Below are 60,948 nucleotides of genomic sequence, written 5' to 3' on the forward strand. Positions count from 1 at the left end.
TGACGTAGGCGTAGCCGCAGCATAAGCTTATGTGAGAGTAGACGCCTCTCGCGGTTCAAACAAATAGGGCTTGACAACAAACTCAAGCTCCTCTGACACTTCTCTTTAAAAATTCTCATTTTAGACTTCTAATTCATGACCGGTGTTTTGTTTTGCTATATCCTTTGCTCTTCCGCGTTAATCAATACGTCATGCGTCAGGTCAGAGGTCACTCTTCTGCCAGACTTGCGTACAGTCGTAACTGGAAGCCAGTTATTATACCGTAGTTTATAAAGTTATAAATATGGATATTTTGCTTACAAAAATCCATTGCTTCACTTCAGAAGGCCTTTATTAACCCCCTGGAGCCATATGGATTACTTTTATGATGGATAGATGCGCTTTTTTGGGCTTCAAAATCTACCATTCGCTCCCATTATAAAGCTTGGAAGAGCCAGGCTATTTTTTAATATAACTCCGATTGTGTTTGGCTGAAAGAAGAACGTCATATATGATAGCTTGAGAGGGTGAGTAAATGATGGGTCCATTTTCATTTTTGGGTGAACTAACCTTTTAATTCAGTCAGGCCTTGTGTGTTTTTAATGCCACAACCTGCATTAAAACAATGATATATTTTTTATGTAATTTAATGCACTGGTCAGCTTGATAGATCAGTTTGGACAAGCTTAAAATTGACCAACATAGCTAGAATCAAGCCAGGTAACCATCACAAGTGTAACCCATAATAAGCAATAGGCCTATTTATTGTTAGGTTTCATGAATTAATTTGATTTCACATTTGTCGGTGGATTTTCTATGTTTGCTGAGATCAGTTAAATATTGAAGCATGACCTGATGATTTCAGACAATTATTACAGACTGCTAGATTTGTTTTGTTTTTTTTCTCTTCATATTCAAGAGTCAATAAATCACAAAAATCATTTGTCTCAATGGTAAACTAATTTGTCTCGCCTATTGATAATTTTCTGTATTCTTCTGAAGGGCATTTTTCAGGATCACCTTTCAAGAGCACATTAAAGACGGTAGCCTACATCAACTAACATAATTTAAAACCATTTTCAGAACATTTATTTCCTTAACAGTGATTATTTCTTCTTCGATTTCATTACAATTAGTTTTTTTTTTTTTAGTAATAAGACGTTTCTGAAGGAATTTCCTCAATGGCTGAAGCCTGGAGATGAGGGGGATTCACGCCTTGCGGGTTGCTACGCAACAGCCGTCTTCTGTCACGCATGTGCGCGGTGCATAGTGGGAGTATCCGTGCGATGCTGAATCAGTGCAGGAGCGGAGGAGCAGAGGAGGCTGAAAATGGTGCAGCATCAACTAGGGGAAGAGGCGCAGCGGTCGCGCCAACGGAATTATGCGGCTCTCCTTAAACTCTCACTTTGAGATTTTACTCCGACGACAGAAGAACAGGTTAGTAGATCGTTTTTTGTTTGCCAAAAGATTTTTTTTAAACAAAGCGCTGCTCAGTAGCAATCAGCTTGTCCCGTGTATGTTGGCACCTTGTCAATAGTGATGGTGCGCTGGCCCAGGTGCCCAACCGGGCACGCGAAAACAAAATCTGTCACGGTCTTGACAAACTATTAAGGCACGCGGGCCCGAGTCAAAAATAGAAACTAACCCATATTATTTATATATTATTTATGCTTAAGAAAAATCATGAATAATTTACATTACATGCCACATAATGCAGCTGTACGTCAACAGCTCACGTGGCCTGTCATTGGGAGTTGTAGTTTTTCAGAGGTGACAATGACCAGTTCCGTTTATGTCTATTGTCTCATTGATGAACGACATATCCCAAAGTGCTTTTCGCTTCAGGCTCGAGCTGGGGAATGTGCTGTGATTGTTAGGCATTGCCCCAATGGACGGTGATCAAACGACGGTTTGGGGCGGGGCTTAGCCTTCAGGGCTGCTCATTGGATGAGACCGTGTTTGGGTGGGGTCCGTGCAGACGGATCCTTTTGGCACTGCGGAGAAAGAAGCTGAAGATGTCAAGAGACTGAGCCCACGCAGTCCTGTGCTCCTGACATTTAGTTAGCTCAGAATAAGGAAGTGCTCTCAGCAAATGCTTTATGCAATCAGAATGTAATTATCATTTTGTTAAAGTGTAGGCTACGAGTTTTCCAGGCAAACAGGTGGAGAGCCTGCTGAATGATGAGACTGACGTTTATCCTTTGATCTAATAATAAAGTCAGGTTTTTTAATCAGGTGTCTTTGTCTGTGTATAAGATATTCAGCATAAAACACATTTAAAGAAATTTCAAACCATTTGACTGAACATTATCAAATAATCTGCTAAGCATTATATAAAGTAATGGATTTAATGTAAGTTAGGCCTATTAGATAGACTATTGTAAAAAAAGTGTTATAGAATATGAGTAATTTTGTTGTACAATACTGAAAAATGTTTTAAAATAAAAAGTATGAATTACTTTATAATATATAGTGTTATTATATATAACTGTTATACTTATATTCTTGCAATAAATTGTTAAAATTATGTTTTTAGTAAAAAAGTATGAATTAACTTATAATTTAGGATTAAATAGGCATTCCCACAATTCTTTGCATGATTGTCTAAGTTGTTTAGATTTTATTTAGAGAGTTTGTTTTCTTATTTTTTAATCATCATGCTTTTTGTTGCAAGCTTATTTGTTACGTAATGTTGTTTACTATGCTTACTATAAAAGTTATTTTATGTAATGACATATAATTAGGGAGAGTAAAATACAGCGAACAATATGACATCCCTTAGTGCTTGTAACATCACTTTTTATGTTTGTAAATGTTCTGGTAACCACAGCTGCCAGTTTTTACTGTACATTGCCATAACATTACTATGCATTATTTGTATAAATTATACATTTATCTGACATTTAAAGCATTTACCTTATATGTATTTTTACCTTATATGTGTTTTTGAGCAATCCATTGCATTGTAAAACAAGTCGATTTATTTTTTTCTGATGGTATAATTATGAATAATTATGTATACTGAAATATCATCCTGATTTGCTGTTCTGGATGTTAAGGGTGGAGAATAAGACGAGGTATTCCCTTAAATACCTACATGGCTATGCATTAACTTTCTCAGATGAAGGTGTCAGAAGTGTTAAGGTGAGAGTCTTTTCAGTTTTATTAATTAGATCTATTTATAACCCATTGCATTCTTTAGAGAGAAAATTCAATTTAGAAGTTGAGAGTGATTGTGTTTTATAACGGTAAACAGAAATAAATGTCTGAAATATGTTAAGGATTTAAGCATACACAGTATGCGAATATAAACTGGAATCATGTGAAAAATGATCGCTGTTTCCATTTTTATATGGTTAATAAGTGCCTGTAACATTATGAGAGCGTGCTTAAGGGTGTAGTCCAGTTCTGACAGACAGGGCCTCTGTGTCTGACCGGCTCTAGTGGATACCTGATACTCTGCTGCAGACATTACAGAAATCTCGAAGAGGCGGTAGAGGTTTTTTTTCTTGTTCAGGGTCTTTGAACATAGGCGTCGATTTCGGTGGGGACGGTGGGTACGCGTCCCCACCAGATTTCGTCATGAGTCATTTTGTACCCACCACTCTTGGAAACATTGAGGCACGGTCGGATGTACCTAATACAAATAAAACATCTCCAGTTTACTAGCAGAGCATTCATTTAGTTCGCTCTTAAATAAGAGATCTAGCTAAAATGTTTTGTTTTTTAACTCAAGCTGAGCGCTCGTGTCCGCTGCTATCAGTGTCGTGGATACAGTGTTCTCTGTGGCTCGCGCACAGTCTTCACTCGGACGCGCACTTCAATCTATCGCCGTTGCGGACAGACTCTGTATATATTCATTCCGGTGAAATTACAAAATAAAATGCACACAAACGTGTCCCTGGCTGCTTGATATAGACTGTAACCACTGATGAACATTATTCAGTTTTGAGAGAAAAAAAAACTATACCGAGGGCGGATTAGAACCCGTCACCTCTGACACGCTTGGTAAAAGATCTACCACCAGACCATTTAAAAACTCAAACAAAAATTTGCGGATCGATGCATTTATTTACGGGTTAAACAGGCTGCAGAATTTGTACCCAGCACTTTTGAAAATGCACTTCCGAATGCGTCTCTGTCCCCACCACATTTCAAACCAAACTGACGCCCGTGTCTTTGAATATGTGTGATTGTTTTCATAATTCTCTGTTTTTGTAAACAGCATGTTCAACAATGGTTTAAGAATGTTGGAATGAATGAAATGTATGTTATTTTGGCCAAATTTTTGCACTGGATGCCTTTGTATGACCTTAAAGGGGGTTCATTGATTATGGAAAAAAGCCCAGGCCTAGATTATGACCTCCAGAGAAACATATGTCTGTTCCTTCTGGTGTCTGTATTGTATTCTTCATTCTGATAGACACAGTGCTATTTTTGTTGTCACTTGTCTTGTGTTGGGTTGGTTTTGTAGATACCTCTTTTGCGTTTAGAGCTTAAAGATGATGATTTTCCTTAAGCTATGTGTCAATTCATTATTATTTTAGGGGAATACTTTCATGTCAAGATTTAAACCTGGAAATACTCAGAAAGTTTAAGTAAAAAAAAAATAGAAAGGTTATATTATGAATGAATGAGGAATATGTACGATTTTGTACGATTTCATGGTCATATCAAATGTAAGCAAAATGAGAATATACCAAATACTAAAACATTCTCAAATCCTTGTTATTTTTTCAGGTTTTTTTTTTTCACTCATAATATTTACTCAAATTATAATTCATAATAAAAAATAGTTGTATTTGGACTCCACAGTGCAATATTTTCAAATGCAATATTGTGGCATGCTAGTTTAGCAGTTGTGTGCACACTGTGTTTCAGGTAAATGGCAGGGTTTGGTAAAGTTCTGGCCAGCCGATGCAGTGCGTAGGGCCCGTTGTCCACGGCGACGAAAACATGAACGGGGCGGGGGAGCAAGTCGACATCTTGCCCCCCAACTGCTTGGTGAAAGAGCGCTGGAAAGTGGTAAGTGTGTGTTTGTCTCTATTTAGGTGGGAGTGTGTTCATGGAATAAAGATGCCTAAAGTGTCTGTTGCCTTTGTAGCCTAATCGCACAGGACAAAATGCTCCACATATGACAGCAGATGCTTTTAAATCAACTCAGTCTGGCTTCTCTCCAAAATTCTCCCAAACCATTTGGTTGTGGGCCAGTTCATAGCACTTCTCCTTCAAGCAGATCTCCTCAGAAATGATTTATGTTTTACTGTTTTACTGTAATAATATCTTTGATGGGGATAGTGGTGGTCTGTAAAACAGAGTCTGACTCATTTGTTACTGGCTTAAACTTAATCCTGTCATAACTCATGTGATAAAGCATGTTTAAGCCAAGATTAATCGATATGTTTAGCGCATGCTACTAGAATTGAAATGCACGGAATTGAATTAAATCTTTCTTGGGTTTAGTAATATGCTCAGAGATCGGATCAGCTCAAATAACTTAGGCAATCAAATTTTGTGAATCTTCTGTGAATTTAGCTGTTTTATCTGAATTTGTCCTGTTTAGCTAAGGGACTTTCTCAGGGCATGTTTATTTACGATGTACATTAAAAATAAAGGCTCTTTATTGGCATCTTTGAATCCAAGAGGGAGCTTTAACATTCATTTTCATTGCACAAAAGGGTCTTTATTAGTGGAAAAAAGGTTCTTTAGATTATTAATACGTTCTTCAATCTTCACACAAATTTCTTTGGGGAACCCAAAATGGTTCTTCTATGGCATTACTTTGAAAACCATATTCGGAACCTTTTTTTTTAAAAGTGTATATTGTGCGAGACCAGCTCTGACTCAAAGCATGTGGAATTGATGACACACAGGTTAAATCAATGCTCTGCTATGACTGACCTTGCTATTGTTTGTGTATTCAGCTGAAGAAGATTGGGGGTGGAGGGTTCGGGGAGATATATGAGGCCTGCGACCTGTTGTCACGGGAGAATGTGGCTCTTAAAGTGGAATCCGCCCAACAGCCCAAACAAGTGCTAAAGATGGAGGTTGCTGTGCTAAAGAAACTACAAGGTGAGGAGACTGAGAGGATGTGTATGCATTTAGTGTCATATTCAAGTTAGCTAATCAGTTAGCTTTTGACAAACAGCACAGGTCATTGTGTCACTTGCAGCATCATACTGTATGTGAGTGTTAAGCCAGCATCCATCTCATCCATCTCCAAGACACTTAGGGCCAGATTTACTTACAGCTTGCGCCAGTGCAAACCCTCTTTTGGCGTTAAAAAACTACTGTCAGGATTTACTAAAGACACGCAGGGAAAAATCAGTGCGTAAAAGGCGGGGACAGGGTTATTTTTGCGGCTGACCTTATTGCATATGCATTTGTAAGAGTTTCCCTTTTAGATACATTTAGTTTCCCTTTTAGATGTATACATTTATGGGAGGAGAGTATTTAAATGAATTACGCAAGGTGATTTACTAAGGTTTGCGCTAGTCAATTTACTGGTGTTTGCGCCATTATTTAACCCCCCCCAAAAAAGCTTGCTAGATTGTGTTGGTCATTATGGAAATGATCCGGCTGCATCTGTGTTCTTTCATTTGCGCATCATCAGTAGATCATGTGCAGAACTTTCCACTCCCATCGCGCTTTTATGGGATTGCGCTCTCACACTAATTAAGCAAATCCGTCCCTTAGTGATTTTGTTCCTCATATTTTTGTTTTAGTGGCTTAATGCAAGGAATATGTGTAATGCAACAAATGTGTAATAAAACAACATTTAGGTATCCTCGATAAACCTCTGATAGTAAACTTTTTCACTGAATCAGTGTTTTCTTTAGTAGGCTTTTTTTTCCATGTTATATCAGCAATGGTCACACTATCATTCTTACAAATCAATTTAAACTGTATTTTATAGTAATGTTGTTCTTTCTCAAGTTACCGGCCAGTTGGCGAGATTGTTCTATGTACTTGCCAAAGCTCATTTTATACTTGCATGTGTCACTTATATGTATCTATTTATATCTATTCTGATAAACTACCCTTTAAAAGGATGGGGTCAGTAAAAATTTTTTAAAAGAAATTAATATATTTTATTCAGCAAGGAAGGATGCATTAAATTGATCAACAGTGACAGTAAACATTTATAATGTTACAAAAGATTTCTATTAAATGCTGTTCCTTTAAACTTTCTATTTATAAAGAATCCTGAAACTTTTTTATCACGGTTTCACAAAAATATTAACCAACACAACTGTTTTTAACATTGAAGAAATTGAATGTTTCTTGAGCAGCAAATCAGCATATTAGAATGATTTCTGAAGGATCATGTGACACTGAAGACTGGAGTAATGATGCTGAAAATTCAGCTTTGCCATCACAGGAATAAATTACATTTTAAATTATATTAAAATGGAAAAAGTGATTTTAATTTGTGATAATATTTCACAATATAACAATTTTTACTGTGGTTTTAATCAAATAAATGCCGCCTTGGTGAGCATAAGAGACTTCTTTCAAAAACGTTAAATAAATCTTACTGACTCCAACTTTTCTCCTACAGTACATCTTTGTATTTAGATAATAAGGCAGCAAGCAGGATCTGTACAAATATGTGACAGTTCATCTGTTGTTAATATGCCCATCATAATGTTTTCAGATGTGCACAGATGAAACACACACAGAACACACTGTGACTTTCATGCCTGTCAAGGCAGTTAGCGTCAGCTGTAGTTCAGGCATACCACTGGGAGTCTGTATGACTAATGAGCGTGAATAACAGAAGGAAAGTGGGATTACCACACTTTTTCTCCCTCCCTCTCTTTTTCTCCGCTCCCATATGTCTTTATAACCTTCATGGAGGACATGCTGGAATTCCAAATGTCACCGCCTCTGTCTGTACCTGCTTGATGAACGTGTTTCGTATGTGCGAATTAGTGAAAAAGCTGTAATATGCGTGATTTCAGTGTAATATCTGTGACATTACTGCTTTCATTTCTTGTGCAGGAAAGAATCATGTTTGCAAATTTATTGGATGTGGAAGAAATGACAAGTTCAATTACGTTGTCATGCAGTTGCAGGTACAGTATTTTTTTAAACTTCTTTTTCTTATATGTGTGTGTGAAAGAAATTGCAGCTGATTCTCTCTTTCTGTAGGGAAGGAATCTGGCTGATCTCAGGAGGAGTCAGCCTAGAGGGACGTTCAGTATGAGCACGACTCTACGGTTGGGGAAACAGATCCTGGAGTCCATTGAAGCCATTCACTCTGTGGGCTTCCTGCACAGAGACATTAAACCTGTACATCTCATTGTTTCCATCTCTTCTCTTTCCCAATCCATTTACCTGGCTTCTGTCAACTGATCCTGGTCTCTCTCTTATCCTTAGTCTAATTTTGCCATGGGCCGATTGCCGTCTACCTGTAGGAAGTGTTACATGCTGGACTTTGGTTTGGCACGACAGTACACTAATACAAATGGGGAGGTGCGGCCAGTAAGTATTGGTTTTGCTTTATTTTGTGGTACATTCTTCTTCTTCCTTTTTATATTCTCTCAAATACTATTTGTGTTAGTTCTCTTACGAGAGGTTCTCTCGTATTGCGTAAGTTAGCTTACGCTATGGGAAAGATCCATCTTCTCGAGATATTGAAGCCAAAAATTATCCTTAATTTTGTATTCATTGTCAACGCAGTGCAGCAGCTAGCAGACCTAGAGCAGGCTGTCTAGCGTGCTCATTGGCTGCCCTGCGGCAACTGCAGCAGCCTACCACTGAGCCCGGCGTGAAGTCACGTCCAATGAATCATCGCGTCTTAGCCCGCCAGAATGGGCGTGGCTTAGCGTATATAAGCGGGGCTCGGAGGCTGTCTCCCTGATTTTCATCTCTTCAGCTAAGCTCTTCGCATCACTGGATTCTGAGAGAAGCCGCCGCCGCCGTTGAGGAAGCGACAAAGCCAGCTTAGGACAGTGCCTGAAGAAGCCGGTCGTCTTCGCTGCCTTCAGCCATCCGTGCGAGCTATGCTATCCGGCGACGTATCCTTTTTTTCTGAGCTCTATTCTGTGCGTGTTCGCCGCTGCGACACCACCCTTTTCTAAAAGAGCAGCGAGACGTCTTTTTAAAGATGCCTCGCACTTCCTGTGGCTCGTGCAGAGCCCCGCTCAGCGTCGTAGACCGCCATGTGATCTGCGCTCTCTGCCTGGGCCAGGAACACGCAGCTCTCGCTCTCTCGTCGGGAGGCTGTGAGCATTGTGAAGAACTTCCGATGTCGACCCTGCGGGTCACTGTGGTCACTGCAAATCGCTCGCCGGAGTTCCTCCCTCGAGCTTCGCTCTCGCCTTCTCGGCCCCCCCTCACGGACACGCAGCTGCCGGCTACGGCCCGCACTGCCGTCGCTTCAGATGACGAGGCGGAAGGACACGCCACAGGAGACTGCTGTTCCATTCTGGCGTCGGACAGTGAGGAGTGGTCGGATTCTCATCACTCCGCCTCCTCCTTGATCCAGGAATCCGGCCGGACCCTTGCTGGAGTGGACGCTAAGCTAATGCGCCTCCTTTCCCAGGCTGTTGACCAACTTGGCCTTGAGTGGTCACCGCCGAAGGAGCCCGCGCCTAACAGACTCGACGGCTTCTTTCTTCATCGCCGCCGTCAAGCGCCCGCATCCAGGTCTGCGCCTTTCCTGCCAGAACTCCACACGGCTCCACTCTCACGTCTCTGCGTCGCTCTCCCAAGTGGACGGCGCCGCCGAGAAGGGATACACCTCTATCCCCCCTGTGGAGGAAGCGGATGCAGTGCACCTTTGTCCGCCCTCCGCGAGATGGCGCTCAAAGTCTGCTCTCCCGTGAAAAGCCTGCAGGACCACGTCTGCCTTTGTCGGCCACGCGTATGTCGCCGCCAGACAGGCCACGTCCGCCCTGCACTCGATGGCTGTACTACAGATCCTCCAAGACGATCTCCTCCGTGAGTGTGAAAAGACCTCCCCTTTGTGAAAAGACCGTTCAAAATGCTTACGACCAGAAAAATCCTCGCGCACGTTCGCCCGAGGGACTGGTTTATCTCTCTCGATCTGAAAGATGCCTATTTTCAGATTCAGATAATACCCTGTCACAGGCCATTCTTGAGATTCGCCTTCGATGGTCATATCAATACACCGTCCTGCCGTTCGACCAGTTTTTAGCACCCCGTACATTCATGAAGTGCATGGACACGGCTCTCGCCCCCTTGAGAAATCAGGGCTGGCGAATTATGAACTATCTGGACGATTGGCTGATTCTGGCACAGTCAGAGATAGAACTTTTATCTCTCAGAGCAGTGCTCCTCAGTCTACTGGACCAAGAGCTCATTACTGCCCAGCCAGTCAATTTCCTTTCTAGGAATAGAACTGGACTCTGTGGCTATGACGGCTCGTTTATCGACACAGCGCGCACGCCTTGTTCGACGCCTGGCCGCGTCTTTCCAGAAGGGCAGCATCGCTCCTCTGAAGACATTTCAGAGGATGCTGGGCTGTATGGCCTCAGCTGCTGCAGTGCTCCAGCTTGGCTTACTGCGCATGCGCCCACTACAACGCTGGCTGAACGCTCGAGCGTCTCTCCGAGCTTGGGCCTCTGGCTGCGAACGAATCAGAGTGACTCAGAGCTGCATTACGGCTCTGCAGCCCTGGTTAGCGGCCGACTGGTATCAGCGGGGAGTGATGACGGGAGCTGTCTCGTATCGAAAGGTCATCTCGACAGATGCGTCCAACTCAGGTTGGGGCGCTCTCTTAGAGGGCAGACCGGTCTTTGGCCTGTGGTCAGACCAAGAGAAGCTCCTTCACATAAACTGTCTGGAAATGATAGCGGTCGAGAACGCGCTGAAGCGCTTCCTCCCGTTCATACAGGACCACCATGTTCTAGTCCGTTCGGACAACATGTCTGTGGTGTCCAACGTGAACCGTCAAGGCGGTGTCAGATCCAGGAACCTCTGCCATCTAATAGAACGCCTCCTTGTTTGGTCTCCGCACCATCTGCGCTCGCTGAGAGCTGCGCATGTGCCAGGCCACCTGAACGACGGCCCAGACAAACTGTCCAGGGACAATGTTCCCCTGGGGGAATGGTCCCTGCACCCCCAAACAGTCTAGTCGCTATGGCGCCTTTTCGGCAAAGCTGAAGTCGACCTCTTTGCGTCAAAAGACAACGCTCACTGCCCAATGTTCTTTTCAAAGAACGAGGACGCGCTGGCCCAAATCTGGCTCAGCCGCCCACTGTATGCTTTCCTTCCGGTCTCACTGTTGCCACAGGTAATCAAGAGAATCAGGGAAACGCGCCACTCGGTGCTCCTTATAGCCCCGCGATGGGAGAACCAAACTTGGTTCACGGAGCTGACGCGGCTGTCACAAACAGCCCCGTGGCCAATTCCGGTGAGGACAGATCTGCTCTCTCAAGCTCGCGGCTCGATCTGGCATCCCCATCCAGAGCACTGGTCTCTTCACTCATGGTTGATCAACGGATACCCATTGTCCTGCCAGAAGGAGTGATGAACACGATTACGCAGTCTAGAGCTCCCTCTACTAGAAAGCTTTACGCGTTTAAATGGTCTGTGTTCTCCAAATGGTGCACCGACAAAAATCTGGACCCACGAACGTGTGGGGTCTCGCGGTTGCTTAGTTTCCTTCAAGAGCTGTTGGATAACGGAAGGTCCCCCTCCACGCTTAAAGTCTATGTGGCGGCCATTGCAGCGTTCACAGAGTCGACGCGCGGCCGATCACTAGGAAGGAACGACCTTGTCATCCGCTTCCTTAGAGGAGCCAGGAGAATGAATCCCCCGCGCCCCGTCGGTTCCTATGTGGGATCTTTCTTTGGTCCTCGAGGCCCTGAAAGCATATCCCTTTGAACCGTTAGATTTCGTGGATCTAAAGTACCTATCACTCAAAACCGTTTTTCTGACTGCTCTGTCATCAGTCAAACATGTGGGGGACTGTCAGCGCTGCGTGTCTTGAGTTCGGACCGAATGACTCTAAAGTCATCCTCAAACCTAGACATGGCTATGTCCCTAAAGTGATTGGCACTCCATTCAGAGCGCAGGTTCTGCCAGCATCCGATAGCGAGAGCGATGTTAATCTCCTCTGCCCGGTCAGGGCACTGAAGGTTTACATTACGCGCTACGCCCCTTTCAGACGCTCGGAGCAGCTTTTCGTTTCGTTTGGTGGGCGCACCAAAGGTCTCGCCGCCTCGAAACAAAGCCTGTCCAGATGGATAGTGGATGCTATCGCAGCTGCTTATTCGTCAAAAGGTCTGCAATGCCCTCTGGGCATCAGGGCTCATTCCACTAGAGGCATGGCCTCGTCATGGGCATGGTCCAGCGGAATTTCAATTCATGACATATGTGTGGCCGCGGGCTGGGCCTCCCCATCCACCTTTGTTAGGTTCTATATCCTTCCCGCCCTGCAGGCTAAACCTCTGTCAGTATAAGTGAGATGTACGTTCTGTCCAGATCTGATCGTGCGCAGGCTACTCTCACGTGACTTAGCTCTCCTGGTTGAGCTGCACTATATTGGGTTAATATGCTATATGCTTATACGGACCGGCGCCGCCGCTCTGTATTCCCTATGAGTGCTTATGTACATGTGCCGGCCCGCGTTGCTGGCCGCCTTATTCCCTGCTTATCTGGGATCCCCGGGATTCCCTGGGACTCATGAAGTGGATGCTTGGCGCGCACGGCGTTGACAAAGGGTTCCCGTAGCGTAAGCTAACTTACGAAATACGAGAGAACCTCTCGTTAGAGAATGTATTGGTTACCTAACGTAACCTCAGTTCTCTCTAGACGAGGGAACGAGTATTGCGTAACCTGCCGTGCTCGCGCCACGAGCGACTTTCGCTTCAGTCGATAAAAACCAAGGAGACAGCCTCCGAGCCCCACTTATATACGCTAAGCCACACCCATTCTGGCGGGCTAAGACGCGATACCCTTCATTGGACGTGACGTCACGCCGGGCTCAGTGGTAGGCTGCTGCAGTTGCTGCAGGGCAGCCAATGAGCACGCTAGACAGCCTGCTCTAGGTCTGCTAGCTGCTGCACTGCGTTGACAATTAAGGATAAATTTTGGCTTCAATATCTCGAAAAGATAAATCTTTCCCGTAGCGTAAGCTAATTTACGCAATACTCGTTCCCTCGTCTAGAGAGAACCGAGGTTACGTTAGGTAACCGATACGTTTTTAAATGTTTTTTTTTTTTTTCAATGGAAACAGCTAAAAAATTACCTATTAAGCAACATTTTTCACATTTGTTTATTGCATGTGCAGTTTTTATATTTAGTTGTGATGCTTTATGTTTCAGGAGTTATTTCTAGGGATGCACCGATATCACATTTCTGGCCAATTCCATTAAAGGGTTAGTTCACCCAAAAATGAAAATTATCACACAATTTACTCACCCTCAAGCCATCCTAGGTGTATATGACTTTCTTCTTTTAGCCAAACACAATCGGAGTTATATTAAAAAATATCCATGCTTTATAATGGGAGTGAATAGTTACTGAGATTTTGAAGCCCAAAAAATTGCATCCATCCATCATAAAAGTAATTCGTATGGCTCCAGTGGGTTAATGTATCATGCATCCCTATTTATTTATTTATTTATTTTATTTGCCTTTCACTAATAAATGTTATTATTTGTATGTTTGAATTCATTTTTATGTTTCACTTTTCTCAGTTTTGTTTTGCAGTTCTGTTTTGGCTCTCATGTTGAATCGCATGTTCCCCCGCCAAAGATGTTTGTCCCTGTTACCATAGCGACAGTCATATTGTGAGTTTTCCAAATTTTGGAAAGATTCCTTCCTTTCCCTCTGAAGGGTTTTAGAAATTACACAATCCTCCCTAATGTTTGTGCCCTTAAATTTCAAATGCTAAATCCTGCAACATACCCCTTTGGACAAATCCACACACCACTGCCATACCTTCTCATACTGTACCTGCATCCTACACCTTTACTATCTCTATAGCTATGTTTCCATCCACACGTTTTTATCCGCATTAAGTGATATCGAATGAAAAATGCCATATGGAAACAGTAAAATTCGATTGAATTTCATAAATATCGACTCAAATGAAATACAATCGGTCTCATCGGATTTTATCTTGATCAATATACGGCTTATGCGATAAACGCGGATGGAAACGTTATGGTGCAATACATTTTGCCTAGTAAAATTTGTTCGCAAATGTTGGATTGAATGTTGTGCAATTCGGTGAGAAAATGAATGGAAACACCTTAACATGTCTCAAATCAATTCGATATACCAATTTGATCGCAAAACAGCATGTGACATCATTACGCACAGGTTTTTATCCGCTTTAAAGCCATTTGATGGAAACACACTTTCACCAGCTTTATTCGCATGAGGTTTTTTACCGAACTTCTTATGTAAGAAACTTCCTGTGTCTTCAATTAATTGGACTCAATCAGTCTAAGAATCCCAAAAAAGGTCAAAAAGTTATGAAAAGTAGCTATACATAATTCCTGTCACTCCACCCTTTCTTATATTTCCTTTCCATGTTTGCTTTGTTTTGATTATGTATTTAATTATTCCAACCAAAGTGTTAAAGTATAAAATGAAAGTGATATGAATTCTTATTATGAGACTCTTTTAAATGTTCTGCTTTAGCCCAGGACGGTGGCTGGGTTCAGAGGAACAGTACGCTACGCTTCCATTAACGCTCATAAAAACAAGGTAAGTGTAGTGTCAGCTTCAGAGAGAACACAATCCAAACATATTCATGAAACATGTTCATTTGGCTTTATGCAATACTGTATCTAACGGTATGATTCTTGGCCAGAATAAGATACAATGAGATTTTGTTTTTTTAAAGAAGACCCATTTTTTCCCCTTCTTAACAGGAAATGGGTCGTCATGATGATTTGTGGTCGTTGTTTTATATGCTGGTAGAGTTTACTGTTGGACAGTTACCATGGCGTAAGATAAAAGATAAGGTAAGACATTAGCAAGGGACTATGAAGAAAATGGAACTGAATTGAGTGAATTAACCCTTGTTGTACTCAGTCTTAAGAGCTTTTGTTTAAAATATTTAAAGCCTTCAGAGTTGTTAATTGTGTCTGTAATGTGTGTCTGGTGAACAGGAGCAGGTGGGACAGATTAAAGAGCGCTATGAGCACAGGATGCTGTTGAAACACATGCCCGCTGAGTTTCATGTCTTCTATGACCATGTGCTGGATTTGGATTATTTCACCAAACCTGATTATCAGGTAAACCCTTCACACACACCTTTAATCACCCACTTCCTGTGCTCTTACCTCCTCATTGAATTTTTGTGTGTGTGTGTGGTAACAATTAGTCATACCAACTGCTAGATGTTTGTACATAGCTTAATGAGCATATTGATTCAATTTGGGAAAGATTTTTTTGTGGTCGTCAGAGAATATATATATATATCAAAAGTGACAGTAAAAACATTTATAATGTTACAAAAAGATTTTTACTTCAAATAAATGCTGTTCTTTAAAACTTTCTATTCATCAAAGAAAAATAATTCGTTTCCACAAAAATATTCAGCAGCACAACTTTTGTAAGAACACTGATAGTAAGAAATGTTTCTTGAGCATCAAATCAGCGTAATTGAATGATTTCTGAAGGATTATGTGACTAATGATGCTGAAAATTCAGCTTTGCCATAACAGGAATAAATTACAATTTACAATATATTAAAACAGAAAACAATTGTACTGTATTTTTAATCAAATACCTGTAACTGCAGCCTTGGTCAGCATTAGAGACTACATTACAATTACATTAGAAAAAACATTACCAACCCTAAACTTTTGCACAGCATATATATATACATAAAACACACAGTATATACAAATGTATTATTTCATGTAACTTTGAATGAAAAAGTAAATTTTCTTTCTTTTCTTCTTCCTGGTCTAGTTGCTAATGTCAGTATTTGAAAACAGCATGAAAGAGAGAGTGATAACAGAAAATGAGCCGTATGACTGGGAAAAATCTGGAACAGATACGGCCCTCCCCACCAGCACACACACACCACCGCAACAAAACACACGGCAAACTGCTGCCATCGTGGGGTAAGATTATGCTTACAACAGTATCAGACCATTTCCACAATGGGATGGGATTCTGGACTCTGAAATGAAACTGGATTGACTCTGTTTTGACTTTGAAATGACTGTGATTCTTATATGGCTTTGAATGATATGGATGTCATTCTGATATGGCTTTGAATTGTCTCTCTCAGGGTGGTGAATGTGACACTTGTAACTGGTGAATTACCGAGGGAAAACACTGATGATGTTCTGCAAGATGAACAATTAATTGAAGATGACCAAGAGAACGCCCCACCTGCTTTGATACCCAGGAGGCCTAGCGAACCTGCTCCAGCCCCACCTGCTGGTGAAGGATGGGATGAAACTGACTTCAATCGTAACAAACTCAGGATCAGCATCAGTAAGGTACTATTTTTTTGATGTATAATACCCAATTATTCAAATTAATTGTATTCTAATTAGTTTGAAACTTGCTTTTAGATCAATTAAGTGTTTAAAACGGCTTTTCCTCCTAGACACAAGTAGCATCAGAGGATGGGGAAGAGCCTGCCGGAGGAGGGAGGTCAGTTTCCCCAGCGAGGGGCGGAGAAGCAGACGCTCAGGCCCGCCCTCCAAGGTACCGGAGAGTAAACAGCCCAGAATCAGACCGCCTGTCTGCTGCAGAGGATAGAGGAGATGGTGCAGATAAACGGTAAAATTTATCACTCTATCCCTCTGGCTGACATTTAGCTTTCTAAAGGTCACTCGACCTCATGTGTCTAGTTGGTAATGAAAGCATTCAAAAGTGGCTTTCTGAAAAGAAATCATTTAAGGTTTTTGTTTTGTACTATTACATTCTTCTCTGACATTTCGGGTGGCGTCTGGGAATTTACTGAAAGGAAAGTACATGCTTGTCTTATTATGGAAACATATGGCATTTTTAAGATCAAAATGGGTTGGCATGCCAAAAAAAAATTCTTAGGAAAAGTTAAATTAAAGACTAATGCATTTTTAATGGGTATAATGAAGTATAATCTTAAGATATATATTTTTCAACCCTTTTTGTTGACATGTCTGACTAATCTATCATTAATTATATAATTATGAAATTATCTCATAGGACTGTTAATGATTATTAGTAATAAATATTATAATATTTGATATACCGGTAGTAAACATTGACCATATTTATTGGTGTCTAAATTATTAAATGTAATATTAAAGGTTTACAGAAATAATCGCAGATTGTAGATAATTATGCCAAACAACAACATTTGAACACAGTTCAGAAAATTTGTTTTAGGGATATAGAGATTAAAGCGTCTGACTCGATGAAACACAAATATAAATGTATTATAGTTATTTTGCTGTAATTGTATTATGCTGTATAGCAGTTTGTGGATAAACATACACTACAATTAAAAAAATTAGGGGTAGGTAAGATTTTTGGAAAAAAGTATAGCTACATTACACAAGTTAAGCTACATTAATTTTTTGAATTTATGTAACATTGTGAAATATTAATACATTTTTAATATAACAGTTTTCTATTTTAAATACATTTTTTATGTAATTTATTCCTGTGATGGCAAAGCTGAATTTACAGCGTCATTAGTCTAGTCTTCAGTGTCACATGATCCTTTAGAAATCAGTATAATATACTGATTTAGTGCTCAAGAAATTAAACACCAGTCCTTTTGTGGAAAGCATTATACATTTATTTCAGGATTCTTTGATGAATAGAAAGTTCAAAAGAACAACATTCATTTGATTACCTGACCTCCATTGAGAGGCCAGGTAACCATAACTTAAAAGATCAAATTAATGTTGTATTCTTGTAGCATTTTAATTGTCTTTACTGTGACCTTTGATTTATGCAATTTAAATTAAACACAATTTAATGCATCCTTGCTGAATACAAGTATTAATTTATAAAAAAAAAAAAAAAAGAAAAGTTAAATACTTTTAAATATATTGCTGTTCAGTTGATTCTGTGTCTTAGTCTTTGTGTGTTTTGTGGCAGCTCTCGTTTGGACATGCTGGGTTCTCCATCCAGGCACGTCTATTCTTCCCAGCCTGCTCAGATGTTCTCTTTAGACGCAGGACAGGGAGAAAGACTGGCCGGTGGCCGCCATGATGTCTCTGCAGACGGTGACCAGGAGGCCCACAGCAATGCCTTCATCCGCTCAGTCCCGCTGGCAGAAGAGGAGGACTTTGACAGCAGGGAGTGGGTGATGATTGATAAAGAAACTGAGTTGAAAGACTTCCATCCTGGGGCAGAGCCCACCACCTCAGGCACCACAGATGAGGAACCAGAGGAATTACGCCCTCTTGAGGACCATGAGGAGAGAAGAAGAAGAGGAGCGGTGCATGGGATGGGTGGAGCTGAGGCTGTTGTACGACCCAAAACTCAACGTGGGATGATGATTGTAGCAGAGGAGCAGGGGCTGGGACCAAGCCCCGCCCATTCACCTTGTCACTCGTTGCCTCAAACCTGCCCAAGAAGGAGCGAGTCGGAGCCGTTTGGACCTGATGGCCCGGTAAGTCACACCTGAGTGTTTTTGTGTGGGCAAGTGTGTGTATGAATGAACCTTATCACTTTATATGTTTGATGATCTTTAGCACCCTGATAACAGCTTTTTGAAAGCTTAAAGGGATAGTTCACCCAAAAATGAAAATTCTGTCATCATTTACTCACGCTCGTGTTGTTCCAAACCCATAAGACTTTGGTTAATCTTCACAACACAAATTAAGATGTTTTAATGAAACCCGAGATGTTACTGTCACTCCATTGAAAGGCCAGGTAACCATAACTTAAAAGATCCAAAAAGGTTAAGGCGTCGTAAAACAAATCTATATTAATCAAGCGGTTTCATCCAAGCCTTGTGAAGAGATATGGAGATATGATCGCTTTATATGATTTTACAGATTTAATTTAGGATGAACAGATTTAAATTAATTTTAATGTATTTTTTTTCATGCATCACGCACACATGAGAACCAAGCTTGTGACTCATGAATTTATGTGAATAAAAGCCTAAATAAAATCTGTTCATCATATAAAGTGATCATATGTCTTCATGGATGAAACTACTTGATTCATATGGATTCATTTTATAGCCATTTTTGGATCTTTTAAATTTTGTTTACCTGGCCTTTCAATGGAGGAACAGAAATCTCTCAGGTTTAATTAAATCTTAATTTGTTTTTTGAAGATCAACCAAAGTCTTATGGGTTTGAAACAACATGAAGGTGTTTTTTGGTTGACCTATCATTTTAAGTCTAGTTTGAAATATAATTTATTGCATGTTATCGTTTTATCACATGCCATTGGTCTGCTAGTACATGCTTGTTTTCAACAGTCAACATGAATTTTACTACACAGCTCAGAGTGAAATAGGATATTCAACAACAACAAAAATTGCTATAGCAAATGGGATGAAAGGATTGTCATTTCAGAGGAAGAGCAATTATTATTTTTTACTTTTTATTTGTTATTTAGGCTTTTTAGAATAACACGATGAATAGATCAAATTAATAGTTTACTTTATTAAAAGTAAATATGGCCATTTTTGATTTCATGTTGTCTTTAAAAGCCTTTTAGAGAAAGACTACATGCTTCTAAGGACCCAACACCTGTCTAATTTATGTCTGTACTCTGTACACTGGCATAGATTTAATTATTGTTGAGAAAATGTAATGTTCATGACTGAATTATTGTTTTTTGGTTTTGTTCCATCTTTGTGAATAAACACAATAAACAATAAATAAAATGGTAACAGCTTACAACAAGGGTGGACATTAGTACATGCATTTGGTACATCACTTATTAATATTATATTTATAATACATTACCTTTTTGGGGTCGATGAGGTTTTATAATGTTTTTGAAAAAAATCTCTTCAGCTCAATAAGGCTGCATTTATTTGATAAAAAAATATATATTATTACAATTAAAAAAAGTTTTCTATTTTAATATATTTTAAAATGTAATGTATTCCTGTGATACAAAGCAGCATTTTCCAATAAATAAATAATAATAATTGTGTATTCATAATCAACCTGTCAGGGTTGTATTCGCTATAACAACCGCCTCGCTATACATTATCCCTTACTTAACAAATAACAAACAAACCCTGCTTAAACAAGATTATGTGAAGTTCCTGACATCTTGAAAGTCATTTGCTGTAACCACAAATGTCCCTTACTGGGTGCTCTAGTGTGTGTGTGTGTGTGTGTGTGTGTGTTAGGATATACTACTAGCATTTGCTCCTAGCTGCTGAATATTTTAATAATGACATTACCAGTACAAGAAAGTCTCTTTTAAGATAGCTACTGATCACTTGTATTGCAAGATAATTAGCATACATTGTTAGTATATGAGTGTTTGTACGTCCCCATTATGTAAATGTGAGTGTGTTATGTAATCCTATGGGTTTGTGTTGAGTTGCATATTTTAGGGTTCTATGGTTGTGTGTGTGTGTGTGTGTGCGTGTGTGTATGTGTGTGTGTGCACGTCATGCTCAACAGTTTACAGCCAAGCTTAGTTTGCTCATTGGTCATACTGTCACCGTGATTTTGCCAAGTAAGACATGTTCCTGGATCAACATATTTTGTTGATCCTGGAACATCATTTCTGTCTGAAAATTTTGTCCTAATCCCTATCTTTACTCCTAATCCTAACCCTACTTTAAAATCAGAGGGAAATGATAGGTGAATAACATTGATGTAGAAGCACCTAACCCTGGTTGTAAGCCTAAACTTGAAATTAATCTTGTCCCCAAAAATCTGATTGGTTGATCGGAATGTTGTTCCAGGATCAATAAAGACGTTGATCAAGGAACATGTTGTACTTGGTGAAATCACGTTCACCTTGGTGGTCCAGGGGTCTGTGTGCACACGGTGGCTCCTTCACAACATGTAGAACATACATTCACTCACAGCTAAGCTTAATCAAGCCTGTCTTTAGCGTTTAGACAGATGTGGGCTGGTCTTGTCCTCTGAACGAGTTACAGCACATCTATGTGTTTGTACCACCCATTTGATATAATGTATCGTATATCACTTGTTTTTTATTGGTGTGCTTTTGTGTGTGCATCACACACCACACACAAAAAAGACAAAAAACACAATTTTTTTCAATACTTCGCGTTTTAGTTTTTTCTCAGCCTGATTCCTCTTTTCCTCCACTCTTATTGGTCTTTTTCAGTTGGAGGAGGACAGGCCACACCCACATCACTCATTCCCGAGGCCCGCCCATTTGAGAAGACTGGCGTCGTACGTGTTTTCCTCCAATACCATGGACACGGAGCACTTCCCCCACGACCCCGCCCTCGGGGCAGCGGCCATTCAGCGCAGCCGCTCAGCTGAAAGCAGCCCCGCCCACCGTCACGCCCATCGCAGACACATGCCCCTGTTGCAGGGCAACCCCAGAGCCCGGCATTCTGTACTAAATATACCACGCCTACACATTCAGCAAATGCTGGCCAAACTTATGAACAAGACATGATTCACCCACCATCAACGTACACAGATGCACACGTGTGGTGCCGTTTTAATAGAAGAGGAGTATGGTGCCCGCTTTTGTGCCCATAGATGAAAAAAAAATCAGAACGAAAGCTTGGGCAATAAACTTGGTCTGTGATTGTGAGATCCGTGTGCATGTGTGAGAGATTGTGTGTGTGTGTCAGTGAGATATGAGATCCCCTCTAGCTACACTGAAATGTGTTATTGGATATTTTAAATTCAAAGGTTCACCCTAAAATTACAATTGTGTTATCATTTACTCACCCTCATGTTGTTCCAACCCCTATGTCTTTTGTGGAACTCAAAAGAAGATATTTTGAAAAATGTCCAAAAGTCAGTGCTGTTTTTGGACGATATTGTTCTTCATTGCATGGACGAAACCAAATATCTGTTTTAATGTTCCACAGAAGTAGTAAATTCATACAGGTTTGGAATGACATGATGACAGAATAGTCATTTTTGGGTGAATTTTCCCCTTACTTGGGACACTTGGAGAAAGATAAATTATTCTCCAAAACAAAGCAATTCTGTACAATGCTGTAAGATGTATTTACTCATGAAGACACTGTACACTAAATATTTTGTAAAAAAAAAAAAAGAAAGAAAAAAAAAACATTTTTACCTCCTTGGAGGATGTTTGCAGAGCTGCTGGTGTCAGTTGGGACGGGCACATTGACTAAAGTGATGAGAATATAATTTTTGTTGTTGTTGTTGTTGTTGCTTTGGCCTCTTAGAATCTCATAACACCATCATGTTCTGTGTAAGAGGACAGATGTGATGCAGGCTGATAGTGTGATTGTGTTTTCAATGTTGAATGTCGGCCAAAAGCAGTTACTTAAAAAGGGTGCGTTCACCTGCTGTGTGTTCGTATAGGACACTAGAAGGACAGTGCGTGCTTGCTAAGCTATTTTTGCACAGTCTGTTCGCATCAATATGATCTCAGCACATATAGAACCTGTCAAATGCCACAACATGCACCTCCAGGCGGGATGAATGGCTTTCTTAAGCAAGCATGACAGAATTTGAACTGATGGATCACTTTATATAGATTCTTATTGGGTTCTTTCGTAGCCGAGAGAAAGTGTGACATTAATCATATACAGCATGTGCAGGGTTCAAAGGCTTTGGACCTATAAAATAATCCAGTTGCTTGGATCCTCTGGCATTTCAAGCAGAGTGTTTTCAATTTATAGAAGAGAAAATGAGTAAAGAAAGACAGAGAGAATGAGTTGTGTGTACACATGTCCAATGTGTGAGTAATAGGCCTGAATTAAATGCTCTGCATGGATAAAAGTATGTGGACACACATTTCTATTTAATGAATTTGGCTGTTTCAGCTACATCTTTTACTAACAAGGCTGCATTTAAGTCTACTTTTTTATGCCCTTCCCTTGCAAACTTTTCCCCATCTCGTTTACACGGATCGTGCATCATTGCTTACGTTGCATGATTGCCCACTACTGGCGGAACCCTTGCAATGTGTTTAAATGCAATACTTCTTCTTGTTCTCCTTTTTCTTCTTCTTCTTCTTCTTCCGCTTACTTTTGCACACAGATAGAGGACAGTCTGAACAATAACGACAGCAATTTTAGAGTCTCTAACTCAATCCCTCTAGCGCCACCAACTGTCGAAATTTGCACTCACATTTATGCTAATAATGTTTGAACATTAAGGGCTAGAAACAAAACAAAAAATCCGCCATTTTGAATTTTCCGGAAAACCTACTTTTGCGAACTCCTCCTAGACCGTTCGTCCGATTTTTACAAAAATCGAACCAGATGATCTCTAGACGATGCAAACAAAAATTCTGGGGTTTTTTTCGTCTTCAATTCTGAATTCAAGTTGATTTGTCAAACCGTTCTCGTATAACGTGCAAACAGATTTGACATAGAATACACCAAAATATACACGAGGCTGTATCTCCGCAATGCTGTTGCGTATCCAGACCAAACTTGGTACGTGTAATCACAAGCATAACTTGAGGGTATGTGCGGTGTTTCGTGACTGTGCCACCTAGTGGTCAGGAGATATGAAAATGGATATTTTTGCTTAAAACTACTGAACAGTTTGACCAAAAATCAAGAGACTGGTCTCTTAAGATTCAGTGCAGCATGCCTATTGTAATGATACTGCTCTTAATAGATTCTCTGGGTCATGCTGAGAAGATAGATACCAATTTTGTCAGACTTGGCCGAACTTCTTGTCTTTTCTTTTTTGAACTCCTCCTAGTTCGTCAGATTTTCACCAAATTTGAGTCCGATGTCGGCAAAAAGTTGTGGATTTAGTGTCAATAGACAAAACCATTTTCGTATACCACATCAATGAATTTGATGGCATAATTCAAAACTGTATCTGAGGCTGTATCTCTGGAAAAGATTTGACATATTGACACCAAACTTTATGTGTGTAATTGTCACTCAAGACTGACCACACCTGATCAATTTGGTGTCAGTGCCACCTATTGGTCAACAGTAATAAGCAATTATGTTTTTGTATTTATGGGCTTTGAACAATTTTGCTTAAAATCGTCTACATGGTCTATGGATCTGCCTGAAGCATACATATTGAGTAGATTTACTCCCTTGGTCAAAATCAAGGAGACGATTGTCTGTCCAAATAAACTTCCCTCGCCCACTTGACAAAGTTGAACGCACAATGGCTATGGGGATCCCCCAGAGGGGAAGTGCTTAGGGAAGTTCACGAGTATATGTCTAAAAGTGGAGTTAAACGCAGCCCAGGTTTACAGCCATTCAACCTCCTTCTAAACATTTTTAGGTAAATGGCCATGGTTTCAAAAATGATATGCTTAACAATTGAATTTCGGTTTGGTGTGTGTTTACATACTTTTGGTCATGTAGATTAATTGTGATATCACATTTGTCTTCCATATTAGCTATAAAAAGATATTTAAAGATAATTTTCTCTGCCATAATTATTTAAGTCAGTATTACAGAAACATATGCATTTTGCTTTCAGAGAGAGGGATATTAGGTTCTATGTGAACTTAAGCAGTGTTTATCTGAAGGCAAGAAAGACATAAACAACATCCTCTATGTCAAGACATCTGACTAATAGTTAGTGAGTTGAGAAATTTATAAAGTTCTGGAATAGAGATATATTAAATATATTATATATCAAAGTGCAATAGAAGTCAAGGCAATAGGAGCGTAAAAGGAAGACTGAGCCTCTTTCTTTGGTTTTGTCACACATGCATTAGTGGTTTGATGCACACATGGAGACATTTGAACTTGACTATAATTAATCATTAAGCAAATGAATGTTGCCATTTTTGTTCCTGGGCCTAGACTTGACATGCTACGTTAGTGTTTAAAATCACAATAGTCACATAAAGCAATGCATAAATAAGCTTTTGAATGCAGAAGTGCAGAATCGGTGTCATAGAATTTAGATCACATATTGTGTAGTAATCAGGCACGATGCAATAAACTGACAAGTGTTACGTTTTTTTTACATACATAAATACATACGAATGTTTATTAATGTTTTGAATTAGCTTTTATTTTTATATTTGTTGTCTTCTTTTTAATTTTAGTTTAAGTTTTAGTAATTTTGTTATGCGATTTTGTCATTTTTATTGAACTTTTTTATTTTATTTTTATTTTAGTACTTCAACTTTTATTTCAGTTAGTTATTATTTCAGTAACATTTCTAATTTTTAATAGTTTTAATTTTAGTTAACAATAAAACACTGGTTCTGATTGGCTGATTGTGTCACATTTTCACAGACAGACACGTTGGTTGTGCCTGGTTAGTGCACAGTGTTAGATACTTCCTATGAAAAATTAAGTAGCATTCACACATTATTGAAATTATCGCTTTATCCTCTAGCCTCAGTTCAGTTGAGATATATACATATCTGTTGGGAGATTGATTGTTTGTCAGTGTATTAATGTTTCACTTAAAATTCATACTGTAGAAATGCTATATGACTCAATGCTGGATATCAATGCATATGCGAACCATCTTGCTGAAGATGTAGAATTTTTTCTTAAACTATAATTTGCCTCGCTGGGCCAACTGCACCAAACTCTGAGTGGTAAAAAAACACACGAATAAAGACAAATTTCATTATTTATGTAATATTGGTTTGGAACTCAGCGTTCATAGCAGTTGGCTCCTGGCATCTGTGCTGCTTTGCTTTGGGTGTTTTAATGCAATTTACACCAACCACTGTTTATCTGGATTCACCAATGTACTGTAATGTGTATGTTCAGAAGAGTTTGTAGTCTGAATTGTGTGAAACAGCTGATCCAAATGTCTTCCTAATGGAGAAGAGTAGCACAGACTGAATGACTGTACATATGTATACAAAAGCTCAGCTGTAAATGAACCCGGGTTTTTATTTGTTATGCAGGATAATAGTATCGGTAATAGTAATGATTTCTGCATCCCAAAGATTGTTAATTGATGAGGCATCAAATACACTACTGTTTAAAAGTTTGGGGTTGACGATATTTTTAAAGTTTTTGAAAGAAGTCTCACACACAGGCTGCATTTATTTGACCAAAAATACAGTAAAAACAATAATATTTTGAAATGATTTACTGTTTTCTTTTTTATTATATTGTAATGCCATTTCCAAATGTCACAGGATCCATCAGAAAATCTTCTTCTCCTTTTTTTTCATCAGAAATGATTCTAATTTTCTGATTTGGTGCTCAAGAAACATTTCTTATTATTATCAATGTTGAAAACAGTTGTGCTGCTTAATATTTTTGTGGAAACCATGATACATTTTTAGGAATTTTTGATGAATAGAAAGTTCAAAAGAACAGCATTTATTTAAAACATAAATATTTTGTAACATTATAAATGTATTTACTTTACCTTTTGATTAATTTAATGCATCCATTCTGAATAAAAGTATTAATTTTTTTAGAAATCCCAAACTGACCCCAAACTTTTGAAAGGTAGTGCTTATACACATTTGATCAGATTTAATCTTGACAAGACAAATATCTTTTTATTAGTATATTTAAATTCTGTAAATTTCTTATAAAGAAAATAATTGCCCAGGAAATGTAGTGTTTCCACGCTGATAAAGATTTAAAGTGTGAGATAACATATTCAGATAGTTTTAGGAAGATTAGAGGAAGTTTCACAATTTCTTCTCTGCTTTACTGAGAGACTGTAAATAATGATGTCCATTACTTCTGAATCTTAGTGTTGTTACATGTAGTACCATGTTTTATGCTAAATTCATTATAAGCCGAACAGCTTTTCATTGCAGTCCTGCTTCATGTCATTCAACATTCATAACCTCTCACATTCTCTGTCTCTAACTGGGTCAATCGTTGAGCTTGTCTGAACTCCCCAGAGACAAACCTTGAGCTCCGAGCAGCGTGAAACAGCGTTTAGCAACGTCTATTTGTATAGAAAAACGTCAAAATGTATTCTTTTATCTATTTAATAACGTGCTGGGACAAGTCTAAAACCATGTAGATGGCTTCTCACACATCAGTATTGTTATGAAGAAATTTTCTGAGTCAAAATTTATATCAGACTTTTTATTGCTGATAAATGTTACTCGTCATCATCAGCTAATCCCAGATCTGCTCACAGAAGTGTTACATGTGTGAATCAGGGTCAAACTTCAACTGCAAGAGTCTTTCACAAAATAGCTAGTGCAATAAACACCATAGGGACTAGTAGACTTAATAGTATTATGTACAAGCATGTATTTTGGGCTTTTGTAGAAGTATAAGTCTTTGGACAGATAGCTGAACATGCTGCTGTACTAACACATTCCTCTGTCTCATTCGCTCTGTGTGTGTCCATCGCTGTACATACTGTTGGCTGAGCACTGTCTTTGAGTCTACACTTGAAATCACAAATGGGCTAAATCATTTAAAAAATATTACACTGTAAAATGGACTTTTGTGCCTTTTTAACTATGTATGTCATTCTAAAAAGACAATCCTGCAAAGCTTGTATACAACCAAATCACGAGTAAATAATCTGAAAAATGACTAAATTGTGGTCTTTTCTCTCACAATGTGGTCCAAAATTGTTTTTTAATTTCTGTATTATTCTTATTGTGCATATAATTTTTTTTTTAATTACTTTATATTTTACAGACTTTCAGGTGTTTGCAATGAACAAATCAAACTAAAGTAACTGTATGTATGCAGTATGCTTCATTCTTCTTCCTCCAGACAGGCCGCTGATCCATAGGGCCGAAAAATTCCAGTTTTATTTCATCGCTTCACAGAACAGAATCCCAAAACTTCTGTGGCTTATTTATATGATTTTGAGAAATTGGAGCTGACTTTTCTTGTGCTTTTGGGTCAGTAGTGGTGTACTTCTTGGAGTTCTGGCATGGAAACTGCATGCCAAGTCTTGCTGCAGGTATTTTGCTGTCACTTGAGGGTTTTTCTGAACCTGCCTTCTAAGAAATCTGGTCTCAGAAAATATAACCACTGTTCCTTTAACTTTGAACTTGCAAACTATGCTTCTAACGGTGTCTAGGAACATTTTAGTGCATTCTCTTTTTGTATCCTGTTCCATGTTTGTGAAGGGCGATGATATCTTCTCTTAACTTTTTGGACCATTCTTTTGACTTAGCCATATTTGTAACATGCAGTCAAACATGACACTCAACAAACCTAGCCAGTTCAGATATTTCATGTGTTCTAGCTCAAGCACACCTGGTGCAACTAATGAAGCTCTTGATTAGTTGCATCACGTGTGCTTGAGAGACAACACCTGTTTTGCAGATTTGTGCTGTTGTGAGGGATTCTATTCAGGGGGTTGAATAATTTGGAGACTGCAGAAGTCTTAAAAGTTGCATTTTTAGTTGAATTTGGGGAAACCACATAGCTGAGCTATTTCAATTGCTTTTGTTTGATTTGTTCATTGCAAACAGCTTAATGTCTGTACATTTTGTAAATAAATTAATACTTTTATTCAGCAAGGATGCATTAAATTGATCAAAAGTACATTTTTTATTATAATTTTCAAAATTATGAAATTTTGAACTTTTGATCAATTTAATGATACATTTTTGATCAATTTTCAATACATACTACCATTCATGATATTTTTATTCACCAATAATGCATTAAATTTATCAAAAATCAAGCATAGCGTTAGTTCTGGCAGGTCACATCAGTCAAGCTCGCTTACCCTAATTAATTACCCTCCTCCATCCCCTGCTCCTCCTCTCATCCAGTCAGGACTTGGCCTTCTGATATTCCTCTTCGATTCAGACTCATTTTTCTTGAATCATTTTGTACATTACATTATTGAACATTAATGATTTCTGCAATACATTTATGTTGGTTCTGTTCTGTTTACCCTAAGGGGGGTTATTGCTGCTGTCCCTGCTCTTGTCCTTGCTAGGCTGCAGGGAGTTCTTGCCCAGAACAGAACCATACCACCAATCCAAACTGTATGCTAATTTTCAATCATCTTTGATGATAGTGGTCCTGACAGAAGTTGTATATGAAATTGCATTAAGCATTAAATTGATCAAAACATTTATAATGCTACAAAATATTTATTTTTCTAATACTAATACTAATTTGAACTTATCCAGCTCTTTTAACATTACTTGACTCATTTCTTTTTTCTTGCATTGTTACAGGAGATCGCAGTGGCTGAACCTTCACCGTCGTCCTCTCAGATGCGTATGAAGCGAGTTGACTTTGTGTCCGGTGTGTTGATGTTTGACGATCTCAGAGAGGAGGGTGCAAAGATTGGAGGTTCTGGCAGTGACGGAAGCCCGCGCAGTAGTGAGGGAAGTCCTGAGGGCGCTGCGTCTACCCTACTCGCCCCCGCCCACCGGGACCACGACCAGGAAGAGGGCTCACGCACGCTGGTGCTTGTGTCTGCTGGTAACGGGCAAGTCTCACCTGGAGACGGGCAGGGAACACTCGCCGCATTGACACCACAGGGAGAGCGGCCCGTACCAGATGAATCCGAACCCGGTACTCTTTCCTCTGTTATTAGGTCTGAGCCCAGACCTATCATCATGACATCTGCAGCTGTAATCACCAGCGGTTCTTGCTCGCCGCCTTTCACCAAGGTGGAACGCACTTTCATCCACATCGCTGAGACAACACATCTCAATGTCATGACAGCCAGACATCGCCCGCCTGGACTGGATGAGTTGATACCTAAGTGTGAGGCGACGGGTGGAGAGAAAGAGGAGAGGGAAGGGGTCAGTGAACGAAAGCAAAAGGAGAGCAATAGAGAGAGGATTACAGTAGAACAGGAAGAGAATGAGAGGAAAAAAGAAGAAAGTGAAGCTGAGAATGGCAGACAGGCTGAAGAAAAGGTAAATAAAAGTGGCAGAGAGGAAGCAGAGACTGTGTTTTTAGCTGAGTCACATGACCAGCCAGAGACTACAGCCATTGAAGAGGAAGTCTCCAGAGAAACCAAAATGGAAGTCGGACCAGAAGGTGTCGTGCCAGAAGTAGACCTGCAAAGGGAACAGGAGCAGGAAGAGTGTCAATCTCCGACCCCTGAACAAAAAAGAGATACAGAGGTGGAGGATGAGAAGGACATGTCTCCACCGGAGGGGGAGTCACCCAATAGAAAGCCACTCCCACAGAGGCGGAGCCGTATTCCTGTTCTTATGTCGGAGGAGGAAACGGGCTCAGACAAGTCATCGCAGAGTCAGGAGCAGTTGCAGCGAACTCGCAAAAGCCGACAACAACAGCTGGCTCGCCTCGTTCTGGAGCGTAAACAAACACATCTGATTCGTTCTCGCTCCGCCTCCTCGCCCTCCCCGACACTCTCAACCACTGCATCTGAGGATGAAACCCACCAATCAGACGACTCTAAGAGAGGAGAGAGAGGAGCAGATGGGAGAATTAGGAGCAGAATCCCTCGGCCAGTCACACCCATCAGGGGGTCTTCTGACCAACTGGGGGGCACGACCCTCCTGCAAACCCAGAGATCTGTGTCTTTCATTCAATACAGGTTGGTGGAACAGAATTGCAATTTAGAAGTCATTCATTTGAATCTACACTACCAGTTAAATGTTTGAACACACTGAATTTCACTGAATTTACATTTTTTTATGATCTTATAAACCTTTCCATCTAAAGGCCTATGGATGTGTGTTTGTGATATATGTATTTATATATCTGTCAAATATAAAATGTGCCTGCCAGAACCGATAGACTTGTGGGCAGTGGAATTTGAATCCCATCTCGTGGTCCACTATACTATATAAAAAAAATGGCAAAAATAAATATTTTATAAATTAAATAAATATATATGTAACAAAATTATATATATATATTATTGTATTATTTTTTTTAAGCTGGACCTTTTTTTTTTGTTAATACATAATTCCTTTACTCCCTCCATGGATATTTTTTTTTAAAAGAGTATAAAAAATAGTATAACAAAATTGAATGAATGATAAATATATATAACAAAATAGTTTTATGATTCTCTCCAGGTTTAACAGTACTCTCTAATTGTGGGTTATAACGCACAGAAAGTAAAATAAAATCAGGATATAAAAAAAATACAAATAGCTACCTTTATATTTTAGGACAGAGGCATCATCACATTTGGATGTCTGTTTATAAAATCTACTTGAAATTTCTCTCTCATAATGAGAAATGTAAAATCGTGAATACTGAACCTCAGATTTAGCTTGGGACTTTTACTGACAAACTATGTAAGGAAAATGATACAGACTATCCTATAATAGCTCTGAGTGATATGACTCATTCTTTCCTCTCTCCAACAGAACCAAAAGTTATGTCAATCCCAGGATTCAAAAGTCTGCAAGTCTGCACACAAATATCCATCAGCAGCCACCTAAACCTCAGCTCCGCCCCTCTAAAACACTTCCACCCCGTCCTCCATCTTCAGGCCCCTCCCACTCACAGGGAAGTCGGACCGTCACACGTACAATTACTCGTACCTTAACTCTTAATTCCACTCGAAGCTTTAGCACCTCCCCTCGGAGCCACGCCACCTCTCGCACCGACAGCCCCTCGCCTCAGCGCATTCGCCGACAGCCTATAGCCAATGAAACACAACGACAGCCCCAGCAGCCCAGACCTCCTTGCCCGTCGCAGTCCAAATCCAAACCTCAGGACTCCACCCCCAAAAAGAGCAAAACCCACCCATCAACCTCATCTCAAAAAGCGAAGAAAGACCCACCGGACTCAAAGACTACAACGAGATAATTACAATGCATTGAAGGACTTCATTCCGCTAGATGATCTTCATCCTCAGCATCATCATCACAATCACAATCATCAGTGTTGGACTGCACCTCTCATAACACACAACAGATTCAACCAACCATGTTCGTTATTCAGCCAAGTGACTGCAGCAGCTACTGAAATACCTCTGATGAGGAGAACCTCTGACATTTATTCACACAGTGAGTGTACAAAACTGTGTGAGGGGAGAGCGAGTTGTCATTAATGAAGTGTGTTGGACTGATGAACACACCTCATATGCCTTAAACCTGCAAAGGAAATAATTGCTGCCATCACAACAAAGCTTCCACAGGCTCTATCCTTCTGTCCATGGCGCTAATGCCACTATCATGTTCAATAATACAATCAATCACATTGTATAAGTTAGAATCGGGTTTTACTGCAGCTTTAAAGCTTTTAAATGCATTACTGTACATGCCATTTATTTTATTTGATTATCACTTCCCAAACTGTTTTTGACTAACATCACAATATCAGAAACTGGAAAAAAGATAGCTTTATTTAAACTTACAAAAACCTAAAATGTATCAAATGTCCCAAATGTACTGATTACTTATCTAGTTGGTGTTTGGGACAGCCTTTTATATCAACTCAAGTCAATTACTGTGTGCTAAAATTTGTATTTATCTCAAACATAATTATAATAATCATATGCACCTAAACTTGGTAGTTCTGTGCAGAATATGCTGGGGGGAAAATGTCATATGGTACATAAATCTGGTATTAATACCTAAATTTAATCTTGATGACTAACGTTGCTGCTACAGTGTGATGTCAATCATATAATCATCTTGGGCCCGCCGACTGTCTGTGTTTCTCTCTCTCTGATCAATTCATCCGTGACACTCGTCTGCTAAATTTATAACCGGATCCCGGACCAGCGGTATGCATTTGGAAATGCTCGTTCTGTTTAGTGTCTGTTGCAAAACTGTAGATAATGTAAGCAGTACTTTTGAAAAACAAATTTATATTTTTGTTCCAAAAAAACAACAACAAAAGATTAATGGATAAAAATAGGATTAACTTAGTTGCATTTTTCTCAGTCTCAGACTGATCTGTATGCAACTTTTACAGTTCAAAGAACACTGGAGGAAGCTGAGTGAAGGTCAAAGAGAACATCAAAGCTTCTCAAAAACCACACACACCAAGGAGAATAAAGCAGCAGGAACCAATAATGTGTGTTAAAGCAGCATGTCTGGGGTGTGTAAATGTACTCTAGGATGTTATTTTTTATGCAGTACTGCTACTCCCGAGTGTCTACAGCATGTGTTCAAAGTCAGGTAATCTGACGTGGAGTTTAAATGACTAAGGTGCTATAAGAGTTTTCCTTCATGCCTGCTCTAGTCATTGGTGTTTTTCCCCATCCTGTGCTTGGAATAAAACCCGAATATCCGTGAAGATTGTCAAATCAACAGAGGAGAAAAATGTCCTTAGTGCACACTAGCCAGTGTTATTTGTGAGTTAGCTTAAAGGGAGTGCTTGATTTGAACCATGCCCCACTGCAAAACCATTGCATGCTGTTGTTTGGATGAAATAAAAGGAAAATACTTTCTGCTGTATGTTCCAGAATGTTCCATCCGCAGAGAACTTTGAAGACTCTCTCTGCTCTTAATACAGACAAGATATGAGGAAAGACATCTTCTCGTGGTTGGTCATCTCTCTTCAGAGTGTCGCTTTAAGAGAATTTGCATGAATGTGTTTCATAAATCATGACTGACTAACTTATACTAAGGAGCAACCTTTCTGAGTTGTAGAATTAAAAATTATTACAAATTATCAATGATGCCATTCAATAAACGCAAGTTTCATCACTGTTTCGGTTTATGGTTTTGTATCTTTTTTTTTTTCAGAAAAAAATAGTGGATGTTCTGCATGGGGAATCTGCATGTCCTGGCTGTTGTGAAAGTGAGAGTGAATTGAGTATCATCTGCACAAGAAGTGAGCAATAACAGAGAAGCCAGACCACTATGTAATCACATCATCTTTGATTTTAGTGTCCTTCAGACTAGTTCAAGCATTACTGGTTCAAGATGTTTCTGTTAAGCATTCCACCAATTATTAATAATGGTGGGAAAACAATAGGCTATAAGGTTAAAAAGTTTGGGCTGCATTTATCCGTTCATAAATACAATAAAAACAGTAATATTGTGGAATATAAATGCAATTTAAATGTTAACTGTTAACTGAAAATTTAACTGTTTTCTATTTGAATGTATTTTAAATTGTAATTTATTCCTGTGACGGTAAAGCTGAATTTCCAGCAGCCATTACTCCAGTCTTCTGTGTCACACGATCCTGCAAAGAGCGTTCTATGCTGATTTAGTGCTCTGATAAAGAGAAAGTTCAAAACAACAGCATTTATTTAAAAAATGTGTAACATTATAATCACCTTTACTGTTTCTTTTGATAACTACAAATGTCTTAAAACAATCTTACTGACCCCAAGATTGTAGTGTGTGTGTGTGTGTGTGTGTACCTCATAAATATGTGACACCATTATGTAATCGCATTTGATCTTTGTGTCCCTCAGACTGGTTCAAGGATTACGGCCAGAAATTGTTGGATCTGTTAACCTTTTTTAACCAACACTTAAAACATTCATTCACTGAAAATTTCATTTTAAAGTCTAATCTCTGGACAGAACAACCTTTTCAAGCACAAACAGTTGTTAAGATGGGATTGGGGCAAGAAACTTTTAAACATTGTAATCTTGCCTCTACAGGTTTGGGTTCCATCTGCTAGTTGAGAACTGAGATTAATAGGTCTTTTTCTATAGTCAAACATGGGATCATTGATTCTTTACTTGGTCAGTTCATGTTGCTGAAGTGGTTTGTGTAATAATCTGATTGTATAATACCTGTCAGTGGTCATTGCAGTGATTGCACGTTAACTGTTCATCATCATACTCCTGTCTGATTATTCTGATTGGGATTTCAGTGTGAAGGGGCGGATCCCTGTGGTCAAATGTCTCTCTCGGTTTCTTCTGAGGATTTTACAGCAAAGGCTCTAATTCTAAATTCTGATTGTGCTTGGTGTTGTATATCATGGCAGTATTGTAGATACATTGTACCGTACATTATACTGTAGGGTAAACGGATGGATAGTGAGCAGAAATGTAAAAAAAAAAAAAAGTTACGCAACAGCCAAAAACAGCATATCTCTCTATGACTGAAGTAGGCAGAGAGGGAGGAAAAAAGAAGGGAGTTTGGGGAGGGACTTCATTTAGCCTTTATTTGAAGTACTTTTCATTGTTATCCTCCAATATCCTTCTGTCTGTGTTTTGACTCTGCTTGTTGAAGCTCTTCACCATCACGGCACTCTACAAAGATCATCCACCCACTTCGTAGTCAAGCTGAATAAGAGGTAAATGTCTTTTCCATCTTGGATGTTTTTTCGTTTGTTTTTTAACACTGATGGAATAGTATCATAGTGTGTTTAAAAGCACAAAAACAGAGACTGACACAAAATACCCATATCATTTTTAATCAGTGTGATCATTTATTGAATAAAAGTCAACATCTTCACAATGGACCATTTTTACAGAAAATATTCTTTTCGTTTTAAGTCTTGACTGGAAGCTGAAAGTGTTGATTAATGTGAAGATTTTTTGTTGTTGTTGAGAGGATAAGCAACTGGACAATCGAATCATTAAAAAACGAATACATATTTGCAGTGTCTGCCATTATAAATAATGGAATGAAACCATTTATATCGAACAACTACTATTCTAAACTTTAATAAAATGTGTCCAGCTGGTGTGTGTCTCAACAGCTGTTCTCAGCATTCAAACAGAGTTCTGTACCCCCTGCGGCCCATTGCCTGCTATGAGGCTAATGTAGGGTGAAGGAATGGACTTAAAAAGAGTTCATGCTTCACAGAGTCCAACAACCCATACGTTTATTACAGAATAATTGAAATGGTCTGTGATGAAGTTGTATCACAAACAGTCTCAACGATTTACTAATTGATTTAGGATCAAATTATTTGTCTCTATATAGTCAATGATGCAACCTATATTTGGGATTAGAGGGGTATATTTTAGGAATGCATCTAGCAATGATCCTTGCTCTGAATTGTTCTTACAAGTATCTATTAATAAATATTATTTTAACCCTTAAATGCATACCTCAGGTCTTTAGTGACCCGGGACGTCATTCACTGCCCTCCCCCTCATTCATCTTTTTAAAGATAGACATCAGCCTTCTTAGTATTCTTCAATGAAAACATTATAAACAATATAACAAGAAAAAATATATATAATTAAAAAAGAATGCCTGTTTTCTAATGACCCGAGGTGTGTAACAGTGTAAGTATATTTTTTTCTGCAAAACAATAATTGAATCTTTGATGACTGAATGTGCAATTCTTTATCTTTCTTTATTTGAGCATCTGGGTTCCACAAAGTTCTATATAGTAACAAGTTTCAGCACAGTAGGCAAAACTAAAGAAGGATACATGCGCAATGAATAAGTAAGTAAATAAAATGTGAATATGATTGGTAGGAAGATACGTGGTGGTAGGAAGGATGAGAAGACGAGGATGATCAGGAAAACAGGATTTAATTAACAAAACTCAGGAACCACAACACACGCTATACATTAACGAGAACGGACAAAGACTGAATGAACTGAGGGAAACTAAATACAGAGACTGATGACTTTAGGTGTGTTCGACATCGGCTGCGGCTGGATGTAACTGATCGGCGAGAGTAGCCGCGTGCAGGCAGGGAGGAGCTGCAAACGGAGACGTGAAGTCGGACACTTTCTGGTTCCCGTAGTGACCGCTCACGTGGTGTTTGTAGCCTATACTTTACCACAGCTGAAGTGAAATAAATTCAATATTTGCCAAATGCACAGATGTTTCAGACACATTTTCATTCAATACTTTATGTACTTGTACTGCTTCATACTGCATCTGTTTGAACAAGAATAAAATTCAAAATAGCCACTATCAATGAAGTGCAGTCGACGTTTTTTAATCACTTTTATTTTGATAAACATAACACAATATAGCCTAACACAATATAGCCTAACATCACGACTACATGAAAAGAGTGTTTACTGTTATAAAAAACTGATTTGTGAGCGGAACTAAAGGTGTGAGAATAAACACGAAACGCACGTGATCGTTGTCATGCGGTGAATCCGGCCAATCGTGGATTCTCCGGCTGCTCTCGAATCGCTCTCGCGGTATTTTGATGGCATAGGTCACAGTCACGTGGCGTCGGCGCTGTATCAAGTCGGACAACATTTCTAACCGGCATGCACTGCTTCAAGTCAGCCGCCGATTGGTCTGCGCAGAGCTGCATGAAGTCGAACAAGCCTAATAATGAATAGGAGACAGGTGACATGGATGAAGATAATTAACTAAACACAGGTGAATAAACTGAACACAAACGAGGAGCGGGAAAACTGGAACACAGGACTGAACCAAAAACACTAAGCAGGGGGAAACACATGTAACATTACGCCCCCTCCCAAAAAGGCATGTCCCCACGCCGTATAAACATCAAATAGGGGCGGGAGGGTGGGCGCCCTGGAGGCTGACGAGAGCGTGGCTTTCCCGGAACAGGAAGCCTCCAGGGCGGAGCAAGTTGTGCAGGTGGCTAGGGTGGAGACGCCCCTTCGGGTGGCCAGGGCGGAGACGCCCCTTCGGGTGGCCATGGCGGAGACGCCCCTTCGGGTGGCCATGGCGGAGACGCCCCTTCGGGTGGCCATGGCGGAGACGCCCCTTCGGGAGGCCATGGCGGAGTCCTATATCCCCCCCCCAAATTTTCTTGGGGAGAGTGACAGGCTCCGGGACGTGCTCAAGGACAGGCTTGGGAGGGCTGGACGGGACCAGCTGAGAAGGCTCGGGAGGGCTGAAGAGAAGCTCTGGCTCGGCAGGCGTGACGTGAAGCTCTGGCTCGGCAGGCGTGACATGCATAGTCTCTGCGTGCCTGATATACACCAGCGGTGAAGAGGGTTTTGTACTGGATGGAACCAGTGGCAAAGAGGGCTTGGTGCTGGACGGAACCAGCGGCGAAAAGGGCTTGGTGCTGGACGGAACCAGCGGCGAAAAGGGCTTGGTGCTGGACGGAACCAGCGGCGAAGTGGGCTTGGTGCTGGACGGAACTAGCGGTGAAGAGGGCTTAGAACGGACGGTCTCTGGCTGGACGGTCTCTGGCGGGACGGTCGGTCTCTGGCGGGACGGTCTCAGGCACAGGATCAGCGGGCTTTGGCGCAAGATCATGGATGGATGGCGTGGCGATGATGGCTGGAGCCATCACTGGGGTGATGGTGATGCGGAGACCTCTCTCAATCAGGATCCTGATGAGGTAGTCAGGTCATGGCCAGCCAAGTCCATCTTTTGGTCCGTTATTCTGTTTTGATGTGTGGTGGTAGGAAGGATGAGAAGACGAGGATGATCAGGAAAACAGGATTTAATTAACAAAACTCAGGAACTACAACACACGCTACACATTAACGAGAACGGACAAAGACTGAATGAACTGAGGGAAACTAAATACAGAGACTGATGACAATAATGAATAGGAGACAGGTGACATGGATGAAGATAATTAACTAAACACAGGTGAATAAACTGAACACAAACGAGGAGCGGGAAAACTGGAACACAGGACTGAACCAAAAACACTAAGCAGGGGGAAACACAGGACACACATGTAACAATGATGCTCAAAAGGAGTAGGCAGAAGCTTAAGCTTATTGACGCCTACCCCCTTTTATACATTTGAGCAGTAGTTACATTTACTACAATCAAGAAGACAATTGACACATATTTATGTTGAACTTTTCCAGTGACTATACAATCAACAATATTAACTCAAAACCATTCTGATGATTCCAAGACAAGGAAAGAAGAATCGTCAATTAGTACCCTTTCCTAGCCTGGTTAAAACCAGACCATTCTCAGTTGTAACTGAGTTATGGTCTGGCAAAGCGTCATAGACAAATCATTTCCAGAGGGGCGTCACCAACGGACATCGCGGATAGACCTAAAACCAATCAGAGCGATGAAGGAGATGACGTATGCAGAGCGGCGGAGAATCTCCGAGTGTTGTTTTTTGCTCGGTTTTTAACAAAAAGGAAACGTTCAAATCGCTTAAAACAGACGCGATAGCTGATTCGAACGAGTGATGTTCGACGGTGGCATCCATCTTTGTAATGTAGGCTACAAAATCTGCTTCAAAATCCCAGCGCTGTCGTCATCGTATAAAGCCCGCCCCAACGTTTCTGATTGGTGCCGCGATTTCGACGGATTGGAAATGGGCTTGAATGAGCTCTTTGCCAGACTAACTTTCAGAGCAAATCTAAATTTGCTGGAAGTTGTCTGGGTTTTCCCAGGCTAAACCTTTCCACATTTAAGGATATTCAATTCACTTTTATTCCACAAGGTGGCAATGTCTGATACACAATGATGAAGTGACGTTTCACTCATAGTTACCGCAGGCAGAAAATAAAAGACTAGGAAGTATCATCTGCAAAACTTGAAAAATGACTCAGCGATTTACTGCAGAGCAAGTACTGAACGCAATCAAATATAAGTGTCACTGTCACTTGATGGTGGATCACTTTTGATCAATTTAATGCATCCTTGCTGAATAAATTTTTTATTATTATTATTATTTATCTCACTGATTCCAAACTTTTTAATGGTAGTGTAAATGTCATCAAATAACATGAACCTTTATATCAGTTATATCATATTGATGTTTTATTGTCTGATATTCCAGGTGACAATGAAGTTTGACAGCATTCTGGACAAGGCAGATGGGTTTGGCCGTTACCAGATTGCACTGGCCTTGCTGCTGTTCATACCTCGCATCACCATCCCATGTCATTTCCTGCTGAACAATTTTATAGCCGCCATCCCATCTCATCACTGTGACATCAGCTCTCTGGATGCTGACAGGATCCTTGGGAATCTGAGTCGAGAAGAGAGACTGACTGTCAGTATTCCTGCACAGGAGGATGGGACTCCTGCTTCCTGTCACATATTCTCGTATCCTCAGTTCCACCTGCTGATGAACTCCTCCAGCAGCACAGAACGTCCTGTAGTGGAGTGTCAGAATGGATGGGAGTATGACAACAGCACATTCATCAGCACTCTCGCCACACAGGTAAAGTCTCATGATTGTGTATCCCATAGATAGATCTTTCTCTGCCCTCTCACAGTTTTTTTTTCCTGTTTCTCTCTCTTTAATTTCTCAATCAGTTTGATTTAGTTTGTGACAAGAGGGGACTGGCCAAAACATCAGTCACCATATTTTTTTGTGGCGTCATGGCTGGAGCTGTGTTCTTTGGAGTGCTCTGTGATAAGTAAAAAAAACAATATCCTCCTTTAAGAATCTTTCAGCAGTGTGATATAGTAACACAGAGAGATAGTTTGATTACACATTTCATATTATGAATGCAGTATTAATGCTCTGGAGGGTCATTGCTCATGTATGTGTTGTTTTCAGGTATGGCCGTCGGAGCATGTTGCTGGTGTCCTATGTGTTATCTATAGTGTTCAGTGTTGCTAGTGCTTTCTCAAGCACCTACATCATGTTTGCTGCCTTCCGCTTCCTGACTGGATTGGCATTGACGGGAATCGTCAACATATCTGTTGGGCTCAGTAGGTCTTCTCTGAAACCCAACTGCCTTAATTCTTCTTTGCTCTGTATTGTTCCTCTCCATTGTATCCCTTCCTAGGACTCAGAGACATTAAGCCGTTTGTCCAGTCTGAACGCTTTAGGGTCCAAAATGAAAAGAGTTCAATCTTAACAAGGTCAATCATTTGACTGCACTGACATTGATGATGACACTTCTGTAGAGCTGCTTTATAGCTGAATCAAATTTGTTGTGAAGCTGCTGTAAAACTATCTGTATTGTATATGTAACGAAGGCCAGCTAGTAAGAGCTGTGCAGGAAAAAAAAATCTTTCTCCCCTGATCTCAAGAGGAAACTGCTGTCTTTGGTTTCCTTGTTAGAGGGCCCCCCTCTCATGCCGGAGACCCATTTTCGAGGCGAGTAGGACCTGAGGGGTTACATAAAGCATATAAAGGTGAAAAGGTGAATTACAAAGTTATAGGCTTATAAAAAAATATTTTTAAGTATTAAAAATTGTTTTATTAACCTGTTAAGTGTCACCCCCCCCCCCCCCCCCCCCCTTTTTTTTTTGAATATTTACATGAAAATGCACATTTTGAACTTAAAGGGATAGTTCGGCCAAAAATGATATTTAACACATGCATTACTCACCCTCAAGCCGTTCGAGATGCATATGTCAATCTTGTTTCAGACGAACATATTTTCAGTTATTTTAGAAAATGTCTTAGACCCTTCAGTGGATATAATGTGAAGCAATGGGGTCCACCTCCTTCAAGTCCCAAAATGTGCATACATCCTTCACAAAAGTAATCCATCCGGCTCCAGGGGGATAAACGAAGGCCTTCTGAGGGTAATCCGTGCGGTTTTGTCGTAAAAATATACATATTTAAAACTTTATAAATGAAAATATCTGACTTCCGGCAACGATCGACGCGCGTTCACGGGTGATGGAAGTCGGCGTACGAGGTATGACGTAGCGTAGGAACCGTCGTGACGTAGAACGAACGCGCCTGCGCAGCCAGAGAGCAGAGCAAAACAAAACTACACTCAGTTCACCCGTGAACGCGCGTCGATCGTTGCCGGAAGTCAGATATTTTCATTTATAAAGTTTTAAATATGTATATTTTTACGACAAAACCGCACGGATTACCCTCAGAAGGCCTTCGTTTATCCCCCTGGAGCCGGATGGATTACTTTTGTGAAGGATGTATGCACATTTTGGGACTTGAAGGAGGTGGACCCCATTGCTTCACATTATATCCACTGAAGGGTCTAAGACATTTTCTAAAATAACTGAAAATGTGTTCGTCTGAAACAAGATTGACATATGCATCTCGAACGGCTTGAGGGTGAGTAATGCATGTGTTAAATATCATTTTTGGCCGAACTATCCCTTTAAATGGTTGTAATTCAAGAATGATTTGGAATATAGACGTAAGATTGGTCTCGTTTTAAAGAAGACATTTGGCAGATTTTTGTAGAAGTGAAATAAATTAAGAAAGTGAAAGAGAAAAAAAAGTTATAGAAGTTTGAGTTTATGAAAATGTACAATGTAAAAAATGTAATTATTCATATTTTATATAAAATATATATTTTAAAAACCTGGGCGACTCTAAAACTGCAAAAAAATCAAAGCCAAAAATCTGAACAAGTTGTGTTTCAAATTTTAGGTTGATATCTCAAAAAATGAGCTTTCAGTAAGATTTTGTTTGGGCACAGTACCAAACTTTTTCACATAGATGACAACCAGTCTCCATTACTGCCCATATAAGGGCGCCTCCATTTCCATATGTGATTTTGATATGAATTCAACCTCTAAGAAACAACAAGTAGGCCTATGTGCGTTATAGCTTCCTGCCACATCACAAATGGTGAATCTGTCATTTTTTTCTTTATATTTAAAAAAAATTCCAGGTCTCTAATTTCGCTACCAACTCAAATAGGCTGCATAGATCCCTGGCGCTTTTTTCATCCCTCTGACAAGGTATTTTCTTTCTTCTCTGGTGTGCACCATGTTTACTCTCGGATTGATTATTTCTTCCTTGATAAATCCCTTCTTTCTTCGGTTATTTCTTCAGATTACTCTGCCATTGTTATTTCTGATGCCCCGCATATGTTAGATATTTCCTTTATGCCGGCTTTTAAGAGCCAACCTCAGTGGAAATTCGCTGCAGGGCTTCTTGCCAGAACTGACTTCTGCGAATTTCTAACCAAAAATATAGACTTTTTCATTGAGACTAACAAAACGGAAACCGTGTCTGATTCTCTTCTGTGGGAGACATTTAAAGCGTTTATTCGTGGTCGAATCATTTCCTTTAGTGCTCACTTAGCCAAGCGATCCCAAACCTGATCTTAAGTTAAAACGTTCGAGGTTAACTGAATTTGATTTGCTTTCAACAAATAAAGCCGAATATTTGATTAAAAGAACTAGAGCCACCTATTATGAACATGGGGATAGAGCAGGCCGTCTTCTTGCCTCCCAGCTTAAACATCAGTCAGCATCACGCTACATCACGCAGATTTATGATAACCATTCTAATGAGCTCGTTACTGACCCCCAAAAAAATAACTCTGTCTTTTCCTCCTTTTACTCCAGTCTTTAAACTTCTCAACCTCCTTCTGATGCTTCCTCAATGGAGTCTTTTCTACATAATTTAAGTATACCCACTATTAATACATTAAGATGTACCTCTCAGGCTAGATGAAATTACCACCTGCATTGGTCTCATGCAGTGTAACAAGGCTCCAGGGCCTGACGGCTTCCCCTTAGACTTTTATACGAAATTTTCAGCACAGTTAGCCCCCTTATTGTTTGATATGTATAAGGAGTCATTTGAGCAGGGTTTTCTCCCGGCCTCATCAAATCAAGCATCTATCTCTCTTTTATTAAAAAAAAATAAAGACTCAGCTTTATGTAGTAGCTAGCTATAGACCTATTAGTTTATTGAATGCTGACATTAAAATTCTAGCAAAGGTGATGGCAAAGCGCATCGATGCATGTCTTCCTGATATTATTTCTGACGATCAGACCGGGTTTATTAGGGGACGTCAGATGTCATCTAATATCCGGCGATTGCTAAATACCTTTGAAATGATAATTTCTCTTGATGCTGAAAAAACATTTGACCGTGTGAAATGGAATTATTTATTTACTGTATTAAAAAAGTTTGGCTTTGGGCACAATATTATCTCATGGACTCGCCTTCTATATTCAGCTCCCTCTGCTAGTGTTAAAACTAATGCTGATAGTTCATCATTCTTTTCCCTCTCCCGTGGGACGCGGCAGGGTTGCCCTCTGTCTCCTTTGCTCTTTGCTTTAGCTATTGAGCCACTTTCTATCGCCTTAAAGGCATCTTCGTCTATATGCGGGATCCATAGGGGAGGCACAGAACACCGTGTTTCTCTCTATGCCGACGACTTGTTGTTATAAGATCCAGTTGGCTGCGCCAACGAGATTATGCACTTGCTCGACACCTTTGGCTCATTTTCAGGTTACAAATTAAACTTTACCAAAAGTGAATGTTTCCCCATAAATGACGTGGCTAAAAAGATTTCTAAAGGTACACTACCTTTTAATTTTTCTCCTTCAGGGTTTCGATATTTAGGTGTAAACATTTCACACTCTTTCAGTTCTATCTTTAAGAATAACTTTACAAATCTGGTTGATCAAATTAAACTAGACTTAAAACGATGGGGCGGCCTACCCCTTTCTCTTGTTGGGAGAGTGGAGACCATTAAAATGAATGTTTTGCCGCGGCTTTTATTTCTCTTCCAGTCTCTCCCTCTTTTTCTACCTAAATCTTTTTTTGAATGTCTAGATAAAACCATCTCCTCGTTTATTTGGGCTGGTAAAATTCCTAAAGTGAATAAAATATCCTGCAACGACATAAACGTGATGGAGGTCTAGCTCTGCTAAATTTTATTTTTTATTACTGGTCCGCCAACATTTCTAAGATTTTCTTGTGGTGTAATGCGCCGAAGGTTAACTGGTGTACTCAAGAAGCTGCTACTTGTCTTTCTTCTTCTCTTCCTGCACTTGTCTTTGCTCCTTTGTCTCTGCATCCCTCTAATTATACTAGAAATCCTATTGTGCTATCAACTTTAAAAATCTGGAAACAATTTCGACAACATTTTCTTAAGTCCAATTTGCAACAATCACTTGTTTTTACCACCAGCTATTGATCACACTTTTAAAAGATGGAAAGATAAGGGGATGGCCTGTTTTTCAGATCTTTTTATTGATAAATCTTTTGCTTCATTCACCAATATTATGTCCAAATTTAACCTGCATACTACAGGCTTATTCAGGTATTTACAACTCCGCAGTTTTGTTAAGACGAACTTAGTTCCCTTTCGTAGTCACTCCGAGTTACGTCGGATGACGGAGAATGGGGGTTTCGCCAGAAAGCCAATCCTCTTCGAGTATTAAAAAACGAGCCAATGGCAAAGAAATGCCATGGGTCTGCGGAATTTGCATAATGTATCTCCGCCTCACCGCGTGAGTATTTAAGGAGAGACACCTGCAACAGCAGATCATGTTTTCGCTTCGGAGCCAAGAGAACCTCTTCACTCCACAGCCACAAGACCTGAGTTTACAAGTGACTCACCTCTTCGAGACGAGCGAACTCTCCAGTGTTGGTGTGACGGCGGTACCCAGCGAGTCTTCACATTGCCTGCGATCTGTGCAGTGGTCTGCCTGACTTTGTGTTTTCTCCCTGGTCGCCTCAGCATTGCAGAGTTTTTCCTCTCCTAAAAGAGCTGCACGTGGCACGTCTTTTTAAAGATGTCTCGCCCGTGTTCTTCTGGTTGCGGTCGATATCTGTCATCTTCTGATGGGCACGAGCGCTGCTTTGTGTGTCTGGGCTTTGAGCACGCTAAAGCAGCACTCGTGGATGACTCATGTTCCTTCTGTGGGAACATGGCCATCGCAATACTTAGATTGAGACTCAATGATCTTTCAGTGAGAGTCCCCGCGTCCACCACCCGTTCTGCTTCCTCCACGAGAGGTGGTAGTTCGGCTGGGGGACAGGGTGATCTGAGGGTGACGGTGTGGAGCAATCCGACGATGCGTCCTCGGACCACGCCCCCCTCCGCTGTGTTGCAACCCGCGAGTGCCGCGGTGATTCAGGCGGGCCCTTCTTCGGAAGCCCCGCGTGTTTCATTCGGCGCTCCAGAGGAGGACGCGATGTCGATCGCGGCATCACAAGGTGGGCTCGATTCTTCGGGAAGTGAGGATGCGGCTGCGTTGCCTCCTTCGGGAGTCCCAGCATTGCCCGTGTCGGATCCTGAGATGACAGCCATGCTGTCCCGGGCAGCCGTGAGCATCGGGCTAGAGTGGAACCCTCCGCCCTGCCCCGAGCGCTCGCGGCTGGACGATTGGTTTTTGGGTGCGGCTGCCGCCTCACGGCCTCAGCCAACCCCAATTCCTTTCTTCCCGGAGCTGCATGAGGAGCTGTCGAGATCATGGAAGGCTCCTTTGACCTCCCGTGAACGCTCGTCAGCTTTCTCCGCCTTTCCTCCCCTCGATGGCGCAGCTGTCCATGGGTACACTGGGATTCCCCCGGTGGAGCGCTCTGTTGCGATGCAACTGTGTCCTCAGAGCGCCTCCTCTCGTGGTAATCCTAAGCACCCGTCCAAGGCCTGTAGATTCTCGTCATCTATGGTGGCGAGGTCTCACAGAGCTGCAGGACAGGCGGCTGCTGCTCTGCATGCTATGAGCACCTTGCAGGTCTACCAGGCCCAGCTGCTCAGAGACATGCACGAGGGCAGGACTGACCAAGGGACGTTCGACGAACTGCGTGCCGCCACTGACCTCGCTCTCCGGGTGACGAAAGTGGCCTCACGCTCCCTGGGTCAGGTGATGGCCACTAACGTGGTCCAGGAGCATCACCTTTGGCTGAACCTGGCCGATATGCGGGACGTTGAGCGGACTCGTCTGCTCGACGCCCCCATATCCCAGGCCGGCCTCTTCGGCGGAGCGGTTGAAGACTTCGCCCAGCAGTTTTCAACCGCACAGAAGCAGTCTGAGGCGATTAAACATATTCTGCCCCGACGGCCAGCTGCTGCCTCCACCCAGCCGTCGGCACAGACGCCTCAGCCCGCTCGCCGCCGAGGGCGCCCTCCTGTGGCTCCCGCCCCTCCCGCACGGCCCCAGCAGCAGCCTTCACCCGGGCCGCGTCGTGGAGGAAGCCGCAGGAAGGCGCCCCAGCCCCCTCAGGCCCCGCGCCCCGCTAAACGCCAGGCCAAGCGGCGCTCCTGAGACGGGCTGCTCAGTGATGGTGTCGGTTTTTTCCCAGGAGGCGGTTGCAGGCCCCCTCCTTCCCCCGGTGGAGGGCCGGGGGAGAATCTTTTGTTCTCCACTCCCCGCTGCTCACCCACGGGTGGGCAGCACCCTAATGTGGTTAAAGAAAGAACCGAAATGTCCATCACTGAGCACACAGAGCCGGATGACAGTGCGCGACGCCCCCGTGCCTCGCCACTCTCGTCCTCCTCTGTCTCTGAGGGCGAGGATGACAGTGCATGCCGTCCCCGGACCACACCACTCTCATCCCCCTCTATCGCCAGACCCCTGGCAGAGCAGACCCCCGTGGAACGCTGGTCCTTCCCTGGTCTCCTCTGTCAGGGCGCGGAGCTTGGCTGTGCACACGCTCAGGGCCGCTATGCCACCCTCGCCTGTGCCGGTCACTCCGCTTCGCTGCCCCTCCGGGGGGACGCCTGTGGCTCGGATGGTTCCGCTGGATCAGTTTTTGGGGGCTTGGTTAGAGCTCCCCAATCTGTCCCGTTGGGTCGCCCGAACTATCAGGCTCGGCTATGCGATTCAGTTCGCACGGTCTCCTCCCCGCTTCAGGGGAGTCCGCTTTACTATGGTCGGTGGCAATGCCCCGGTCATGAGTGCGGAGGTTGCTACCCTGCTGGCGAAGGGTGCAATCGAGGCTGTCCCTCCAGCCGAGATGAGGTCAGGGTTCTACAGCCCCTACTTCATTGTCCCCAAGAAAACCGGTGGGTTACGGCCAATCCTGGATTTGCGCGTCTTGAACCGCTCCCTTCACAGGCTGCCGTTCAAGATGCTCACGGCCAAACGCATTTTCGAATGCGTGCGGCCACAGGATTGGTTTGCAGCGATAGACCTGAAGGACGCCTACTTTCATGTCTCCATTTTACCTCGACACAGACCGTTTCTTCGGTTTGCTTTCGAGGGGCAGGCATACCAGTACGCGGTTCTGCCATTCGGGTTGGCTCTGTCTCCTCGCGTCTTTACGAAGGTCGTCGAGGCAGCCCTTGTTCCCCTACGCGAACACGGGGTTCGCATCCTGAATTATCTCGACGACTGGCTAATATTAGCTCACTCTCGAGATCAGGTTTGCGAACACAGAGATCTTGTGCTCCGGCACCTAGCCCGTCTGGGCCTTCGGGTCAACTGGGAGAAGAGCAAACTCTATCCCGTGCAGAGGATCTCTTTTCTCGGTATGGAGATCGACTCGGTCTCCATGTCCGCGCAGCTTACGAGCGAGCGCGCACACTCACTGCTGACTTGTCTTCGACAGTTCGAGGGCAAGAGTGCGGTCCCACTGAAACTTTTTCAGAGGCTCCTGGGGCATATGGCATCCGCAGCCGCGGCAATGCCACTCGGATTGCTTCATATGAGACCGCTTCAGCTGTGGCTTCGCGATCGGGTCCCGAGGTGGGCATGGCATCGCGGTACGCTCAGAGTTCCAATAACTCCGACCTGCCGTCAGACCTTCACCCCGTGGCGGAACCTCAGCTTTCTACGGGCCGGAGTTCCCCTAGAATGAGTTTCCAGGCATGTTGTCGTCTCCACAGATGCCTCTGCCACGGGCTGGGGCGCCATGTGCAATGGACATGCAGCCGCGGGCTCCTGGACAGAACCCCAGCGCCTCATGCATGTCAATTGCCTCGAGTTGCTGGCAGTACGCCTTGCCCTGCATCGCTTCCACGCGTTGCTCCTGGGTCAACACGTACTTGTCCGCTCGGACAATACCGCGACTGTAGCGTACATCAACCGTCAGGGTGGTCTACGCTCTCGCCGTATGTCGCAACTCGCACGCCACCTCCTCTTATGGAGTCAGAAGCACCTGAGGTCCCTTCGTGCTATTTACATTCCAGGAGTGCGGAACCTTGCAGCCGACGAGCTGTCACGGCTCCGGCCAACCTCTGGCGAATGGCGACTCCATCCCCAGTCGGTCCAGCTGATATGGGACCAGTTCGGGGACGCACAGATAGATCTGTTTGCCTCCCACGACTCATCCCATTGCGCCCTGTATTACTCCCTGACCGAGGGCACGCTCGGCACGGATGCACTGGCGCACAGCTGGCCGCAGGGCCTACGCAAGTATGCGTTTCCCCCAGTGAGCCTTCTCGCACGTACTCTGTGCAAGATCAAGGAGGACGAGGAGCAGGTCATTTTGGTCGCCCCATACTGGCCCACCAAGACCTGGTTCTCCGAACTGATACTCCTCGCGACAGCACCTCCTTGGCCAATTCCTCTGAGGAAGGACCTCCTTTCTCAGAGACGGGGCACCCTATGGCACCCTCGTCCCGATCTTTGGAGACTCCACGTGTGGCTCCTGGACGGGACGAGGCAGGTTTGAGTACCCTGCCACCAGCGGTGGCGGCTACCATCACTTCCGCTAGAGCATCGTCCACGAGACATGTCTATGCGTTGAAGTGGAACCTCTTCGTCAACTGGTGCTCTTCTCGCCGAGAAGACCCCAGGAGTTGCTCGATCAGTGTCGTGCTTTCTTTCCTGCAAGACGGGTTGGAGCGAAGGCTGTCTCCCTCCACCCTGAAGGTGTATGTGGCCGCTATCGCCGCTTATCACGAAGCAGTTGAAGGTAAGTCTCTTGGAAAGCACGACCTGATCATCAGGTTCCTGAGAGGAGCGAGGAGATTGAATCCTCCTCGCCCTCCTCTCGTTCCCTCTTGGGACCTCTCAGTGGTCTTAAATGCCCTACAGAGGGCTCCCTTTGAGCCTCTGCAATCAGCTGAGCTTAAGATCCTGTCAATGAAGACAGCGCTCCTGGTTGCGTTGGCCTCCATCAAGAGGGTAGGGGACCTGCACGCATTCTCCGTTGACGAAGCGTGCCTGGAGTTCGGGCCCGGTCACTCTCACGTGATCCTGAGACCCCGGCCTGGATATGTGCCCAAGGTTCCCACCACTCCCTTCCGGGACCAGGTGGTGAACCTGCCAATGAAGCTGCCCCGGGAGGAGGCAGACCCAGCCTTGGCACTGCTCTGTCCAGTACGCGCACTCCGTGCTTACGTAGACAGGACGCAGTGTTTCAGGACCTCAGACCAGCTCTTTGTCTGTTATGGTGGGAAGCTGAAGGGAAAGGCTCTCTCCAAACAAAGGTTGTCTCACTGGATAGTGGACGCCATTGCTTTGGCATACCAGCAGCAAGGTCGACCATGCCCCCTTGGTGTGACCGCCCACTCCACCCGGAGTGTGGCGTCCTCTTGGGCTTTAGCGCGTGGCGCCTCGCTGACAGACATCTGCAGAGCTGCAGGCTGGGCGACACCTAACACATTCGCCAGATTTTACAATCTCCGAGTGGAGCCAGTCTCCTCCCGTGTACTGTCTTTTTCAAGCTAACACGGGAACCGTTAGGTGTCTTCGCTTGCTCGCCACTCCACTCCACGGACTGGATACGTGCGATATTTTCTCAGGTAGCCTTCCTCTCTGAAGCCCTGAGTTCCTCCAGCACTGTTGACGCTGGCGCCAGTGTCTATTGCCTGTGCGTCGGCTAGGTGCCTCCGTGTGCATGGTTCCTCCTCCGAGCAACCCCCACATGTGTATTTCCACTGTAAGCCTTTTTGAGCATGTGTCTTTCCCTCGGCAAGCCACCTTGCCACTCCTGGAGTTGAAAGTAGATGCCACCCCACGGGCTGGTCACTCCAGTGTTCCTCCATATGTAGCCCCCTCGGGCCATATGTGTATTCTTAAGTCCTCCCTACGGGTAGGCATGCTGCGGCATATCTCCCCTGAGATATGCTTCCCAGTGTACCTTGGTATTCCTGTGTTAAGTAGGACTCCTTCGTCCGTGCCTATATCACGACAGGGAGGTCAGACTTCGCAGGGCACTGGAAGACAGCTGTGAAGGTGGCGTGATTACACGGGGACCCCCATTTTCTGTCATCCGACGTAACTCGGAGTGACTACGAAAGGGAACGTCTCGGTTACGGATGTAACCCTCGTTCCCTGAGTAGGGAACGGAGACGTTACGTCTCCCTGCCACTTCCGCTGTACCGCTGGGTAGACGCCTGAGTTCAGTCTCGGCTCCTCAGCGAAGACATGTTCTGCTGTTGCAGGTGTCTCTCCTTAAATACTCACGCGGTGAGGCGGAGATACATTATGCAAATTCCGCAGACCCATGGCATTTCTTTGCCATTGGCTCGTTTTTTAAAACTCGAAGAGGATTGGCTTTCTGGCGAAATCCCCATTCTCCGTCATCCGACGTAACGTCTCCGTTCCCTACTCAGGGAACGAGGGTTACATCCGTAACCGAGACGTTTCCCTCAATTACCAGAAAAATCTCTGGTTGAGAACTTTTTGTCAGCCCCTACAGGTGGTAGTCGTATATCCTCTGTCTACACCATGTTACTTTCATCTAGTACGTCCTCTCTCCTGCCTAAAGATGCCTTTGGAAAATGAGCTGCGAATCAAGTTATCGGAAGAGCTATGGTCTGAGGCCCTTGCTAGAGTTAATTCTACTTCTGTATGTGCTCGGCTGAGTCTTATTGAGCTAAAAGTCTTTCATTGAATTCATCTTACCAAAGCTAAACTTCATAAAATTGTTTCCAGAAACAGGGGACTACTGTAACAGATGCTCCTTTTCTCCTGCCGATCACACCCATACATTTTTTAGCTGCCCAAAACTGGCCTCATATTGGGCTTCTTTTTTTTACTTCATGTCTAGAGCTCTGCACATTTCTCTATCTCCATGCCCTATAGTCGCCATTTTTGGTGTGTCTCACTCGTCATCCATCACGAGACAAAAAGCATAGGTTATTGCTTTTGCTTCTCTTATTGCTCTTATTCTTTTGTTGCATTGGAAGTGTCCAACCCCCCTCCAACTACCTCTTGGTTAAAAGATCTGATGTCATTCCTTTCACTTGAAAAATTGAAAAATTCGACCCGGGGCTCAACTGATAAGTTTTATAAAATATGGAACCCTATTTTAAATCTTTACGACTCTGTATCCTCACTAGATTCTGACTAAATATATCATGGGTGTGCAAGGTCTTTTTTATTTTTTATTATTATTATTATATAGCATAATCGCATGTAGAGACTGCCTGTCATGATTCTGCCCTCGTGTCCTTGATTTTCTCTAGTCTTGAGGCAGGATCATGACAGAATCATGTTTTGTGTGCAAGGACATGGTCTTGTGTTTTCAGCCATGTGCTTGTGTTGTCTCGTTACGTTACCCCGCCCCCTTGTTATCCTCGTCTCGTCATTATTGTCTAGTCAGTTTCACCTGTCCTTGTCTAGTCTGCTTCACCTGTCTTTGTCATTAGTGTTCCCCTATTTCATCCCCTTGTGTTTGCTGTCCTGTGCCGGTTCATTGTGTCACACTTTGTGAGAGTCTACCTGTGAGTACCTTGTCTTTGAAGAATGTCTTGATCTTGTGTTTGCTGTTTAATAGTCTAGTGTTTGTCAAGTGTTATCTAGTTTAGTTATCCCTCGTTTGTATTGCCTCTGTTTTGCCCCCTCGTGGGCTTTATTTTCCCCTGTTTTTCTGTTATAATAAACGTTGTGTAATTGTCTACCGTCTGCGTTTGGGTTCTTCTGCTATCATCATAACAGAATGCACCGGCCAAAACAGAACCCAGCGGACTGTATGTCTTTTCCTGCTATTCGACAGTCGACTGACCAGGAATTGTGGTGGCAGTCGGCCATCGCCGACAGCAAGTTGGGCAAGCTTCCTTTCCCTCCCCAGGGAGAGAGGTCCCTGAGGAGATATGCCCAGGCCGTGGAAGCAAGGAGGCTTTTCTTACCTGAGATCCTCACCAACCGTTACCTCATCGCGGGTCTCAATGTTCCCCCTCCTCTGGCTGAACGGGAGAGGCTGGTCCACCGCCCGTTTCAGGACATGGTGGACTGTTTGTGTCAGGAGGAGCAGCAGGGCTCCTCCACGGGCTCTCCACCTTGCCTGCCAGCTATTCCCGAGGGTCGAGTGATAGGCGTCGCGACACTTGGGGACCAGGCTGGCTCCCTCACTACTCCTGGCACTTCTTCTACCCCCTTCGGTCTTCGAGGGAAACGAGAGAGGCGAACCTCGTGGGACTCTCCTTCAGAGTCCTCAGCGTCGGAGTCTATCCTGCCAGAGATAACCCCTCCTTCGCACGACTCAGTTCCCGCCGTGCTTCCCCAACCCGTCTCAGCTCCGGCGATGGTCTCTGCTTCTCGACCTAGGAGAAAGAGGAGGAAGAGGGGAGCCTCCCGTTCTTCAAGCGCCATCCCAGATCCCACTCCAGCGAGTGCAGTCACAGAGCCCGCTGCAGTCACAGAGCCCGCTGCAGTCACAGAGCCCGCTGCAGTCACAGAGCCCGCTGCAGTCACAGAGCCCGCTGCAGTCACAGTGCCCGCTGCAGTCACAGAGCCCGCCGCTGTGAAGGCGGTCCCAGCACCCGCTGCTGAGAGAACAGTTCCTGAGCTAACTTCTGAGAGAGCTGTTTCCGAGCTCGCTGCTCCAGCTCCTGAGAGTACTGCACAGGAGAGCGCTTCCGAGTTTAATATGAGCACTACATCTGAGTCGATTACTTCTCACCCTGTCTCCTGTCCTGTGCTGTCTCCTTCCCTGTCCCAGTCAAGTTCCCCCAGCGCTTCTCCACGTGTCACCCTGTCTCAGTCTGGTTCCCCCATGGCTTCTCCTCGAGTGCCCCCACCCAAGTCCGCCCGGAATCCTCGTCCCAAGCCCTCATCCCGTGGACCTAAGACCCCCAGCACACCCATCCACCCTGGACCACCCCTCATGAACTCTGTGTTTCCTCCGCCACCTCTTCCTTGTTTATTATTTTTAATGTTTCATCCTAACCCTGTTGTTGTGTTTTCGTGTTTGCCGTTACTGTTATTTGTCATGTTTTGTTGGTTTGTGTCTGTTTCCCAGTCTGTCATGTCTCGTGTTTGATGTCCTCTTTTGGAGCGTCTGGTAGCCGCTCCTTAAGGTGGGGGTTCTGTCATGATTCTGCCCTCGTGTCCTTGATTTTCTCTAGTCTTGAGGCAGGATCATGACAGAATCATGTTTTGTGTGCAAGGACATGGTCTTGTGTTTTCAGCCATGTGCTTGTGTTGTCTCGTTACGTTACCCCGCCCCCTTGTTATCCTCGTCTCGTCATTATTGTCTAGTCAGTTTCACCTGTCCTTGTCTAGTCTGCTTCACCTGTCTTTGTCATTAGTGTTCCCCTATTTCATCCCCTTGTGTTTGCTGTCCTGTGCCGGTTCATTGTGTCACACTTTGTGAGAGTCTACCTGTGAGTACCTTGTCTTTGAAGAATGTCTTGATCTTGTGTTTGCTGTTTAATAGTCTAGTGTTTGTCAAGTGTTATCTAGTTTAGTAATCCCTCGTTTGTATTGCCTCTGTTTTGCCCCCTCGTGGGCTTTATTTTCCCCTGTTTTTCTGTTATAATAAACGTTGTGTAATTGTCTACCGTCTGCGTTTGGGTTCTTCTGCTATCATCATAACACTGCCGATATTTTCTAATCCTCTTGGGTGGGGTGGGGGGAGGGGTTTGGGGTGGTGGTTCTTTTTATTTTTTATTTCTTCATTTAGTTATATGTTGTTAGGGAATGTGTAAAAGATAAATGTGCAGACAATGTTTTCTCTTTTATGCTTGTCTCTTTAATGATTTAATGTACACTTTTTTTTTTTGTCTGTACAATAAAAACTGTTTAATTTTTTTTTTTTAAATTCTGCTAGTTTCTCAAACTTACCTGCCCTGCCTTTAATGATTACATTTGATCTGTTCTACAGGTATTGAGTGGGTGGACACTAAGCACCGTACATTTATCGGGGTGTTCGGCAGTATTTCCTGGAGTTTAGGCAACATGCTGCTGGCCGGTTTTGCCTATCTGGTCACTGATTGGAGGATGCTGATTATTACTGTCACTTCTCCGCTTCTTCTTGCTACAGCAACCTGGTGGTAGGGGAACACCATTATATCCCGAGTCTTCCTCACAGTCAGGGTCTGTTTGTAAGGTCATGACATGTTTTTCCTCGGCTGGAAAGATTTGTCTTTTTTTCTTTTTCTTTTTTCATTAAATTATTTTTAATTAAATGTAATTAAAGTCATAAGCAAAATGTCTTGACTGTTACTTTTGATCAATTTAATGGATTTCTTTCAAAAACTAAAAAAAAATGAATGTTTCCAAACTTTTGACAGGTGCTGTACATATATATACACTCACCGGCCACTTTATTAGGTACACCTGTCCAACTGCTCGTTAACACTTAATTTCTAAGCAGCCAATCACATGGCGGCAACTCAGTGCATTTAGGCATGTAGACATGGTCAAGACAATCTCCTGCAGTTCAAACCGAGCATCAGTATGGGGAAGAAAGTTGATTTGAGTGACTTTGAACGTGGCATGATTGTTGGTGCCAGAAGGGCTGGTCTGAGTATTTCAGAAACTGCTAATCTACTGGGATTTTCACGCACAACCATCTCTAGGGTTTACAGAGAATGGTCCGAAAAAGAAAAAACATCCAGTGAGCGGCAGTTCTGTGGGCGGAAATGCCTTGTTGATGCCAGAGGTCAGAGGAGAATGGCCAGACTGGTTCGAGCTGATAGAAGGGCAACAGTGACTGAAATAACCACTCGTTACAACCGAGGTATGCAGCAAAGCATTTGTGAAGCCACAACACGCACAACCTTGAGGCGGATGGGCTACAACAGCAGAAGACTCCACCGGGTACCACTCATCTCCACTACAAATAGGAAAAAGAGGCTACAATTTGCAAGAGCTCACCAAAATTGAACAGTTGAAGACTGGAAAAATGTTGCCTGGTCTGATGAGTCTTGATTTCTGTTGAGACATTCAGATGTTAGAGTCAGAATTTGGTGTAAACAGAATGAGAACATGGAACCATCATGCCTTGTTACCACTGTGCAGGCTGGTGGTGGTGGTGTAATGGTGTGGGGGATGTTTTCCTGGCACACTTTAGGCCCCTTAGTGCCAATTGGGCATCGTTTAAATGCCACGGCCTACCTGAGCATTGTTTCTGACCATGTCCATCCCTTTATGGCCACCATGTACCCATCCTCTGATGGCTACTTCCACCATGTCACAAAGCTCTAATCATTTCAAATTGGTTTCTTGAACATGACAATGAGTTCACTGTACTAAAATGGCCTCCACAGTCACCAGATCTCAACCCAATAGAGCATCTTTGGGATGTGGTGGAACGGGAGATTCGCATCATGGATGTGCAGCCGACAAATCTGCGGCAACTGTGTGATGCCATCATGTCAATATGGACCAAACTCCCTGAGGAATGCTTCCAGCACCTTGTTGAATCTATGCCACGAAGAATTGAGGCAGTTCTGAAGGCAAAAGGGGGTCCAACCCGTTACTAGCATGGGGTACCTAATAAAGTGGCCGGGGAGTGTATATATATATATATATATATAAGAGATTGGTTAATACTTTAATAGGTGGATCCCTGAATCAGCACGATGGCTAATAGCCAATGGAAAGGCAGAAACAGCATACAAGTATCTGCAAAACTGTGCTACTTTTAACAAAAGACGAGACTTCAGTTCTAGAGTCAAGCCAGAGGTAAACAGGGTCTTATTTGCCATCTATGTTTTCCATCATTTAGATATTTGCAAAGAACTTATTTAAACAGTAACACCATTATTTCTGTTTCTATCTCAGTCTCTGTCCACTGTAGCAACTCAACAGGGTCACAGTTACACTTATTTAGACCTAGTCAAAACCCCACAGCTGAGGAGACTCACACTCTTTACCGGAATAGTGTGGTAGGTTTTTACTAATTTAAGTATTTTATTTTAGAATTGAAGAAAGTGCCTCTTTTTAGTGATGGAAGCAATGAGCCTACGTTCATCTTCCCTTTTTGTAGGTATGGAGTTTCTTCAACGTACTACGGCATCAGCTTAAACATCACCGGCTTTGGGCTTGATCTTTACCTGACACACTTCATTTATGCAGCCATAGAGGTGCCAGCAAAATTCGTCTTATACTTTAGTCTCAACAAGGTCGGCCGTAGAGTCACTCAGAGCGGGACACTGGTGCTCACAGGATTTTGCATACTCATCAACATCATCACACCTACAGGTTGAATACCTTTAGTTGCAAGTACACTTTAAATCAGTGGTTATCATCAAAAAATAGTTTCACGACTATGGTTCCAATAGGGTTAAGGTTCGGATACCAACGTTGGGATACCACAATAAATGCGCGCATCAGCTTTTAAAAGGGGGTGAGAAAACACTTGTTGATGACGTCAAACGCCATACAGCAGTCAAACTATTAATTTTGATACAAATCATAGAAACTGGCCAAATCTGCAGATGCCGACATGGAATGATTGTCCATCCTTGAAAATCATAAACAAAATTATACAAGCCTAGATTTACCTAACAACAAGCCTAAACAACTCTCTCAAATATTTTGAATTTGGTCTGCAGTACCCATTTCAACCCCTAGCATACTCTTACATACTGCACCTTTAAACACAGGTACACTCACAACAAGGATAGACATTTTATTATGACCACAGTTATTTTTTTATGGTGAATTATTTGCCTTCGAAACCACTGAAATGCATATTTTAAGATATTGCAGGTACATGTATATTAATAAATTGAAATGCCTAATTTCAAGGACATTTTCTTTTTAAGGACATATTTTGATACTGGTTTGGGTCGCACTGTGGATCCAACGTAAAATCTAGTCTTAAAGAACCACTGCTTTGCTCAAAACAGTTTTGCCCATCTTTTATGGATGGCATAGGATGACGTGTGATTTGGTTGCTTGATGATTTTCTCTGACTTCTTCTGTGTGAATGTCTGCGGGTCTAGAATTCTGGACTTTTCGGACTGTGATTGCAGTGTTGGGTAAAGGACTTTCAGAAGCTTCGTTCACAACTGTGTTCCTTTACACCACTGAGCTCTATCCTACAGTCATGAGGTTAGAATCTACCATGTCCCTTTTCGAATTATTAAGCACTCTTGTTTTTGAAAATGCTTCTGTTATCTCCCTTTCACGTCTATAGGCAGAATGGGCTTGGCTACACCAGTTTTATGGCACGTTTGGGTGCATCCATTTCTCCTCTCATCATGCTCTTAGAAGACAAGTGGATGGTCCTCCCAGAGGTCATTTTCTGCACATTGGCCATCTTTTCTGGTCTCATCGCTTGGCTTCTCCCTGAAACAAACAACGCAAGATTGCCAGAAACAATAGAAGATATTGAAGAGACGAGGTATAAGAAAAAGAAATGACAGCAAATACAAGACAAAATGTTTTCAGCTTTAGTTTGTTGTATTGTATTCTGTTATTTTGTTCATTTTTCTAATTTTTAAATTCACAATCATTTGCTTTATTATTGCAGAAAGAAACCTGTCTATTTCACAACAGAGGATCAGAGTAACATTCCTTTAAAGTTGCCCATCTCTACAGACACTACGCAATGATATGCAAATCACTTCAAAAGCACAAATCATAGTAACAAGTCTCATAAGCTGTACTTGACATCACATCCCACCTTTTGTATATAACTAATAAAACTTGAGTCATGGTATACTAATTACTTACCTCTAGGAATTGAGAAATCTAGATTCAGTCTTTTTTGCCCATGCATTACCTAACTTTATATACATATTTAGTTAATCTCTTTATTTTTAAAGAGGACCTATTATGTTTTTTTACATTTTCAACTTTCTTTAGTGTATAATGTTCCTGTTTGAGCAGGGAAAAGGTCAAAGTTACAAAGCACAAAGTCCACTCCATAGTGAGTTAATCTCTATATCAGGAAGCATTGTTTCTGAACTCTCTGAAATGCTTTGTTGTAGTCTTTCTTCTAGAATGACATACACATCACAATATCCCTCATTTAAATAATTCCTGCCCAAGTCATACACAAAAAAGGGGAGGCATGGCTGTGTTAGTAGTGTATTGAAACTAGCGGTTAAAGTAAGGGGTGTGGCATTTCTGGAATAGCTCGAAGGAGTTGACCAATCACAACACACTGGTCCAGCTGACCAATTAGAGCACTTTACGCTTTTCAGAAGGAGGGGCTTCATAGAGACATGAACTAAACAGAGCGATACAGACAGAGTGGGGAACCAGGTGCTGCAACAATGTAAAATATGTGAAGAATAATGTGTTTTTTGAACATTCAGGCATGAAAACCTTTTCTAGTAGACTCCAAAAACAAAATCCAGACTTTAAAAAAGGGCACAATATGGCTTCTTAAGTGTGTTTCCCAGCACCATGGACAGCACCCACTCAGACCAGGATTAGTATCTGGACTCTGTGTGACAAACAGCACCCTGGACAGCTCCACATTTTCCAGAGTCTGACTTCTGTTACTTAATGAGCTGTGGAAGTGGCAACACTCTCATGTAATTGACAACTTGTCATTACAGTTTCCTCTCTCCTGTGCCCACCACTTAACCTAGTTATTTTTACACTCTTTTGAATTTGATATAAATGCCTTTCTCCTCTCTTTCCCACCTTTCTTGCCACATTTGGTTAGTTTTTTCCCAGATGATACTTTTGACCTCTGCTTTACTTATTTTAATTTGCGTTTCTATATTTCCCTTCTTTAAAGCCCTCTTTGCCAATTCATCCACCTGCTCATTCCCTTTCACCCCTACATGTGCTGGAACCCACATAAAGTGTACCTGTCCTCCTTGATTTGTTATCCTTGTAACTGACTGAAGAACTTCATTCAATACATCCTGGTGGCTTTTTGAGTGAAAAGACCTTAAACTCACAAGGACTGAGGATGAATCGAAGCATATCAGCACCTTTTCTTGTCTTGTTTTTTCCACCCACCTTAACGCAATTAACACCGCCACCATTTCCACTGTGTATACTCCTAAAAAATCTGATGTTCTTCTATTAATTCCTATTCCTTTAGCAGATATTGCCACCCCATATCCTGTTACTCCTGTCTCAGGTTTCTAGGGATGGCTGCCGCGAAACAGTCGTTCCGAAGCTTTGCGACATCCCGAAGCGCAGATGTTTCGAAACACTGATTCGAAGCGTGATTCAAAACACCCATGTCACGTGACTATGGCCAAACGAAGCCTCGAAGTGTTCCACTAAGTGTTTCATCAGGTGTGATCCGCCGAATCAGCATTTGATTGACACGGTCGGAAACAGACCACACAATCGCACATCTGTATAAAAGTGAAATCAACGCATATTGACCTCGTGGGTTTTTGTGAGGGGAGTTTGATTTTGAGATAGTGGATTTTTGGTGATATAGTGCGATTTGTTTAGTTATATTTAGGCTTATATTTAAATTTACACAACACATTGACTGATAGGCTAGAGACACAGAGTATACATATAGTGACACATTAATAGGTAGATATAAATATATATAGACAGCTAGATTAATAGATAGATAGATACATATATAGATAGATTAAAGATAGGCTACATATATAAATACATAGATTATAGATACATTTATAGATACATATCTAAATACATACATAGATTATAGATACATATACAGGTCCTTCTCAAAAAATTAGCATATTGTGATAAAGTTAATTATTTTCCATAATGTAATGATAAAAATTAAACTTTCATATTTTTTAGATTCATTGCACACCAACTGAAATATTTCAGGTCTTTTATTGTTTTAATACTGATGATTTTGGCATGCAGCTCATGAAAACCCAAAATTCCTGTCTCAAAAAATTAGCATATTTCATCCGACCAATAAAAGAAGTGTTTTTAATAAATAAAAAAAAGTCAACCTTCAAATAATTATGTTCAGTTATGCACTCAATAGTCAATACTTGGTCGGGAATCCTTTTGCAGAAATGACTGCTTCAATGCGGCGTGGCATGGAGGCAATCAGCCTGTGGCACTGCTGAGGTGTTATGGAGGCCCAGGATGCTTCGATAGCGGCCTTAAGCTCATCCAGAGTGTTGGGTCTTGCGTCTCTCAACTTTCTCTTCACAATATTCCACAGATTCTCTATGGGGTTCAGGTCAGGAGAGTTGGCAGGCCAATTGAGCACAGTAATACCATGGTCAGTAAACCATTTACCAGTGGTTTTGGCACTGTGAGCAGGTGCCAGGTCGTGCTGAAAAATGAAATCTTCATCTCCATAAAGCTTTTCAGCAGATGGAAGCATGAAGTGCTCCAAAATCTCCTGATAGCTAGCTGCATTGACCCTGCCCTTGATAAAACACAGTGGACCAACACCAGCAGCTGACATGGCACCCCAGACCATCACTGACTGTGGGTACTTGACACTGGACTTCAGGCATTTTGGCATTTCCTTCTCCCCAGTCTTCCTCCAGACTCTGGCACCTTGATTTCCGAATGACATGCAAAATTTGCTTTCATCCGGAAAAAGTACTTTTGACCACTGAGCAACAGTCCAGTGC

The 60,948-nt window shown here is 42.2% G+C and overlaps 2 protein-coding genes across 3 annotated transcripts; both read left to right on the plus strand.

Annotated features, from left to right (window-relative positions):
• The first annotated feature begins 1,238 nt into the window (after positions 1-1,238).
• On the plus strand, positions 1,239-33,132 carry ttbk1b (tau tubulin kinase 1b). The gene is made up of 15 exons (XM_056235090.1): positions 1,239-1,416; positions 4,861-5,004; positions 5,904-6,051; positions 7,984-8,057; positions 8,134-8,274; positions 8,362-8,466; positions 14,605-14,670; positions 14,838-14,930; positions 15,078-15,203; positions 15,886-16,040; positions 16,211-16,424; positions 16,535-16,710; positions 18,022-18,538; positions 29,131-30,470; positions 31,255-33,132. Exons 2-15 carry the CDS (start codon positions 4,897-4,899, stop codon positions 31,697-31,699), a joined length of 3,708 nt encoding a protein of 1,235 aa, XP_056091065.1. The 5' UTR covers positions 1,239-1,416; positions 4,861-4,896; the 3' UTR covers positions 31,700-33,132.
• A 1,711-nt stretch (positions 33,133-34,843) lies between these two features.
• On the plus strand, positions 34,844-58,112 carry LOC130070633 (solute carrier family 22 member 7-like). Of its 2 annotated transcripts, XM_056235102.1 has the most exons (11): positions 34,844-35,101; positions 39,474-39,860; positions 39,956-40,059; positions 40,203-40,357; positions 54,324-54,492; positions 56,005-56,128; positions 56,228-56,331; positions 56,433-56,647; positions 57,394-57,502; positions 57,588-57,794; positions 57,924-58,112. In XM_056235102.1, exons 2-11 carry the CDS (start codon positions 39,480-39,482, stop codon positions 58,003-58,005), a joined length of 1,650 nt encoding a protein of 549 aa, XP_056091077.1. In that variant the 5' UTR covers positions 34,844-35,101; positions 39,474-39,479; the 3' UTR covers positions 58,006-58,112. The 2 variants fall into 2 exon arrangements, with proteins under 2 accessions (XP_056091077.1, XP_056091075.1); XM_056235100.1 differs by lacking the exon at positions 34,844-35,101 and having other exon boundaries at positions 39,450-39,860.
• The last annotated feature ends 2,836 nt before the right edge of the window (positions 58,113-60,948 follow it).

The sequence above is a fragment of the Rhinichthys klamathensis genome, unplaced genomic scaffold, assembly GCF_029890125.1.
Source record: "Rhinichthys klamathensis goyatoka isolate OS25496 unplaced genomic scaffold, OSU_Roscu_1.1 h1tg000412l_1, whole genome shotgun sequence".
NCBI lineage: Eukaryota > Metazoa > Chordata > Actinopteri > Cypriniformes > Leuciscidae > Rhinichthys > Rhinichthys klamathensis.

What these genes read in the sequence shown, in the direction of transcription:
- ttbk1b (XM_056235090.1), top strand. Translation starts at nt 4,897, where the DNA reads ATGCAGTGCGTAGGGCCCGTTGTCCACGGCGACGAAAACATGAACGGG. An exon ending in CAAATGGGGAGGTGCGGCCA is followed by an intron (nt 8,467 to 14,604) that starts GTAAGTATTGGT and finishes GTTCTGCTTTAG; the next exon opens with CCCAGGACGGTGGCTGGGTT. An exon ending in TCAGGATCAGCATCAGTAAG is followed by an intron (nt 16,425 to 16,534) that starts GTACTATTTTTT and finishes TTTTCCTCCTAG; the next exon opens with ACACAAGTAGCATCAGAGGA.
- LOC130070633 (XM_056235100.1), top strand. Translation starts at nt 39,450, where the DNA reads ATGTTTTATTGTCTGATATTCCAGGTGACAATGAAGTTTGACAGCATT. An exon ending in TTTGGAGTGCTCTGTGATAA is followed by an intron (nt 40,060 to 40,202) that starts GTAAAAAAAACA and finishes TGTTGTTTTCAG; the next exon opens with GTATGGCCGTCGGAGCATGT. An exon ending in CAACATCATCACACCTACAG is followed by an intron (nt 56,648 to 57,393) that starts GTTGAATACCTT and finishes CTGCGGGTCTAG; the next exon opens with AATTCTGGACTTTTCGGACT.